Source organism: Macaca fascicularis, chromosome 8 (genome assembly GCF_037993035.2).
Source record: "Macaca fascicularis isolate 582-1 chromosome 8, T2T-MFA8v1.1".
Taxonomy (NCBI): Eukaryota; Metazoa; Chordata; class Mammalia; order Primates; family Cercopithecidae; genus Macaca; species Macaca fascicularis.
Window position 1 is genome coordinate 113,019,800 of NC_088382.1, and position 72,089 is coordinate 113,091,888.

General features: G+C 37.8%; 2 protein-coding genes across 4 annotated transcripts; one reads left to right on the top strand and one right to left on the bottom strand.

The window, feature by feature from the left end:
• Positions 1 to 2,190: 2,190 nt before the first annotated feature.
• Positions 2,191 to 18,120, bottom strand: SLC25A32 (solute carrier family 25 member 32). Of its 3 annotated transcripts, XM_005563894.5 has the most exons (7): positions 17,761 to 18,120; positions 10,607 to 10,757; positions 7,994 to 8,079; positions 6,405 to 6,565; positions 5,175 to 5,288; positions 4,750 to 4,895; positions 2,191 to 3,767 (listed from the first exon to the last, which is right to left on the bottom strand). In XM_005563894.5, the coding sequence occupies exons 1-7, from the start codon at positions 17,912 to 17,914 to the stop codon at positions 3,632 to 3,634; spliced, it is 948 nt and encodes a 315-aa protein (XP_005563951.1). In that variant the 5' UTR covers positions 17,915 to 18,120; the 3' UTR covers positions 2,191 to 3,631. The 3 variants fall into 3 exon arrangements, 2 of the variants coding, with proteins under 2 accessions (XP_005563951.1, XP_073855343.1); XR_012416584.1 differs by lacking the exon at positions 6,405 to 6,565; XM_073999242.1 differs by lacking the exons at positions 2,191 to 3,767; positions 4,750 to 4,895; positions 5,175 to 5,288; positions 6,405 to 6,565; positions 7,994 to 8,079 and adding an exon at positions 9,379 to 9,622.
• Positions 17,838 to 45,322, top strand: DCAF13 (DDB1 and CUL4 associated factor 13). The gene is given in 13 exon segments (XM_005596003.5): positions 17,838 to 18,072; positions 18,074 to 18,225; positions 18,227 to 18,492; positions 22,914 to 23,113; positions 23,632 to 23,739; positions 28,705 to 28,794; positions 29,743 to 29,898; positions 33,577 to 33,654; positions 35,668 to 35,750; positions 37,749 to 37,913; positions 42,247 to 42,382; positions 43,829 to 43,992; positions 45,149 to 45,322. Coding segments are annotated over 13 exon segments (1,791 nt in total). The 5' UTR covers positions 17,838 to 17,967; the 3' UTR covers positions 45,237 to 45,322.
• The last annotated feature ends 26,767 nt before the right edge of the window (positions 45,323 to 72,089 follow it).

Below are 72,089 nucleotides of genomic sequence, written 5' to 3' on the forward strand. Positions count from 1 at the left end.
ACTGCAACCTCTGACTCCCTGGTTGAAGCTATTCTCCTGCCTCAACCTCCAGAGCAGCTGGGATTACAAGCATGCACCACCACGCCCAGCTGATTTTTGTATTTTTAGTAGAGACGGGGTTTCACCATGTTGGCCAGGATGGTCTCGATCTCCTGATCTTGTGATCTGCCCGCCTCAGCCTCCCAAAGTGCTGGGATTATAGGCGTGAGCCACTGCACCCGTCCCCTTATCCTGTATCTTTATCTTCAAGGGTTTTCCCTTTGCCATCCTCTCCTACCTACACTCCTTCATAGAATTGCAGTACATTTACAAGCTAAAGTTCTTTACCTTCATCTGCCAAAATCCAGGAGAGTCCATAGTGAAATGAATACTTACAGTCACCCCACCCCGTAAGTTGCCTGCAATGTGTCATCAGCCTCTATAATTTGAATCTGCTTTATCAGTGGCATCAATCTTCATCCTACTGAAGTATCTATTGGTTGACTAACACTTTGTGTTTTGAATTTGTTCCTCTTATCTGACCAGTCTTCCTCTGTCACCCCTAAGCAGTAGCCATGTCTCTCTGTTCTTTAATTACTCTCACTTCTCTTTTACCCAATAAAGCCTACACAGGTTGTCAGGCTCCGCGTTCTCATGTCCTGGTCCCAATCTTCCAGCTTTCTCCTCCTTTTCCTTTTATTATCACGTTAATTGACAACTCACTGTTCAAGGCAAGTCACCTGTGCTTTCCTTTTTCCATGGTTCCCTCTGGAATTTTCATTCAATGCCCAGCTTAAATGTTTCCCCCTCCATGAACCCTGCTCTAGTTCCCCCAAGCTATAATTCACCACTTCAGACTCCATCAACCAGGTCCAAGCTGCCACCTGCTCATGACTCGACATTTGTAAAAGCTTCCTAACTAGTATTCCTGTTTTGCCTTTCTCCTGTTTCCTCTATACAGTCACCAGAATGATCTCTCAATCGAAACTCTTTACCATGGCCTATAAAGCCTGGTCTCTGCTAACATTTATTGGCCCAGGCACACTAAGAGCTTTTTAAAAATTCATTAATTTAATCCTCTCAATAATCCTACAGCTATGTACTTTTAATATCCTCATTTGCAGCAGATGCTGTTAGTGACTTACGCAGACCCCTTTTACGGGACTGTTGCACCCATACCCTAGCTGCTGTAGGTGTTGGCTGGTAAGAGCTGACACCTCCGCCCTTACTTGGAGGATTGCCCTTGGCTGAGGAGAGGTACCTAGTCACTCCTCCATCCCTTCTCCCCATAGCCAGTGGTCTGTGACAGCCTGATGTGGGAACCTAATGGCTCAGCCCCTTCATCTCTGGGCAGGACATCTGCTGTGGCCCAATTTATTTGGCAGAGTGCCCTATAAGGTCAGGCTGAGGCTACACTACTCCTGAAACTCTTCTTCCCTGGCCTTATCCTGTTTGCTTTACTCCATTACAGATTTCTCCTGAAAGTGCTCCCTCAGTCACTTGCCCAAGAATCCCCATCTCTGGCATTGTTACAGAGAAACTGATCTAAGACACCATATTACAGATCAGGAAACCTAAGACAAAGAGGGCTGAAGTGACCTGCCTAAGGTCAAACAGAAAATGGGAAAGCTGAATTTTGAGGCCAGAGGGCCTGGCTGTCCAACCTGAGCTCTTTCCCACCATACTGCAATGGCCACTTCTCCAACCTCCTCTCTCTCCTCACCCATCCCCTCTAACTAAGTTAATTCCTGCCTCAGGCCCTTTTTACTTCCTATCCTCTCTGCCTAAAATGTGTTTCCTCTCATTGTGGCTTGCTTCCTCACTTCTTTCAAAATGTTCCAAATATTACCTCAGAGACCTTTCCTGACCCCAACTATAATACCTAAGATAGCAACACTATTCCGCAAATTCTGCTGTAGTTTTATTTACAGCTTTAAATACCTGAAATTATATTACGCATATATTTCCTTTTCTGTCCCTTACACCAAGATGAAAATTGCCTGAGGGCAGGAATATTGTCTGGCTTATTTGCTATATCCTCAGTGCTTGGCGACATACCTGGCAAAGAGCAGGAACTGTGCGACTATTTGTTGTTGAATGACTGAAATTGAGTTCTCTTCTCTCAGAACTCTTACCAGGCTTTGTAAGATATTCCTTACATGTTCTTAATCTATAGCTGTAATTATTTAATGCATTTATCACACAAGCTTGTATGCTCTCAGAGGACAAGAATTATGTTTTATTCATTTGGGAGTATATAGGTTTTTAAATAATGGTGCTGTCTTAAACACCAAATACCAACTGCAGTTCATTTTTTTCCATATGGGGACTAATATCAAGATTTCATATGAATTATAGTATAATCCAGAAGTATGAAAAAATACATCACATTTAACTGATAAAGCATTCATCTGCATGTTACAAGATATTACAGTAAATACAACTAAGTACTTATCATTTTCTCTTTACTTTAAAAACAATGCCACTTCCAAAATTTAAAAAAATAGACCTATTTTTAAAGAACTACTTAAAGATGGCTTTGAAAACAATACTGTTTTATTTACAACAAATAGATGGTAGTGCAACAGCACTCGTGGATGTTTATGATAAATAAAAATACTAGTATTCTGGCATCCTTTGGGAACAGGCCCTTTTATATTTATAGACGTCTACAATAACTCATAAAAGTAAAAATCAATAAAGGCTATTAATTTGTGTTTCAACCTGAATTTGAGAAACCAATGAAAATCATTCATTTGGGATCTAGATCCATATATCTGAAAACTAAAGTATAAAGGTTTCTCATTTCCATTCACTTTGTCGACAAACACATGCCAAACATTTCAGCATCTGTAAAAGGTGATTTAGCATTTGTAATAAGTGATTTATAACTATATATGCTAAATAAAGGTTGACACAGCTGGATGCTAGAAGCTCAGACTTTATAAATTTACAATAAAGTATTTATGCCAAAAAACTAGAAATTGATCTAGGATTTTATTTTAAACTATGGAAGTCTCTGGGGAAAAAAAATAGCAATGGAATGACAATAGATGTCAGATATTTCTCTGAGAAGTATATAGTTTCTCCATTTTCGCTAGGTAGTGCATCCCAATTGAATTAAAACTAAAGCATATTTACAATGGATTTTTTCTCACTAAAATTTCCCAATTCTAAAATGGTCTGGATTTGGTCAACACCTTATTCAGTAAATCCTTAATTCACCTTGAGACATACAAAGACATTCTTTTAAGGAGCCATTTTCTTGGTATTGCACGAAGGTTAACTTTAAAGCAATCCAGGCAATTAAGTTCACAAAAAGAAGTACATTCATCTAATCCATTTAGCAAATGTTGCGAATCAGGTTCCACCAATAAAACGCAGAAATCTGTGAAACTCTATACTTCGTGTCAGTTTTAGCACTGTGTTGATGGCAGCCATTTCAGGCAGAGGTACCCAAGTTCCATATATATGGGGAAGGCAAAAAGCAGAAATACATTGCGGAAGACTTAGCAGTTCTCTGGCTTCTGATAACTATAGACCAATTTCGAATATGAGCCACGTTTCTATGCAGAATTCTTCTTTTATGCCTTAAACACAAAAGAGCTTGTTGCTGCCTTGGGCAGATATACTGGAATTGTCCTCTTTTAGCTTACTTTCTCTTTTCTCTAAGGTCAAGTAAAAAATGTGAGACGTTTTCATATACCACAAAGGTAATACAGCAGGCTGGAGTCACTCTAATCAAATTAGGAGCAATTCCCTTGTAAAATCCACCGATGCCTTCTTTCCTTTAGAGGGAAAAACAGATAATGCTTAATTTTCTATAGTGCTAGCTTGAAAACATGAAAGTTTTAACTGGCACAAGGCATGGAGCAAGCAGCAGTCAAACCTCACTCTGATTTAAGTTCATGTTTTCAATGTCCTAAAGTAATGTAGTTTATATGGGATTTATAGGGATTTATATTCCTTTTATGGATGGACTGAGGAAGAGAGGGTCGGAACATCTCAAAACCGAACTAAAAAGTCCTTTCAATTAGCTATCTTTCAAATGTTTTTAAATGTATGAACAGGCAGGAGCTTTAATTGAGCTAATGTAGGCATTAAAAAACCTCATAGCTTGGATAAATGCTAGCCAACAGCACATATAAAGCATATATAAATATAAAATACAGCACATATAAAGATAAAACTTTATTCCCTTAATGCCAATAATATGGCCTAGAAATTTGTCATTTAGGTGTTCATTAAATATTTCTTGAATTGAATTAAATTTAAACATCCTAAATGTTCTGCTCTGTTCTTTTAGAATTAAAGGGAAATATGGTGATGTCTGCCTATAATAATTTAATCTCATACTGAAGAACAAATCATCTCTTTCCTATATGGAAACAAGTATTTGCAAAAGTTATGGTGCCAGTAGCAGGTGTGGAGCCTTCTTGAATGTATTAAGCTAGCTTATGACTTCTTATATTCAACACCATTCAGATATTTTATAACACCTAAATTTTATTTTCCAAAACATTTTCACACATTTAATTTGATTCTTATAACAACCTATTAGCCTAGAAAGTCTTATTTTACAAATGAAGAAATTAAGCCTCAGAGAGATTAAGGCCATTGTCACATATGTAATAATTGGGAAAGCAGGGACCACCATCATGTGTTCACCACAGCAAACTGGCCTTTGCTATAAAACTAGTATCAACAGCATGGTCTAAGATATGCAAGGTACCTTATCAAAACAATTTTTGATATAGCGCATGCTCTCACCTCCATGTCTTTGTGATTACATCTATTACACCACTGTAAAACATGTGTTGATCCTGAAGACGAGCTCTTACGACTTGATATGGGTATGTTGCTGCGACAGCAAATATTTTGGATAGTGCTGCAACAGATATATATTCTACTGTGCTCTAAAATGGCAACACAAAACAGTTTTTTCTTTAGACAGGATTTCTTTTAAAATACAGAAGTAAAAATTATATAGAAAAAACATTTTAATGGATCTTTAAGGGATTCTATTTTTGACATTTGTGTGGCATCAGCCTATAAATATTTAACTATAAATCAGTGGCAGAGCCAAGCCAGTACTTATTATCACAGCACTACCACCAAGGTAAGCATGACAAAAATTTCTACCTATTAAATACCCATAAAAGGAAATTATATCATTTTTACAAGAATCATCTTACCAACTGGGCTTCTGGTAATCTATTGATATGCTGGTTGTACTTCAACTTCAGCAATTCATACGCCATAAACTGAAGGGCACCGTGTGATGTTCCAAACAGCCCAGGAACAAATCCCTATAAGGGAATGATTTTTAAAAAGCAAAACAACGTATGTTTGAAGAACAATATATTTAAGTAAAATACTTTCTCTTCTCTCTCATTACAGCACTTTAAGCAAATTCATTTAATTTTGCACAAGTCACATTTTTAAAATATTGGGTTAAAAACTTGTAGTAATATAAAGAAACGGGTAGTATTCTCTTCTACTTTATTTTTAAAGGTTTGGATGTTCATATATTAGTTTTTCTTTAAACAGTATACATATAAAGAAGACCCACACTGTCAAGATTTGAGGTGTGAGTGGGAAATTAAATTCTGGAAAGTTAAGAAACTAAAGGTAATAATGGTAAATCAATGAACTGTGCATAGGTATTCTGAAAGAATAAAGCAGAAAGTGATGAAAAGACATAAAATTGAGTAATATATTTACAAAATTCTTGCCCACAGGTCAGTAAAATCCTATAAGCCTTAAAATGATTTTAAAAGCTATTACTCAATTCTTAAAAAACAAACTGAAATTCAACATGTCTAATTTTGATTTTAAACTATGTATGCTTAAAAATTTCTTTATGGGGTAAGCAATAGATGGGAATAGAAGGTAGAAAAGGGGAAAATAAAAAGGAGTTACAAAATCAGAAAACAGATTTGACACTAGGAAGGAATTTTTAAAATATTACAACAGGCAAAAGGTTGGGTTTGATTTGTGTCGTTATTTTTTAATTTATGTAAGATTTGAGATGAATTAAAAAACTCAATAAAATAAGATCCTGTTAGGACTGCTACTGTCTTCTCCAGACTACATTATCCCAGGTTCCCAAGAGACCACAGCTTCCAAGGAATGGAGTAAGGAATGAGTGACCTGGTTGTGTAACTTATCAATTAGATATCTGACAAAGTTTTAGACAGATCTCATGCCCACCAATGTCATGATGATACATCCTATGTTAATGGGGACAAACAGCTTAAAGTACAATTTCAGTATTATTAACTATATTTCGGTTTTCATTAAATTGTTTCTTGCTTAAGTTTGGCTTCTTTTTAGGACTTACTATAGGTCATTCAGAACTAAGACAACAGAGCCAATGGAAATTGCCATTTTCAGTTATTTAAAATATATTGATAATTTGTTACCTTATATAATCCACGCACACCTTCATACTTATATATTTTCACAAGTGTATCAAACATTCCTTTATACTGTCGGTGTGGGGAGTTAATAACAGCATCATACTGTAACATAAGGCGAGTTTTTGTTACCCATAATGGGTTTGTAATGCAGAGGGTCATGGCTCCTAAAATGAGATTTCAATAAGATTATTCAGCATACAGATACTTTCGCACTTATGACAACCCAAATTAAAACCAGTACCTTTATGTAAAAAAAAAAAAAAAAAAAAAAGATAATGCACAGGACCATATCGGAAATTGTGAAATGTAGTCTCTGAGGCACAGTCTTAGGGTCAAAGGGTAGACGTCATTTTTGGTAGTCATAAAAAGTTCCTCATGCAGTTAGTGAGAGGTAAATTAAAAGGGAAATGGAAATGTGAAATGCTTTCCCTTTGAAGCGTAAGGATAGCAAAAATGTCTTGACTCCTAAACAACGTGGCCTGGTGCAGAGAACAGATGGTAGGCAGATACAGACCTCAGGTGTAGCACATGGTATAATCCGAGAGGGGTTTAAGATAGGCAAAAAGGACCAGGAATCTGGCACCCCAATAATCTGTGCATGTGACACATATATCTACCCCAGCTTTATCACAATCTTTCTCAAATCCAAAGTAACTATGCCTAAAAAATTAAATAATTATGTAATACAGTAAGTCACATTTTACATCCTTTATAGAGTGACAATTTTTTAAAAAATTCATCTGGTTAAGTTTTTCATTTGCCAGGTTTCCTAAGTAGTCCTTTATTCAACAAATATTTGGTCCTGTTATGACTCAGGTTTTTGCTAGTGGCTATCTATTCAAAAATGACTAAGTTAGTTTCTGACTAATCAAACATTAAGAAATCAAGGTATTAAAGTAGGAGTTATAAAGACTTATGGCTCTTACTGTTTTTTTCTTCTGGATAGTATACATAAGTGAGGCGATTAAACAAGGCTACTAAATTGTATAATTTGAAAACTAAAATTATACTTTAAAGAAACACTATACCAAATCATTTTAAACCATTAGGGATTCATAACTTTTCTAAACTTTACCACTCTGTTATAAGTAAAATTCTTGAAATCTGCACAGAGTAATCATAAGAATTTCTTCTAAGAAATTCCATGTAACAGCTGGGCGTGGTGGCTCACGCCTATAATCCCAACACTTTGGGAGGCCGGAGCGGGCGTATCACAAGGTCAAGAGATCAAGACCATTCTGGCCAACATGGTGAAACCCCATCTCTACTAAAAATACAAAAAATTAGCTGGGCTTGGTGGCGTGTGCCTGTAGTCCCAGCTACTCGGGAGGCTGAGGCAGAAGAATCGCTTGAAACTGGAAGGCAGAGGTTGCGGTGAGCCAAGATAACGCCACTGCACTCTGGCGTGGGCAACAAGAGCAAAACTCCGTCTCAAAAAAAACAAACAAACGAAAAAAGAAATTCCATATAACTGATTTAACACGGTTAGATGGGCATATTTAAACTCAGGTGTTCAAAGAAAAAAAATCAAAAACAGAAACTGAAAATTAAGTTTGGAAGGTGACATTTTTATATTTCACACATTGCCTTACCAGCTTCAGCAGCTGAGACAAGGTATTCTGTTGCCTCTAACCGTTCAGCTCTTCCTTCTGTCTTATATGACTTGATGGCATTGTAACTAAAAGAATTAAATGCAAGCAGTTTAATTTGAACAAGTGTCACAAAGTCCATTTTAAAGTGTTATGTAACTCAACAGCATTACCCCTAAAGCAAAAGTCAATGCATAATGCAACCACAAAATGAGACCTTTTTCAAGAATGAATTTGCTGGAAGTGGTTTGCTGCAAGATTATACCACCCCTCCCTCTCAAATGAATATGGCTAGCAATACAAATGTAAAATATTTTAATCAGACACTCATCAATTAATCTCAAAAGACAGGAAAACTGGGAGGAGGTGAGAGTACAGTAGTGGTACACAGACTGGTCATAAAAGACAAAAGGGACCAAAGAAGGAGTACCTAACAAATATATACTGAGCACCTGTGTTCAGGTACTATCATCAGCTTTCTAACAGACAATAAAAAGATAAACATGTGATGAATTTTTCTTAACAAATTAATAAGGACTATTAAGTGGCACAAAAAATCATAATAAAAGACAACACAGACAATAGAAGAAATTCAGGAATTATGACTGAGATAACAGAAAGCTTTGTGTAGGAGGTAGTATTGAGACAGGCACAGTTTCAACAGGGAAAAAGATGAGCATGGTGAAAAGTAATAAGGGTGGGTGGGAAGACAGGGAAAACTGGCCACACTTGAGTGGTAGACTGAGATTTGCATTTTATTTGGTAGAATATACCCATTAAATGTTTCAGAGTAAGGGAGTCAAATCGGCCTATTTCCTTTAATACCAATTTCTACTCTTCACTTCGATGACGATCTCAAGTGAACACATTCTTTTTTGCTTTTTGTTTCAGAGACAGAGTCTCATTCTATTACCCAGGCTGGAGTGCAGTGACACAATCATAGCTCACTGTAACCTTGAATTCCTAGGCTCAAGCAGTCCTCCTGCCTCAGCCTCCCAATGAGCTAAGACTACAGGCATGCAGCATCATGATGCCAGACTAATTCTTTTTTAAATTTTTTGAAGAGATGGGGGTCTCACTATGTTGCCCAAGCAGGTCTTAAACTCCCAGACTCATGTGATCCTCTCACCTTGGCCTCCTAAAGTGCTAGGATTACAGGTGTGAGCCACTGCACCTGGCCCAAGAAATTCTCATTGTGAAAATTTTATATGGCTTGTCCTTAGAAACTGTCTTGGAGAATCTATACAACTCGAATTCATAAAGTATGTGTGTGTGTGTGTATATATATACATATATATATGTCAAGGAGTGTGTGTGTGTATAGTTTCACACACACACACCACTCTAAAGAGAAGAAAAAGAGAAAAAATATTTAAACAATTTTAAGGCTGAATTTTGTTTTCCTAACAATGAAACCTATTGAAGCAAAGAAAAGCTTCCTTATTCACGGTTTCAGTTTCACGGATCAGAGGCATGCTCAGAGCAGCGCATGTTCCTGCAATACAGTGTGATGATGCTTTGTGACAACGCTCTTGTTCACTAAATAAGCTGAATGTGCCTGCCATAGGAACTTTCCATGGCTTCTTCAGGAGGCAGGTGACAGCAGTTATTTTAAACGGTGATGACATCTGACTGGTGAAGGAGTAAGGAAAGGAATGAGCTGGGAAGATGATAAGGCAGGTCAAACAAGAAGAAACAATTTGCCTCAAACCCTTTCAGCCATGCACTGGCTTTTGCTTTCTGTTCCCAACATGGATTTCCTATGGTACGTATTCATATGAGGACCCCAAGGTCTATCCTCTCCTGCTTTTCCACCTTCATCATAAACAAATGTATTTTTGTAAGCCATCTCAAATATTTTGGGAATCTGGCTGAGGATAAACAAGTAATTAATGTTGCTTCAGTATTTATAAATTTTCTGTTTGGGGCACTCTGCAACTAATCTCTGATAAATGGAGAAAATAACATAGTTATTTAAACAATCTTTCTTTATCAAAACTGAATACCAAAGAGGGCTGAAATCTACAGGATTCATTTTGGACAACAGCTGCAGGCTCTTCCAGTCTCTACAACACTTTCCAAAACCACTAATAAATAATAAACCGACTGATTCAACTTTTCCTAATCTAGTGATACTTTGACTCTATTAGAAATGCTCAAGAGTATATACTGATATGGCCAAAACACCTAATAAAACACCAAAGGGGCCCTACAATTTCATTGCGAATTATCTGGAGTTGGCTGTTTTTCAAATGGCTTTAACTAAAATAAAAAGCTCTCTTAATGTGTATTTAGCTTACAAAAGTAATCAGATAAACATTTCATCTTCCTGAATTCACCCCACAGAAATGGCTTCTGTAAGAGTATTACTCCACCTGTCTTAGCATTTTTCCTATTAAGAACTTTCTTCCAGACCAAATGGCTTATTAGCCATTATCAGAGGCATCTGATAATCAAACTAATCAAACTAATAAGCCACTTTGTTCTTTCTGATCCTTCCAATTCAGAGAAATTGATTAAATGACTCATCTTATTTCATCATGTGACATGTAAAAATCACTAAAAACAAAAATTCCTTTTTTATTTAATATTGTAAAATCTCCCAAATCTACTCACAAGAAAAAGTAGAGTCCCCAGGATAAACCTGCACCCCACACATTTGGGGTTACTCCTTGATAAAGTCCCCGTAGGCCATCAAGTTTCCAAATAGTAGTCAAGCAATGTAAAATTCCATTATATTTCGGTCTCAGTTCCAATCCATCGCTCACTGCATTAAGGGATATACAAAGTCAGGTAAGAACAAAGTTCTAGCTCTGTATCACATATAAACACAGATACTGCACAATCAGTTATATAAGGAGATAAACTTAGAAGAAAAACTTTTTTTAGGTAGGAAAATTATTTTCCAGGCTTATATATTTATTACATATATTTATATAAATACATACATACATATATATTTTTTGCGACAGAGTCCCACTCTATTGCCCAGGCTGGAGTGCAGTGGCACGATCTTGGCTCACTGCAACCTCCACTTCCCAGGTTCAAGCAATCCTCCTGCCTCAGCTCCCCTAGTAGCTGGGATTACAGGTACGCACAACCATGCCCAGCTAATTTTTGTATTTTTTTTTTTTTGGTAGAGACGGGGTTTCACCATGTTGGCCACCCTGGTCTCAAACCCCAGACCTCAGGTGATCCACCCGCCTCGGTCTTCCAAAGTGCTGGGATTACAGGCGTGAGCCACCATGCCCAGCCCAGGCTTTAATATTTTAAAACTACTACATTCATGAATTTATTCAAGTGTTTATTGGGGGCATACCAAGCATTCAAATAATATTTTAGGAAATATTAGATTAGTTCTTAAATAATCCGAAAGTCTCTTAGGTAACTAGGTGTAGACACCTAGGTTTTGTTTTTGCTCCAAGGTTAAGGATTTGAATGTTAAAAAATATTACTCAAAAAATAAACTAGCTAGGAGCCTCAATTATATCGAGTGCTAGCAAGACCTGAGGAGCGGCAGGAAAGAAAATGCAGAGGATGGGGTAAACTTTTTTTCCTGGAAATTCTTTTTATTCTCCCCACCAACATACGTCAAAATCCAAGTAGAAAGTAGAAAAGTATTTCACTTGAACACATCCAAAATTGAACTAGTTTTCCCCATCCCTTCCGAAGCTGCTCTTAACTCAAGTGTTCCATATAGCTCAACAAACGTTATCATCATCTACATAGACGCCCACGCCAGATACCTGGGGACTATCCATGAACCCTCCTCCCTCCCATCCCTTTTTATCAAATAATGAGTCTTTTTAATTCTATATCACAAATTTCTCTTGCACCTGTCTATGTCTCAGTTCACACTGCCATCATCCTACTTTGAGATGCCATCCGTTTTCAACTAGCATCATCAGCATTTAAAGTAGTCTTCTTGCCAATTTTGTAAAAAATATAACCTAGATTATAAATCTGGCACTTTTTCATTTCGCCTCTCTGTAGGAAACAGAAAGCACATTCAAAATAGGGTAACTCTAGGGCATAAGGGATAGTTAAAAGGACTATTTACAAAGGTATGCGCAGGTTGTAGAAAACCACAAGGAATAATACAGTATCAATTATTTCTTTACTGTTTTGAAAAATCACTTAATTATATGAGTATTAAGTATCTCAGTAATCGGCAACGGCACTCTACATCATACAAACCATTCTACATTATACTATAGTATATCCAAACTTGTAATTTTACTATATATAATTTTGTATACAGCTTTGTTTTCCACTCAAGATTATTTGTGAGCATTCCCCCTTGTTATTCAATAGATTCCCCCAATAAGATTTTAACATATGACATTACGGCTTTCCATCTTATAGATATCCCATAATTTACAGTCATTCCTCCATCTGACATATGAATTTTTTTTTTTTTGGCCATTACAAGAAGTCCTTTAAAGAACATTCTGTACAACAATCTGCATGAACACTTATTATTGCCTTAGAATCAGCTATTAGAAACAGAACTGATATGGGTCAATGGGTATAAACTTAAGTTACAAATACATACTGAACCTGCCTTCCAGAAAGTTTATACAAATTACACCCCACTAGCCATATGAGCATCCCCGGTTCAATGTCGCCTTGCCACTACCTCACTGTGTATAATCCAGCCTGGCAAAGAAGAATCACTATTTACCATTGCCAGGCAAAGGGGGAAAAGTCAATTTCTTTCATCATTAACCTGGCAATGTTATAGCATGAAGGGAGATTACAGTGCATCGGGTTTTGTCAGAAGACCTGGGTTTGATAGGTAACTTCCCTAATTCGCTACATGGTCTTACCCTTTCTGAGCTTCAGCATCCTCACTTATAAAATGGGATAAGTCATGTACCTCACAGGGTTGAGGTTTATATAAGACAACAAGTTTAAAGGCAGGCAGCAGAATGACAGGCTCTTGAGAAATGTTTTCCTGTGTAGTTTATATTCTTTCTGATGCTTCCCCTGGATTCTATGTGTCTCATTCTTCTGTACAGATGCCTTTTTCTAAGAACTTTCCATTTTCCTCTCAATAATAAACTCATAATACCATTTCTCTCTTGAGGTAAAAAGCAAAACCAACCATAAAAACACTACCTGTTCTTTTCATAGGTATAAACCAATGCTGAATTATAATCTCCCCAACATAAAATTAAAATTGTTTTATAGATGAAATACAGTAAATTTTTTCGGTCTAAATCAGGGGTTCCCAACTCCCGGTACCAATCCATGGCCTGTTGGGAACTGGTCGCAGGAGGTGAGCTAGGTGGGCAGAGTACAGGTGAAGCTTCACCTGTACTTACAGCTGCTCCCCATCGCTTGCATTACTGCCTGAACTCTGCCTCCTGTCCGATCAGTGGTGGTATTAGGTTCTTACAGAATCTTGAACCCTACTGTGAACTGCGCATGCAAGGGATCTAGGCTGCACACTCCTTATGCGAATTTATTGCCTGATGATCTGAGGTGGAACAGTTTCATCCTGAAATCATCCATACCTCCTTCACCCTCATTCGTGGAAAAATTGTCTTCCATGAATCAGTCCCTGGTGCCAAAATGGTTGGGGACCACTGGCTTAAATGACCTCATGACTGTTTTAAAAACATTTGCCACTAATGAATTAGCATGTAGATCTAAGTACCTATCAAATAGCTTACAATGGCCTATCATAGCACTAAAAAATGCCAATGGACACAAGCTGAAGATAAAAAGTTTGGTGCACAGAGAGGAGCCAAGACAGGACACTAATTTTAAATTCATTTTCAAAGAAAGACAATATAATGACTTTTTAAAAATTACCATCTAGCACTATCACCCTAACACAACCTGTTTAATTTGTGGGATGTTAGTTTTACCCCTCTTTCCTCTGTGACAGCTCTGTGACAATTAAGAGTTTGTCTCTCTTAATAAAATTAATCTCCCCCCCACCTGTGCTCTATATTGGTATCTTTAAAATTGCAGATGAATCAAGAAACCAATTGAACAGACAGCTAGTATCTTTTCTTTAAAATCAGACTGGAATTGAAAACAAATATAAATGACATTACAAGTAGTAAGGATAAGTAATGTTTCATGAAACTTGTGTTTCAGTAATGTTTGTGTGTGTATGTGTATGCACTGGATAGCAAAGTTAAAATTTATTTCCTACTAAGTGTTTTGGTCAAAAAAGCTTGTTCTGGATCCTGCTTCTTCAGACAAACCCCCTTAGTTAGATACCTTACTCCTTATCCTCCTGCCTCCATTTCCCAATATCTTCCTTGATTTCAGTTCTTTCCCATTAGTATTTAAACAGACTTAAGTTTCTCCTAAGTATTTCCTCTTTGATCCCAGTGCCTCCTCATCAGTTAAGTGTCTGCAATGAGAAAACCAGCCCCTCCCCCTCCCAATCTCAGCAGGGACTCTCTCATTCCCACTGCAATCTGGTTTGAGCTTCACCAATTACTGCACGCGCTCTAATTAAGAACCTTCAAAGGCACTCTGGAGTCCTCTCTTTCTTAAGAACCCCTTAATACACCTGATATTGTGCAAAGCCCTCTCTTCTTACACCATCTTGAATGTCCTCTTGCTTCTTTGCCAATAAATTTCCTGGGCCCCCTTTTCTCTGCCCATCCTTAAATGCTGATTTATAGGCACAATTTCCACCAAACAGGGGTGGTGTCTCAACCATTAAGCGGCTTCAACTGCCAGCCCTGTGCTACTAGTCCTGATCTCTCATTCCTAACATCCTGCCCTACTGAGGGTTGCGGTCTTACTGCCAGTTTCCATTTTTACATGGCATAAAAGATAACGTCAATCTGGCAGCTTAACTTTCTGGAATCATTCTTTATTTTCATCTCTAGCATTTTAATTTACCCTTTAGCTATACCAACTACCCACTCATGGTTTCAAACTAACAGCATATGTTATGGAAACAGACTTTCTGAGCTTGACTCCTAGTTCTAGCAATTACTTTGCAACCCTAAGTCACTTGATTACTCTCTGCCTGAGTTTTTCCATAAGATAGGAAAAACAGTAGAACCTAACTCTAAAAATTATAAAGGATCAAATGAGTTAGTACATATAAAGCTCTTAGAATTATGCCTGACATATTGCAAGCACTCAATAAGTACTAGCTTATTTACGCTACTGGGTTTTGTGATACCACATACTTATACAACTTTACTCTGCACTACTGTCACTGAATTTTACATTTGGTTCCTTAATATTTTGGATGTAGTCATACTCTCTATATTCTTCACAAGAGCTCACACATATCTTTAACTTGCAGATTAGGCTTTTGGGTATTTAAGAAAATTATTATTTTTATATCTCATTCACATTCTTTGTTGGGACTCTCTCATCATTCTTGAGGGTTTAAAATTACATAGTAAAGTTAAAAGGAGCCTGAACAATCATCCAATCCAATCTTTCCACCTAATACAAGAATATCTTCTAACATTTGTCATCCAACTACTATCTGAACCACTTCTGGTCATCATCAATTTCATTTCTGAGCACTACCACGCTGCCAAACCAAAATCTGCTTTCCTGTAATTTCCACTCAACCTGTGTCTGACCTTAGGATCAACCCACAATAAGGCAGCCCCCTTTCCCACATGGAAGTTCTCTAAATATCTTGAGTTTTTTTTCTCTCCTGAGCTAAACTAGTTCCTCCAGTCATTTTTCATATGAAATAATTTCTAATCTTTCTACCACTCTGGACACCTCTGAGTTCCAATTTATACTTGAACTCACAGAAAAATTCCAGGTTTGGTTTAACAGCGCATGCATTCAGAATTAACCCCCATATCCTGTCTTCATTAGATTTTAATTTTATTAAATGAGTTTAATTACAAGGAAGCATAAAAAGTACAGTATGTTATTCAGCATTGATGCTGATAATCAATAAATTTTTATTTCTGTTATTTATCTTCTTAAATTTTCCTCCTTTCTATCATCATTTCAGAGCTACACTGTGAGCTTTATTATTACAAAGTCCTGCTTCCACTCCTAGATTTAGGCCTCCAATCCAATCTCAATCCTTTTATCTGTCACCTCAGCCCCACTAGTCTCCCAATACTCTTCCCAATTCATCAAGACTGTTAATCTTCTCAGGTACCAAGAATTCCTTTTCCTCAGGAATGATACGCTTCAAAGCACTATCTAAATTCATCAGGCCAACCACGCTATTCTTCAATGATCACCTCGACTATCACCTCTTCTGCTCCTAGATAAAATGCTACTGAAGAGAGACACTAAGTCATACAGGCCTGCACCTGCAGCCAAGTCTAAAATTCTTGTAATGTTCAAACCATTGTATAACAGGGACTTATAGCGGTAGTATGGTGAGGGGTTAAGTGCCAGAGGGTTCCAGAGTTAGATTACCTGGGTTTAAATCCCAGATCCATCTTTACAAACTTGTGACTTGGGTAAGTTAGTCAATTTCTGTTATCCTCACCTGTACAGCAGGGATCATAAACTCACAGGATTGTTCCTGTGAATAGATTTACAGGATAATAAATGAGATAATGCATCTAAAGCATAGTTCACTGCCTTGCTCCTAGTAAACATTCGATAAAGATTACTTGTCAATAATTATTTGTGCATGCATCATAAAACTTCATGAAATTATATGCCTTTGTGTTTTTTCTAGAGATAATGCTCCATAATTTTCGATGATTTTCCTTCATAGAACGGCTTCTTGCTTCTTCCAGCTGTCAAAATATTAGCCTTTCTATGGGAAACCCCAAGCCCCAATCTTCCATTGAACCTTAAAGATACATATGGCCATCAGCATTGTAGAATTTTCTTGACGATTTATGGGTATTTATATTTTGTATTCGTATTTCTTGATTTTATATTGTCTAGAATTACCTTTTATACGACTAAGTCTAACGACTCCAATTAAATTCTAAGTTCCCTGAAGGCAAAAACTTTATTAGATACTTCTGTAGCCCACACAGCAGTCTACAGACATTATGAGAATATAAATTAAGAGAACTGAATTACCTAATGCTAAGATAAACAACTTCTGTAGATTTAATTCTCAAGGCAGAACTTAACTTGTAACAACTTTATTTGGAAACTATTTTCTGCAATTTCAGTTATCAAAGATCATCTCTGAAACTCTTTTTCCAGACTTCAGTGTCGAGTTTAACTTCTAAAATGCTTTATTTCAACATACTCAATTCATCTAATACACTTAAAATAGTATTTCGATTCTAGCAACCTATTCTTTCACAGGACCTTGTACCATTCTATAACCGCCAAAAAACAAACATTCAAGAGAATTCTATTCCAAATCTCCCAACCATTCGCTGAAGATTACGTCCTATCCCAATACTAGTCGAGCTGCCAAACCACGTGGGTATGCTAAGATTTCAAAGTTCCTCCAAGAGTGAATGATTTGCACGTGTGAGGACTAAACCTTAAAATGTGACCATCTCTTCTTTATTTTACAAATCAGGCTTTGAATCCCATCTTCTCTGCCAAAGAGGATGTTTTTTCTCAGACTTCTCTACATACACGCCCCCTCCCTTAGTCTTGAGGAGCGTGGAAGATCGATTGCAGGCCGACCCCTCTACAGAGCAAGCACCATTTCCTCAAATCTAGTTCAGGTTCGCCAAGGCGGACAGCACCCCCTTCACCGCTCCTCCTCCTCCTCCTAGAACGGAAAAGGCGGAGGAGATTCAGGCCTCCTTTTGAATCTTTACCACCCAGTTCGGGATGACAGTAAGAGGATGCAGCCCGGTGTCTGGGCGGGCTCTTACCGGCGAAGCGGATTTTCACGAGGTCGAGCGGGTGCAGCGCAAGGTTGGATAAGACGCCGCCGCTCACGCCCGCTACCAGATTCTCATACCGGACGTGGCGGAATACCGTGCTCCACGCCGACGACCCGGACGCCGAATGGCCCTGGCCCGTCATAGGCTCGGGGCCCACCGACACCACGGCGCCCAGGGCCGCGGAGGTGGGACGCGATGCAGTGGCCGCCACCGTGGCGACGGTCGCCCCTTTTGAGCGCAAGTCCACCTCCGGGACCGGCGAAAGGATTCTTACGCCCACGGCGCGTGAGCGAAGCCGCAAGACTCTAGCACTGAGGGGGCATGAATGGGGCGCAGCCACTACGTCACGCCGGCGGAAAGCGCGATGGAAGGGAGGTGGCAGCCTCGGCCGACTCTCCGCCCTGCCTCGCCCACAAATGCGCCAGCGCACAGACGCGGAAGACACTGCACAGCAAGAACCGCCCCTTGCTAACGTTTGCCGGCAAAACTACGGAGCGCCGCAGGATCCAGTTGAGCCAGCCGGCCTCCGCTCCGCGGGTCACGTGACTGGAAGTAGTCTGGGGAAAGCGGAAGTCGCATGTGGGAGTAGGCGGCGGTGGGCGGAACTCGTACCGGAGAGCTCGTGGAGTCCGGCCGTAGGAGCAAGCAAGATGAAGGTGAAGATGCTGAGCCGGAATCCGGACAATTATGTCCGCGAAACCAAGTTGGACTTACAGAGAGGTAAGATAAGTTGGTAGGGAGAAAAGGACGCTTTCCGCGAGTCCTTGGGTCTAGCCTCGGCTTTCGCGGAGTAAAGCCGGGGGAGGCTGGCACTCCAGGCTGATTCTTCCCAAGTTCCCTTTCGCTAAGGCACACTTTGTGCTTACAGAGTCGCTGCGGAATTGGATAGCAAGTAAAGTCTGTTAAAGTCCTTTTTCTAAGAATTTCCTCTAGTGGTGAGTGGGAAATAGTTGTCTATAGTGGAGAAAGATTCCAGCTGCTGCTCTAGGATTGTCTTCAGATTCCTATTACTGAAAAGTGGACTTGAATGAGCCAAACTCGTGGGTTGAAGGGCTGAGAGTTAAACAGGCTTTTAAAATCTTCCTACTGCTCTTGCCACTTTACTACTTCACATTAGTTCTGCATGTTGGAAGAGACAAAGATGAATTTAAAAGCATCAGTTTTCAGTTTTCTCTTACCATCCCTTAAGACGTTTGATGAAAGAATGGTTAAAATGAAATTAATTTAATCTTTCTGGTCTGTTCCCCCATTGACTGCTAACTACTTATAAATTGTACCTTGTGATACCTAAATGACAAGGGACCAACCATGCATAAGCAGATTGTTCTAAGTAAAGAGAATAGCAGGAGCAAAGGTCTTCAGGCAGGAATGAACCTAAGGTATAGAAAGAAAAGCTGTGTCATTAGAGTTTGAATGAGGGAGGAGTAAGCGAGATGAGATGAGGCGAGAACAGTATTTCACAATTTTGAGTAGTAGATATTATCAACATGTGTGTCAGCATTGCTAAGAAGTCTTTGCTCAAAAGATGTTTACAGTTTGTCACAAGGCGGTAATGTTTCTAAAATATAAATTAGATTTGTCATCATTCCCAGTCCTTGAATTTCTGGTCCCACCTTCCTTGTCACTTTTGTCAGTCACTACGTTTCCCACAAGTGATTTCGTATTCACTCTTGCCAATCTCAGTGCATTTCAGTCATCTTTTTTAAGGTTTCCTGTGGCACACACCCTTACCCAGTTTAGCCACTTTCTCTGGAAAACTTTCACTGAACAATAATCTGTTCCTACTTACCTCCTGCATGAGCCCCGACCCTTTCAGCACCCGTGTTCTATGATTCTATCACTTCATCACAGTGTTTATCACATTGTCTCATGATTATTATTTTGGTTAATAGTCTTTCCCATCAGACTTAGCGCCCAAAAAGGGGAAGAATCATGTTCGTGTATGCACTGTGTTTAGATAGCACCTAGCACATAATAGTGGCTTTATAAATGTCCGTTTCTCCATCTATAAAGATTCGTTTTTGCCTACGTGAAGAGATTTAGAAACAAAATGAACTATCTTGTTGGGGTTTAAAACTTTGTTGAAGTTATTAAAATGCTAATTTTAGTTGTAGAAACAGCTGCTGACATCAGAGTAGATGGAAATTTTCTAGACTTCAAAAATAATCTTTGCAAAACTGATAGATGAGACTGAAAATTAAATATATTAAATAAATGTAGCCAACTATGGACATTATCATTTTGGGTATGCTTGTCTTTGTGAAGTACAGGCGGCATTCTGCAATTTGCACAGTACCATATTAACTGAACCAATCCCACTCTTTGAGAGGTTTACAGTGATTGAAATCACATCTGTTAACCACGAAACTTTGCAAAGTGGGTAATTGATTCCAGTATGCATGTCATCCAGTTAATACAGTACTGTGCGAAAGTGAGTACTGCCTGAATTTTTTTTTATAATAGTAGCCATTAAAACCAAACATTGAATTAAGCTGAAATTAAAACCTTTAAATCTACTACGGTGTTAAATCAAGATTTTTCTTTAAAAACAAAAAACAAAAAACAAAAACCTTTTTGGCCCGGCGCGGTGGCTCACGCCTGTAATCCCAGCACTTTGGGAGGCTGAGATGGGCGCATCACAAGGTCAGGAGATCCAGACCATCCTGGCTAACACGGTGAAACCCTGTCTCTACTAAAAATACAAAAAAATTAGCCGGACGTGGCGGCGGGCGCCTGTAGTCCCAGAGACTCGGAGGCTGAGGCAGCAGAATGGCGTGAACCGGCCGGGCGGAGCTTGCAGTGAGCCGAGATGGCGCCACTGCACTCCAGCCTGGGCGACAGAGCGAGTCTCCATCTCAAAAAATAAAAATCTTTAATTACATGCCCTCATTAACATACACATATGTTGAGGAGAAGGGATCTGCTCAAAAACTCTGTTATTAATGGGGCACACAAAAAGTTTGAAGACTGCTATATATATGGGAGCCTCTGGAAGTTTTAAGCGTAGGAGTGACGTGTAAAAAGCTGTTTTAAGATGACATCTGATAATAGTGTAAATTGCCACCAAATCAAGTAGGGATGATATTACGGTAGCCCAAGTATAAGGTAATGAAGACCCAAACTGCCTGGGGATGCAGTGGCTCACACTCATAAACCCAACACTTTTTGGGAGGCAAAGGTGGGAGGATCACTTGAGTCCAGGAGTTCGAGAGACCCCCATCTCTACAAAAAATTTAAAGATTAATGGGGCATGGTGGTGCATGCCTCAGGTCCAAGCTACTTGGGAGGCTGAGGTGAGAGGCTAAGGTAGGTGGCTCACTTAAGCTCTGGAGATTGAGGCTGCAGTAGACTATAGTCACACCACTGCACTCCAGCTTGGGTGACAGAGTGATACTGCATCTCAAAAAAAACCAAAACAAAACAAAACTAAGTTACTAGAAATAGTTAAAGGGAAAGATGTATAAATGTTGCAAAGAGATGATGAGTAGAACTTGGAGTTTTGGTAGTAGGGAATATGGAAGATGGAATACATAAGAATGACCTAGGCTAGAGCTTTGTTGAATGTTAGGTATAATACCATTACCAGGGAGTCAGAAACAGCAGGGCGAAGTCATGGGGTAAGAAGATGCATTTACTTTTTACACATTGAGTTTTTTAGACATACGAGCTTAAAATTACTAAGCATAATTATATATATATATAGAGAGAGAGAGAGAGAGAGAGTTTTGTTTTGTTTTGTTTTTTGAGATGAAGTCACACTCTGTCAGCCGGGCTGGAGTGCAGTGGCGCGATTTTGGCTCACTGCAACCTCCACCTCCCAGGTTCAAGCGATTCTTTTGCCTCAGCCTCCCGAGTAGCTGGGACTACAGGCACGTACCACCCTCCCGCCGGCTAACTTTTTGTATTTTTAGTAGAGATGGGATTTCACTGTGTTAGCCAGGATGGTCTCGATCTCCGGACCTCATGATCTGCCCACCCCGGCCTCCGAAAGTACTGGGATTACAGGTATGAGCCACCACGCCCGGCCCTAAGCCTGATTATTAACCAAGACAATGTGTTTAGCAGCATATCAGGACAGTTAAAACATAGATTCTGGGCCAGGCGCGGTGGCTCAAGCCTGTAATCCCAGCACTTTGGGAGGCCGAGACGGGCGGATCACAAGGTCAGGAGATCGAGACCATCCTGGCTAACACGGTGAAACCCCGTCTCTACTAAAAACACAAAAAATTAGCCGGGTGAGGTGGCGGCGCCTGTGGTCCCAGCTACTCGGGAGGCTGAGGCAGGAGAATGGAGTGAACCCGGGAGATGGAGCTTGCAGCGAGCTGAGATCTGGCCACTGCACTCCAGCCTGGGCGACAGAGCAAGACTCCGTCTCAAAAACAAACAAACAAACAAACAAACAAACAAACAAAAAAAACATAGATTCTGGAGCCATACTGCCTTGGTTTGAATCCTGTCTCCATCATGTCATATTCAGGTTAGTTAACCTCTTTGTGCCTCAGTTTTCCCATCAATAAAGTGTGAGATAGTAATAGAACTTAACACATAGGATGCTGTGGAAATTAAATGATTAAGGTTTTTGGAACAGTGCCTGGCACCTGGTGAACTCTTATGTGAGTCTTTTTTAAGTAAACAAACATAGAAAGTACTCAGTAAATAATAGCTGTGTAATATCATCATAATCACAACTTCATGTGTCTATCAGCACAGTATTTAGCACCAGAGATTAATAATGTTCCCTGCCCCACAGAAAGCTTAGAGTTCTGTTGAGCAAACATCATGCACATGTTTTGTCACAGGAACTGTGCTAGGCATAAGGAAATACAAATGAAAAGTGTATTGGAAGCCCTGACAGTGAACACTTACCACCCAGTTGAAGAGTGTACTAGGACACATAAAAGGGAAAGGCTGCATGTATAGATATCTAGGGTCTAATTGTTTTGCAAGATGTATGCATCCCATGATTTTCCAGTAATTTCAGAAAGATTTCTGAACAGCAGGTTTTCTACTTTTGTATTCTTAGTGTTAGGTATAGAACAGTGTCACTAACTAAATGCTTATTGAATAACAGAGTGATTAGCTGAGGAAGACAGCAGGAAATATTAAGTGTGAATTATCAAAAAGAATCATTCTTATTTCAGTTCCGAGAAACTATGATCCTACTTTACATCCTTTTGAGGTCCCACGAGAATATGTAAGAGCTTTAAATGCTACCAAACTGGAACGAGTATTTGCAAAACCATTCCTTGCGTCTCTGGATGGTCACCGTGATGGAGTCAATTGCTTGGCAAAGCATCCAAAGAACCTGGCTACTATCCTTTCTGGGGCATGCGATGGAGAGGCAAGTGTCACTCTAAATGTTGATATTTTCAACTAAAAGTAGTTATATTACAAATGTTTTTTCCTTTAGTTTTTAGTTACTGTAGGTTTTTATTGGATTTCAATTTACTTCTCAAGACTAAATTTTGTTAGGAATACTAAGTTTCGTATTTTCTTCTTTAAACCTAAGAAAGTATAAATGCAGTCATTTAAGGATCAATTTGATAGTAAATTAAATCATTTTTATAATTAAAGTATTTAAGTGTGAGTGTTTTCACAGAAGATGTTGTCAACACCTAATTTCCTACTATGGCAAGTGAAAAGGTTTTGCAACACTTTAAACTAGAATCAACAGAGTATTTGCCAGATTGTATTTTTTCCTCATCGATATACTTATCCATATGCATTGCATTGTTTTAATCCAAAGGATTTTTGTTTTAGCTCCCCAGTAGAGTGATTTGTAGCCTTGTCAATGTTGAATTTATCCTGAACATTTTACATTTATAGTTCACTGAAATTTCCTGGTATGCTTTATCATAGGTTAGAATTTGGAACCTGACTCAGCGGAATTGTATCCGTACAATACAAGCACATGAAGGCTTTGTACGAGGAATATGTACTCGCTTTTGTGGGACTTCTTTTTTCACTGTAAGTATAACACCATTAAGTCATTCAATTTGATCGACATAGGTAAGAATAATTTAATTGAATACATTTTTTTCAAGTTCATTTATTTGTTTCTAGGCCCTTTTGGGAGTTTCACAATGCAAAATAGCTTATGAAACCTTGAAAATTACTAGTTTTCTTTATGTAATTCAGCCTTCCCCATAACGTAACATGATTAAACTAATACTCAATTTACCACAAAAGTGGAATTAATGAGAGGTGAGTCTAGAAAGAGTTTGGCTTACTCTGGAGGATTTTTGGTGCTAAGATGAGTAATTTGTACTTTTGTTAGTCAGATAGTAAGGAATCATTGAAGTTTTATGCCTGTGTGTGGCAAAATATCCGGAACGTAAAATTTACTATCTGTTTTTAAATACACAGTTTGGTGGCATCCGGTACATTCACATCACTGTGCAACCCTCACCACCATCCGTCTTCAGAACTTTTTCATCTTCCCCAGCTGAAACTAGAGTCATTAAACAATAACTCCCTTTTCCCCTCAGTCCCCAACCCCTGGTAACCAGTTTGCCTCTGGTGATTTTGACTGTTCTGGGTACCTCATATAAATAGAAACATATTTTAAAGAATTATACCATTTTGTGTATGTGGAATAAGCCTTTTGTGTCTGGCTTTTTTTACTTAACATAATTGTCTTCAAGGTTTATCCATGGTGTAGTACATGTCAGAATTTCCTTTCTTTTTATGGCTAAATAACATTCCATTGTATATGTCACATTTTCTTTATCCGTTCATTCATCAATGAGCATTTGGTTTGTTTCCACCTTTTGGCTATTGTGAATAGTGTTGCCATGACCATTGGTGTACAAATACCACTTCAAGTTCATTGAAGGTCTTTTTTAACAAGGGGAACGACAAAATCTGAGTTGTGCTTTGAGTTAAATAATTTGACAGCAGTTAGTGATCAGTTTGAAAGCCATTTTAATAGTTTGGTAGGCAATAATAAGAGGCTACCTTATTATGGAGACTGAAAACTAGAAATCAGTGGTTGGATTTAGAAACACTTTGGAGGATTGAAAGGTTTGACAACTGAGAGGTGCCTGGGAAGAGGTTGGTTCCTGTTGCTGAGGAGCATTAGGAAGTTTGGAAGGGTGGCATTGGGAAGGATATGATGTGACAAACTGGGCTGCTCATGGGCTGTTCGAGTGAAGATGTCTATCATCAGGTCTGGAGCTCAGGAGGGAGGTCAGAGCTGAACTTGACATCATCAATATAGAATTATTCATTGAAGCCATAGTACGGCATCATTGGGAGGAAATGAAGAGGAAAATATAGAAATACAAAGATGTCAAGGATGTAGCCTCGGGGAATGCCCACCTCTGGGAAGTGGGAAAACTCTGGGAGTATCCAGAGAGCTCAAAGAATCTGAATGAGCATAGTGTCCTAGGAGGAAGGAATAGTCAGTTGTGTGAACTACTATAAAGAATAATGAGAAATAAAGACTGAGAAAAACATTTTAGGAATGTAGAGATATAAAAAATAGAAAGTTAAAGATCGTGTAATTCTAGTCTTTCACTTCTAACACTGTTAGTTTGGTGTATGTCTTTCTAAGTGTTTTGACCTACCTATACAACAGTTTTTGTATACTCATGCACTAATCAGTCAAATAGATCTTCCTTATTCTTGATTTACTGGTGACTTTTTAAAAAGCAGGTTGAACTGAGTTATAAAGTTTAGGTTACACTCTAGGTTGGCTGGGTGCAGAAGCCAGATTACAAGAGAATAATAAAGGGAAAAGATGACTTCTGGGAAACCTGATAACTACAATTTCAAAGATTGTCATGTGAAAAAGAAAATAGACTAATTTGTTGCTCCATAGAGGGCACTGGAAATAGGTGTTAATGTTAAAAGATTTGGTTTTGGTGTAAAAACTTATTTGCTGTCAAAAAGCAGAATAGGCTACCTTGCAAAGCATTCAGTTACTTTTCACTAGAGGGGTGCAGATAAGCTGCCTGACTCTGCAAGCCCAATGTTGTGCAAGGAATTGGTTGGCAAGTGGGAATGGATGGCAACTAAGGCTTCTTACACTTGGTTATTCTTTTGGATATATTGATTAATAGCTCAGCCAGAAGACTTAGTGTATTTTTTATTTATTTATTTATTTATTTTAATGCTTAAAATGAATAAAGGCTCATTTGCAGCATTATTCACAATACCCAGGATATGGAATCAACCTAAAGTGTCCAGCAGTGGATGAATGAATTTTTTAAAAAAGTACACACATGCGCACACAGGAATACTATTCAGCCTTCAGAAAGAAGGAAATCCTGTCACTTGCAGCATACATGAATGAACCTGGAGGACATGATGCTGAGTTAAATAAGACAAATACCACGTGATCTCACTTGTGTGGAATCTAAAAAAGCCAAACTCATAGAAATGGAGTAAAATGGTCATTACTAGGGGCTTTGAGGGAGGGAGATTGGGGAGATGTTGGTCAAAAGAGACAAAATTTCAAATGGATAGAAAGTGTACAACATGGTGATTATAGTTAATAACAATATGCTGTCTTGACAACTGCTATGAAAGTGAATTAAATGTTCTCACCACAAAACAGTAAGTATGTGAGGTAATAGATATGTTAATTAGCTTGGTTTAGCCATTCCACAGTGCCTACATATATCAAAACACAATGTTGTACATCATAAATATATATAACTTTTATTGGTAAATTAAATAAAAACATTTTAAGAAATGAATAAAGACTGAAAATGTTTCATATTCACCACTTATTTCCCCCACTTTATTTTTTTAAAGTGACAGGGTCTTGTTATATTGCCCAGGCTGGTGTTGAACTCCTGGGCTCAAGCCTGTCTCAGCCTCCCAAAAAGTGTTGGGATTACAGGCATGAGTCACCATGCTCAGTTCATTGTTTCTCCCTTTTTCAAAAAGATTTTTTTGTTGTTTTTTTGAGATGAAGTCTCTCTCCCTCCGTTGCCTAGGTTGGAGTGCAATGGCACGATCTCTGCTCACTGCAAGCTCTGCCTCCCGGGTTCATGTCATTCTCTTGCTTCAGTCTCCCCAGTAGCTGGGACTACAGGCTCCCACCACCACTCTTGGCTAATTTTTCCTTTTTTTTTTTTTTTTTTTGTATTTTTAGTACAGACGGCATTTCACTGTTAGCCATGATGGTCTCGATCTCGTGACCTAGTGATCTGCCTGCCTTGGCCTCTGAAAGTGCTGGGATTACAGGCGTGAGCCACCGCGCCCGGCCATGAAGATATTTTTGAGTAATGTGTGCTTTGTCAAAGATAAGACACGTGAAGACTACTTGCTGGTACAACTTTAAGAATGTTTTTAAAAAATTTAGTACACAGTGTTGCAAAACATAAACTTTTATTACATGAACTTCACTAAGATATCCCAATTTATAATACCAACAGTTCCTTCTTCAGCATAACCAGCCTGGAGATGAGATGTTGTTGTAGCCAGGCACATGTTCTTGTTTGGCTACTCATTTCTATAAAATGAGAAAACCTTTCCCAGAATTGGTGGTCTGCTGAGGTTTGTACTCAGTAGACTGCAGAACATCTTGGTCATTTACAAGGAAATTCAGTCTTGAGCTTGCAGACACTATCAGAAACTTGATGGAGGGATGCTGTCTTTAGGAATGGGATGCTCGGGGACACAGTTTACCCTGTGTTCTGTAGGTGCTAAAATGTCTCTTTGGGTCAAGCCAGGTCAGTCAAGACCTGGTACCTAGATTACATCTTACATTCTCCCGGTAGAATCAGGTTTCTAGAATTGAGTTGATAGTGCCAGTGGCTCAGATTCAGAGTTGTTAATGAGATGTAGCCCTATTAAATACTTTTTGTCTATTACAAGGATATTCTGTTCATTGGCATCCTCAACAAAAGACATCCCTGTGTAATCTTCGTACCAAAACCTTTCCTGATCACTTATCTGTTCTCATCTCATGGGCACTGTAAAGTGTTTTGCAAGAAGTGTTTTCCTTTTTGAATTTGCTGCAAGGAAAGAGCTACATTCATATTCTTCCCATAGATAAATATATCTTTGTTAATGTTTTTATCAAAAAGTGGATATAGATTGTATCTAATATATAAATGTAAGATTTCAAGTTAAAACTAGCAGTTTGGTATATATGTAGTTATATAGTACCACATTTATGATTTTGTTTTCAACCTCAAACTATATTATATGTTCTGTTTTGTGGTCTGTTTCACCTGATAGCTTGAACATGTCTGCCAAATACCCATGTCTAAATTACCATAGTTTGTTGCTTTGCCTTGATTTGGGCTAACGTGCCAACAGTTCAGCTCACTGTTGCTTTTTTACTATTTATGCAGCTGTCAGCACAGTGAAAAGACAAACTATGTCTTTACTAACATTATGAAAATAGTTTTGACCGTGTGGACCCTGAAAAGTTCTCAGGGTCCTCCAGAGGCCCAAAGTTCAGTTTGAAAACCACTGACTTAGTAGCTTCTGCAGTTCATGCAGAAAAGGACTTTATCTACTTCAGTATTATAACAATGCCTTCTCTCCAGTATTTTCATGTTTTTCATTTTATTTTTTACATTTAAAACTACCTGGAATTTTATTTTCATGTAGGCATCAAATTGGCTCAATTTTTTAAAATGACTAACCTGATATTATAATACCATTTTTTATAATCCATTTTTTCTCTAAGTTGAAATGCCATGTTTATCATAATATGCATGACCTAACTTTGCCCCGTTCTTGTTTTTCTTTTGCTCTACTCATTATATTTTTAGTTTTATGTACTTTATATATTTGTCACAAATCTCTACTAAAACAAGGTGGGATATAAATGCATCAATAAGTATACTGGAATGATATGGTATGTTATCTTTTTTAAACAAGATAGTTATAATTTGATATATGTGTTGGCAAGTTTTAATTTATAACTCTTGTTCATTATCATCATCATAATAAAACATATATTTCTAGGTTGGTGATGACAAAACTGTGAAGCAGTGGAAAATGGATGGGCCAGGCTATGGAGAGGAGGAAGAGCCATTACATACGATATTAGGAAAGGTACAAAAGTAAATTGACTAATAGCTTGCTTATTAAAATTATTTTATTTAAAATTATTTTATAGTTATAATTTCCAAAGATGGGGAAGAAGATGCAAATAAGAAACGAAAGACTTTAGGCTGTAATTGTTGACCCATTTACGCAATATTTAATGCAGCTAAGGTCCTTTGATGCTAAAGAATTTTAACAAGTTTTTTTTTTTGGTATTCGTTGTAGTAGAGTTTGATTTCTGTTTTTAGCTAGAGAATACAATGAAACATTTCCTATAGCAAGACCATGGAGAAAAAGATAGACGTTCAGAAAATGCTTCAGCTTGTCCGGTTTATATCATCATAGATCTTACACAAAACTCAGAATTTCTTAGTTGAAAGACTCCTTTAGGAAATGAAGAAATTTAATAGTATTATGCATCATGTATAAATCTTATTAATGTTTCTACCAAATTATTCTGCAAATCAGATGATGGATGGTTTAGTTTTATCTTAAGAATAATTTAGAACATTTGGCCTATCCATGTTTTATAATGTTTACATTTTTATATTCACCTAACAATTCCAAAATTAGATTTAATCTTTAAATTAAATATACATTTTAAAAATCACTTTGTCATTTCAATATTATAGTTAGTATATAATATATAGGTTCTGCTTTAGGTTTCAAGAAGTTCTAAATGTTCTTAAAGGGATAGGGGAATGCGGTATGAGTATGAGGTATAGATAATTTGTAGTTGGAAACACGTTAGTAATTTCTAAAACAAAATTGATTTCATTCTTAAAATGTCTTGTCTATGGTATTGTTTCCTCCGTAAGGACTTCAAAGAAGTTTCTTTGTGAACAGGACTTTTCTCAAAAAAAGATAGTGTAGATAAATATGTTTAAAATATTATTCTGCAGATTTGAATTGGTAATGAAAACAATCCTCTTCATAACAATCTTTTTGCTTTTAAAGACAGTCTATACTGGGATTGATCATCACTGGAAAGAAGCTGTTTTTGCCACATGTGGACAGCAAGTAGACATTTGGGATGAACAAAGAACTAATCCTATATGTTCAATGACCTGGGGATTTGACAGTATAAGTAGTGTTAAATTTAACCCAGTTGAGGTAATGTGTTTTTTTAAAGTATGTTTTGCTTTTTGTTTCCTTATTATTGCTTAATAATTTCAGTTCTGTTTAGGAAACTTTTGAATGTATGATAGAAACGTCTGAATTTTAATGGTGTTTTGGCATTTTGTCAATTTTCCTGATTGTATATGAGTTCTGATACCTTTGCTCAAATCCCAACATGTTTCCCAGCAGTTTAGTCCCAGATACTAGAGTTAAGCATTGTTAGAGGAGTGGTGTGTGCATTTCCCCATTGGGGTAAAATCCAAGTAAATATAGTCCTGTTTTAACTTTCGTTTTACTCATGCCTTCAACCTCATGTGCCATAGATTATGTCATTTTACATTTAGGAAAATGTTAATTTTTCTACCCCGCTTGGCGGTCAGAAGAAGGAGCATTGGACATCATTTTGTCTATTTGTAGTTGGTAAGGTACCAATGCTTCATAAAAACATTTGTGATTATTGTTGAACTGCATGGTAATTAGTTATAGTTATATTTTTCTTTGCTGAGAAGTCTGAATTGTGATTCCCAGTTCCTCCAGGCCTAAGGGAAGAGTTGGAGATTGGCCACTACATATTGTCTGTTTAGGTCTGAATTTAGGAATAGAGGCTGTCCTGAAGGCTAAGCTAGCCCTTGGACCCCAGATCTTTCTCTGAACTTTTTCTTAATACATAACAGTAAATGAACTGATTGTCCAAAATACTCAGTAGGGATACTTTTTTCCTGCTGAAAGAAAAGGCAATCACAGCGTATATAAGCCAATTTTAGCAGTTATTGTGAGGCTACCATTTTAGGTAGTATGAGAGAAAAATCCTAATATGCAAGTGTATGCTCTTAAAGACTCAACCTGATAAAGGGTAGGAAGTAAGGTTGAGTCAAAATAGGTATAAAAATTGTTTGTATGATGTACTGGAAAATGAGATGCTGCAGTGTGATGTGAGCTTGGCCTTGAGGAATTGCTGAGAAGTCAGAGGACACTCTTCCTGCAACTACCACATGCTCACACACACACACTTTCTAGAGAGGCTACAGGTCTAGAATAGGTTGGCAAACTAGTCTGTGAGCCACATATGGCCCCACTGCCTGTTTTTGTAAATAGAGCTCTACTAGAAGACGGCCATGTTCTCTTGCGTACATATTGTCGGTAGCTGCTTTTGTGCTATGATGGCAGAGTTGAGTAATTGCCACAGAGACCATATGGCCCACAAAACCTAAAATACTTACTCTCTGTCCATTTACAGAAAAAGTTTTCTGATGCCTGGTCTGGAGTATCTGTCTCTGTTACATCTTTCTCATTCTATCCTCCATCTTCCTTCCTTATGTTCCCCTTGGTTGTAGAAGAGAGAAATGGCATGCATGGAAAGGCAGCTACCCTTGCAGAGCAGGACCAACTCTAAAAGTTGATAACATATGTGAGCATTTTTTAAGTGCTCTCCAAATTGAAGATGGTGATGGTATTACTTACTAAAAAAAAAAAAAAAAGAAAACACACACAAACAAAACCCAAACAGACACTGGTTCTTACTATTTAGAGGAACAAAAAAGTCTTTTGCTTCTCTGTTTTGGTGAACATCTGTATCAGAAGAGCTGATCACCAATTCTAAAATCATAATTATTAGGGATGACCTAGTGACCGTGTTTTTCAAACTTGCCTGTATAACAGCTGTATTTGTTCAGCTGTTTTTTTGTTTTTTTTAATTACTATTAACCTTATGAACTTAGTGGTAAAAGTAAATGGTGTGCATGTCTCTTACCCTATTTTAAATTTAATGGAAAGGGCATGTTGCTGTGAACAAATGGAGTGTATTTGTCTCCTCTAATCATTAATAATTAATTTTCTCTAAAAATATTGAAGCGTAGAATTCTGGTAAAGCCAAAAGTTTATGCTGATCATTGGCACGTTTTACAGTGTGAAAGTTGGCATTTGGTCTAGGTAGATTGTTTTGCTTTGTTCAAAGTCTTTCTTTTTAGAAATGGAACCTGGTCAGACCCTGAGGTGACATTGACATAACAAGCCAAGAAAGGTTGAGGTACCTCACTAGGGAAGTCTCCGAAAAGCAGCCATTAAGATAGCAGGCTTTCAGAAAGAACTGAGAGGAAATCATGATCATAACATTAGCTTTATGATGTGTTATTTGAACTGTGTACAGACAGTAGGAGGAGTTAGCTGGCCATGCAACTATTTAGTAAATAGCTCTTCTTGCAGCCCCCATACTTGCAATAGGAAGTAATTGTGGGCAGAAGCCAATAGTTGTGAGTGTCAGGAACCATGAGTGAGGAGGAATGATGCTACAGAAAGAGGGTTTCAGGGATCCACTGGATGATAAAGGGCTTATTTTTACTTAATGCCAATGGGTTATGTAAGTACCATGCACATTTTTAATTGACTTACAAATAAAATAATTAGGCCGGGCGCGGTGGCTCAAGCCTGTAATCCCAGCACTTTGGGAGGCCAAGACGGGTGGATCACAAGGTCAGCAGATCGAGACCATCCTGGCTAACACGGTGAAACCCCGTCTCTACTAAAAAATACCAAAAAAACTAGCCGGGTGAGGTGGTGGGCGCCTGTAGGCAGGAGAATGGCGTGAACCCGGGAGGCGGAGCTTGCAGTGAGCTGAGATCCGGCCACTGCACTCCAGCCTGGGCGACAGAGCGAGACTCCGTCTCAAAAAAAAATAATAATAATTAGAAAAATCTTCAAACAGTTGGACAAAAGACAGGCCTAATTTATAGAGAGTTAAACATAAAGGAACATTTAACTACTAATAAAACAATAAATTTATACAGCTAGGAAATACTGTCATACAGATATTAACTTTTAAATGACACTACCCAGTGCTGCCCAGTTGCATTAAAATGGACGTATCCCACATTGTAGTGTATACTGGTACAGCTCTTTGGAAAATAATTAGCCCTAAATATCAAAAGCTATAAAGTTGTTCATACCTTTTGATTCAGTAATGTCATTCGTGAAATTTTATCCTAAGGAAATAATTCAAAAGAAGAGATAAATATGGGGGGGGGAATGTTTATTGAAGTATTACTTATAACAGTAAAAAACAGGAAACAAGTCTTAAGTTGAAGAGTGGATAAGTAAAATACATTTTATTACAAATTAGAACATAGTAATATCTGTACGTTATCATCCCTGACATCTAAAATACATGCATGGGGGCCGGGCACGGTGGCTCATGCCTGTAATCCCAGCACTTGGGGAGGCTGAGGCAGGTGGATCACGTTAGGTCAGGAGTTCGATACCAGCCTGGGCAACATGGTGAAACCCTGTCTCTACTAAAAATACAAAATATTAGCCCATTGTGGTGGCACACCCCTGTAATCCCAGCTACTCCAGAGGCTGAGGCATGAGAATTGCTTGAACCTGGGAGGTAGAGGTTGCAGTGAGCCAAGATTGTGCCACTGCACTCCAGCCTAGTGATAGAGCAAGACTCTATTTCTAAATAAATAAATAAATAAAATAAAATACAAGCATGGGGATTTTACAATGAAAATACTTGGTTTAAGTTGCTGAGATTATGGATAATTTATTGTACCCTCTTAAAATGGACTTTGTTTTTTAACATAAATATTAAGGGCAATTAAATAATTTGTTTACTGAATGGATGTGGTTTGCTGCCAGGTCTGGCTTTTAACCGGTGATTGTTTTACTTGTTTTTAGACTTTTCTCTTGGGAAGTTGTGCATCTGACAGGAATATAGTACTGTACGATATGAGGCAAGCTACTCCTTTGAAAAAGGTGAGTTTCAGTTTTGACTTTTGCTTCATACAGTTGGTATTATATATTCCTCTGTAAATAGAGTGACTAAAAATATGGAGCAAATATTTTCTCAGAATTAAAAAAATTTTTTATACAGATGTTCTTAGAACTCTCCATGATGATAACCATGTTCTTTCAGCTCCTCATTGCTTTTTAGAGACTCTTAAATTTCTACTGGGTATTGTATCCTAGTCATCATCCTTGTGTCTTCCATGATGCCAGTACATTTTAGGCCTCTAATTAATACTTACTGAATTGAAAGTTCTTAAGGGTATTGCATCCCGTTACTTAACCATGTAATAATATTCAAATAATATTCAATAAAATTCAAGCCCCATGATTATCATATGACATATACAGTATTTTATTCCAGAAAGTTTTAGAACTCATTCACATAACCAGCTTTTTTTTTGTTCAGTTACATGCTGATCAATACTAGTTTGATATTTAGGCAAGCACTATCCTGTTCAAAGTAACAGATTTCCTAACAATTCTAAAGTAGTAATTTCAGGACTTAGATATGAAAGCTAATAATACAACCTTATGCTAACTCTCAAGCGGGAGACAGGTACTGTCTATAAGTAAGGAAAGGAGTGCCATTGTAAGTAAAAGGGTGTAAAGTTTATTTCAGGTACTAGAATTTTGAGTGACAGAAAGGGCTGGACATCATTCAAATGCCACAAGTCTGTTTTCATAGTCCACATACAAAAGAAATGCTTTTAATACTTGCTTTTGTTATTCCTAAATCATTTTTACAACAGGTAATAAACTGGAGATACTAGGAGAGTACATTCATTGAAGTTTGAAATAGATAAATATGATAGATCTTCCCAAAGTACCACTTATATCATTTCACTCATTCATGTGATTTAATGGGAAGATCCTGTACGAACTTTGGTCTTAGACTTTAAGCAAGTTAACCTAATCTGTGTTTCTCCTGTAAAGTGGTGGTATTAATAACTATCTCACAGCACTTTGCCAAGAATAAAACATGATACTTGAAGCATTTAGCAGAATGCTGACATGAGGTACTAGTTTAATAAACGGTCATTTCTGCCCCCTCCCACCTACCTAACACTCATTCTGTTTTTTTTTTTAATTTAGTTTATTTTTCGTCGTTATTGCCTCCTGCTTTGCACATTCTCAGTTTTTAATGGAGCTCCATTAATTTTAGGTTGAAGAAAATGTAGCCTGGCTTTCAAGGTGCTCTGAAATCTGGTTCTAATTTGCAACTCATTTATTTCTTTTAGTCAGTAAGGTAACATGGAATTGGAGTTTGTTACATGTAGGTCACTTTGACAGATGTAGGGATTGTTAAACACTGCTACTTTCTATTGCTTCTTTGCTCTACTAGTCTATCAGTGTTTCTTTTATCCTTTCTCTCATAAATGTAGTAGTTCTTAATCAGGGGTTGTAGTCCCCTACCAGGTACAGTTCTGGGAATGCAAGAGGGACATTTAGTGGGAGGTCCCTGAGTGACAAAACATCCTACAGTGGATAGTCAATACACAACAAAAGATAATCCTGCTCAAAATGCCAATAGTGTTCCCATTGAGAAGCACTGAATTACTGATCCTTCACAGGTCAGTTCAAATCATACTTGTCTTTAGAAACAGTTCTCTCTGTTAACCCTAAGCTCACCATTAATTTTGCCCCTAATTTGATACTTAGTCATTTGTTACTTTATTGTTTATATTTTAACTTTTATTATGTGTCACATTTTTCTGACTAAACTATAAGTTGTTTGAGATAGGGGACTGGGAGTTAATCATTTCTGTTTTTATATTTACTACTATGCCTGTGTATTTAAGAAGCAATTACTGATTGCTTTCTCTTCCCATTGCACTGAGCTGAGTACTTTACACATAATAGGTGTGTAGGAAATATTTGCTTAAATCAGTGGGGGAAAAAAGCGAAAGGAAGTGGGAAATTCATCCATTTTAGAGGTAATTAATTTCATGGTAATGGGATAGTATATGCTTCCTTTCTCAGGTTATCTTAGATATGAGAACAAATACAATCTGTTGGAACCCTATGGAAGCTTTCATTTTTACAGCAGCAAATGAAGATTATAAGTAAGTTTCCCTCTTTTAAAAACTTGTGTATTTCTATCAGGAATGGCTTAATTGTATAAGTCGTACTAATAAAATATATACCACTAGGTAGGTATACCTATAAAGTTTGAAAACTCATTTGTTTAGCTTTAAAAAGTTTTCCAAATTGGAGAAGAACTTCTTAGAAAAGTATTTATTTTGTCAGTATTTAGAATGATGTAGACCAAGGACAGTAAACAACTAGTGGACCAAATCCTTTCTGTTGCCGGTTTTTATAAAGGTTTGTTGGAATATGGCCACACCCACGTATTTATATATTTGATATGGCTGCTTTTGTGCTATAATGCCTGAGTTGAATAGTTGCAGCAGAGACCTTATGGCCCACTTGCCTGAAAATGTTTGCCATTTGGCCCTTTACAGAAGAAGTTGGCTGATGTTTGATGTAGATCTTATAAATAATGACTGAAGCATACATGTTTTAATGGAAATGAAAATATCTGCCTGCAATGTTTGTATTGCAATGAGTATCAGGTAGCTGATACTCATGTAGTCATCAGCTATCACTATTCAGTCAGACGGAAGAAAAATTATGGTTATCTTTTCAGTATCCATATAAGGTAGGTGGGACATGCACGTTATCCCCTTTTTAAGATATTAAAGCAGGGAGATTAATCTCCCAGGGAGGAAAGGGTGTCTTCTCTTTTTTTTCCACAAAGCATTTATTATAGTGTTATGCCTTTGATAGATTCTTAATACATGTTTTTTTAACAAGGCAGAAGGTTGTTGGTGGATTGAACTTTAGATCTTCTGTATTATGTTCCATTATATAGATTTGAAAGCAAAAAAGTAGTATTAGCTCATAAAAGGATTTATTATATGATGTTTTAGTGGTGCCAACTAAAAGCATCTTTTATGACTTTCTGCTAAAAATAGGTTTAGTCCAGGAGTTTGAGGTTGCAGTGAGTTGTGATTGGGCCACTGCACTCCAGCCTGGCCAACAGAACAAGACCCTGGTGTCTTAAAATAATAAAAGAAGCTCAATTAGACTCTCATTAACTAGCAATACCAAACCACAGTAATTGAAGCTTTTTTTTTTTAACCTTTATTGATGTTTTGAAATTAAGTGACATCTTCCAGTTAAAGGCAATAAAAGATGAGTAATACAGCAAAAAATCCAAACGTTGGGATTTTATTAAGCATTATTTATAATAAAACATTGGAAACTATTAAAATATAGGGAAATATCATAAGGACAGAAAACCAAACACCACATGTTCTCACTTATAGGTGGGAATTGAACAATGAGAACACTTGGACACAGGAAGGGGAACATCACACACTGGGGCCTGTCGTGGGGTGGGGGGAGGGGGGAGGGATAGCATTAGGAGATACACCTAATGTAAATGACAAGTTAATGGGTGCAGCACACCAGCATGGCACATGTATACATATGTAACAAATCTGCATGTTGTGCACGTGGACCCTATAACTTAAAGTATAATAAAAATATATAGGGAAATAAATTATTTGAACTTATATATACAGCCATTAAAATATTTTCAAAGATTGTTTAATAACATGGGTAATGCTCATTAATATGCTACATGAAATATCAGAATATAGAGCTTTACATAGTATTTCAATTTCATTAAAAGTATGCATTTAAATAGTATGGTGAAAAGGTTTTTTAAAAAATTATGCTGCACTAAATAACTGGCCTCTGGGTAGCAGAATTAAAGGTAATTTTTGTTCTGTGTACTTTTTTGAAATTTCCACATTTTCTACAATGAGATTTATAAGGAGGAAAATGTGTCGGTGTATATGTAAGTGGAGTCTTAAGGCATCATAAAAACTGCTGAAATTTTTCCTTATCCCTCACCTGCTTGTGTACAGCATTGAGCTTTTTGTTTAGATGTGCATTGTTTTGCATATGGGTCTTGTTTTCACTGGTATCTTTTAGTCCTGCATATGGCATCTTTCTAGAAATAATGTGTCAAATATTTAAAAATTCTTTTACAGCTTATATACTTTTGATATGCGTGCACTGGACACTCCTGTAATGGTCCATATGGATCATGTATCTGCAGTGCTTGATGTGGATTACTCTCCCACTGGGAAGGAGTTTGTGTCTGCTAGTTTCGATAAATCTATTCGAATCTTTCCTGTAGACAAAAGTCGAAGCAGGTATGTGCCTACCAGTAAACCATTTATATTCTTAGGTCACAACAATGGGGATACATTCTGAGAAATGAGTTGTTGGGCGATTTCATCATTGTGTGAACATCATAGAGTGCACTTAAACAAAACTAGACGGTATAACCTGTTGCACGCCTAAGGCTGTGTGGTCATATGGTGTAGCCTGTTGCTGCTAGACTACAAATCTGTTCAGTATGTTACTGTGCTGAATACTGTGGGCAGTTGTAACACAGTGGTATTTGTTTATGTAAACATATATAAACATAGACAAAGTACAGTAAAAATCCAGTATTATAATCTTAATGGACCACTGTCATGTATGCACTCTGTCATTGACCAAAATGTCATATGACTATTTTTGTTTCATTTTTCTTTGTCCTGATTATTATTTATCTTTTCTGAGAGGGTACCTGAAGTTTAATAAAGTTTTTTGCCCCAATACAGTTTAAGAAAAATTAGTAATAATACATTTGTTACTTTTTACTTAGTCAAATCCAACTCTGTACACCAAACCAAAAATTAAAAAAGAAATAAAAGTAAGTTTAAATTGTCAAGACCATCCTCCTCGATTTTACTTTAGTAGGTGTATGGCTTGGTTGATGAGAGGTAGGAGATTTGAATACTCAGCTGTCCCATAGTCTCGTGTGTGTGTCTCATTCTGTAAGCACATTGAGTGTGATTCTAATATTTAATATTTGTATTGTGTTTTGTATAGTTTGGCCCTTTACTACATACTATATGTTATTAAATACAGTATCTATTTATACATCTATTGTATCATACTTTTGTGTAGAGGTAGTTTACCAGAAAATGATGGCATTTTAAGGAGTTTGCAAGGGGAATTTTGTTCTCTAGTTTTCGCTTCATAGACTGACTTTAAGTCCTGTACAGATACAGCCCCCTGTGTAGTGAATTATGGTTTACAAAGAGCTATTACACACATTCCCATTGTTCCTTAGTAATGCTTTAGATGTGTTCCTAGAAGCATGCATAAAATAAATCCAAATAAATTGAAATAATTTTTCTCAAAAAATTATGATAATTGGATGATTATGGTCATAGCCAATCTACTTATCTAACTCTTTGCTGTTTTACTTGTGATATTTGTGTCTTTTTCCACTGTAATTTGAGGAAGCCATATGAATTTCTAAACCATGTATCGTCATTGTCAGCAGATAATTGTCATTATCACTGTTTATCTGATTTTGAAGGTGCTTCAGTTAGAAGCGTACTGACAGGAGTGTTTTGATGACTTTGATCTTCATTTCATCATTTCTGTTGTAGAGCTTCTGCTATGTGTTCCTATGTGACTATTGCTTCCTTTGTCGCTGCCTTGATAGTCTCCTAATTGTCATGAGGGGTTTTTTGGGATTATTCATTTAGGCCCAAGGCAAGACTAATAGCTTTCATTTTTCTCACACCTCTGGAAAATGTTGAGAATCAAGAGAATATAGTCCTCCATCATTTCTTGGCACCACAACTTCCAAAGGTAGTAGGATAATATTTTTCCAACATGATACATAAGTACACGCAAAGAATGAGAAGAGAACAAAGAAAAAAACAGGACCTGTGATTCCAAAGGTCCAGCAGCTGAGTTCAGGCTGAATTATTCCAAAGCTAGCATGGACAGCTGAATGTAGGTCTAGCTAGAAAGCTCACATTATTCCAAAATTGTATAAAAGGGTTCTTCTATTTCATTTCCAAGGAATTGTCTCCTGATGTCGTTTGGAGGTTTTGTAATCACAGTCTTAATATGTGTTAACGTCCTGTTGTGTTTAGATATAAATGGTGTTCCCTCTGACCTTTGCCTTTATCTGCTGGAAAGCCAGTTCTAATTTGTTTCTGTGGTTTGTTTCCTATCATTATAAACATCAAATAGCTCGTGCTTGGATGAATAATCTGTATTTAAAAAATATTTTCCTTTAAAAGACCTTAAAATGGCTAAAGCATAATATTTTTAAAATAAATTTTGAGTAAATTTTTTAAAACTACAGTTAAGTCAGTATTTGAAAGTAGGCTTTTGTTGGAAGTTCATTCAGTATTTACTGAACAAACAAGTAAATTAATAGTGTTCACATGGAAAAATTAGTGTGACTGTGTATATAAAAAATTTAAGCCTTTGAAAATGTATTTGTCTCCTAATAGTAGAACTTTTTTTTTTTTTTTTTTTTGAGATGGAGTCTGGCTCTGTTGCCCAGGCCGGAGTGCAGTGGCCGGATCTCAGCTCACTGCAAGCTCTGCCTCCCAGGTTTACGCCATTCTCCTGCCTCAGCCTCCTGAGTAGCTGGGACTACAGGCGCCCGCCACCTCTCCCGGCTAGTTTTTTGTGTTTTTTTAGTAGAGACGGGGTTTCACCGTGTTAGCCAGGATGGTCTCGATCTGCTGACCTCGTGATCCGCCCATCTCGGCCTCCCAAAGTGCTGGGATTACAGGTTTGAGCCACCGTGCCCGGCCCCTAATAGTAGAACTTTTGGTGAGCTTAATAAACTTAGAATATATGCAGACATAAACATATCTAGAAGTTAAGAACTCAGCATAGTTTACCATTGAGGAGGATTCTCAGTTACTTAAGTGACTAATAACCATTGGATTTAACCGGTCTACTGCATGAACAGATTATGTTTAATGGTTATGGAAGCCTGATTGAATTTCCCTACTTCAAACGCATTATACTGCTTTGGAAAAAAGGGCTTCTTAGGTATATGGAGATTATAAGAAATGAGTCTTCAAAAGCAGAGCATTGAGGGGGAGAAGAAAAAGCAGTCTATCATCTAGTTTTCATTTTAATAGGACATTCTTTTTAATCATCTTTTAAAAATAAATTTCTTATGGTTTATCAAAGTGCTTAAAACATACCTATCAGAAACAGTGTAAAAGACTAGTTTTGTGAGTATGGTTGAGAGATTTCTTTTTTTTTTTGAGATGGAATCTGGCTCTGTCACCCAGGCTAGAGTGCAGTGATGCCACACGGCTCTCTACAGCCCCGGTCTTCTGGGCTCAAGTGATCCTCCTACCTCAGACTCCTGAGCAGCACCACACCTAGCTAATTTTTAAAATTTATCTTTAGTAGGTATGGGGTCTCTCTATGTTACGCAGGCTGGTCTTAAACTCCTGGGCTCAAGTAATCCTCTTACCAAAGCACTGAGATTACAGGTGTGAGCCACCACACCTTGCCTACTTTAGAGATATTTTTTATAGGTATGAATATTTGATTTAGTCATTCTGTTTTGAGTTTTCTTTTACTGTGCATAGTTTATTGAGCCTATTTCCTTTCTGTTTATATACTCTGCATTTTGAATAATTTAATCCAGACACAGAAATTTTATTTATCCAGAAGTTTCATCTTACTTTTTCTGACCTTGTATTTTACTTGCTTTTGAATGCCCTTCTTAACACTTACTAATATAGTATCACCTGTGAATTTAGCTAGCATATTTCACAGCCTTTCCTAATAGGTATTTGACATCTCCATTTATTAAATGATTCCTACCTCAACTTATCAGACACTTCTGTAGCCCTCCCTTTCTTTTCACACATGTAAATCATCAACTTACTTTAATTAAGGTTTTTTTTTTTTTTTTTTTTTTTTTTTTTGAGACAATTTCACTCTGTCATCCAGGCTGGAGTACAGTGTCATGAACTTGGCTCACTATAACCTCTACCTCCCAGGTTCAGGAGATTCTCCTGCCTCAGCCTCCTGACTAGCTGGGATTACAGGTGTGTGCCACCACACCCAGCTAATTTTTGTAATTTTAGTAGAGACAGGATTTCACCATGTTGGCCAGGCTGGTCTAATTAATTAAGCTTTTTAAACAATTTAACCAAAACAAAATTCTGGCATTAGATTCAGCATATCAGGAGGTACTCTTTGAAGACCATTGCATTTCTTTCTTTTTCAGTAAAATGAAGGGAGAAAAAAGTGTGTTGACCTGAATTGATTTGATACTGGGAAGAGGCCTTTTAAGATCAAATCCTTTCTTATTGTTACAAAGTTACCTCAGTTGAACATCATATTTTGTTTGCATTTTATGCTTTTATTCTGTGAACTTTTCTGTACATCTGATTTTGCTTAGTTTGTTCATATTTATTTCTCTTACTAGATAGTAAGGTCTCTGAGAGCGGAGATTTGTTTAATACCCCAGCACTTAACACAGAACGTTATTAGCTGGGTTCAATAAAAATGCATTGACAATAATTTGAATTTTTATTTTATACTCCTATAGGACTCAGAAATGATATCCTGATACTTAATAGGCAGTGGTTACTCAAAGAAAATCTGTACCAAAATCCAAAGGGTTTTAACTTAATTCCTTTTCTATAGGGAGGTATATCACACAAAGAGAATGCAGCATGTTATCTGTGTAAAATGGACTTCCGACAGCAAGTATATTATGTGTGGATCTGATGAAATGAACATTCGCCTGTGGAAAGCTAATGCTTCTGAAAAATTGGGTGTGGTAAGAGAATTCATTTTCTTTCATTGTCATAAAGCTGATTTCTAATTTTATTAGATATTACATTGTGAAAATTTACTTTTTGGTATTTTTGGGTATTTTGATCAAATTGACATAGCTGTGATAAAAAAATAAGTTAGCAATAAATGGACAAGGTTGTATTGATAATTATTTGTTTCATTCTGATCTATTGGAGACACTGTACATTCAAATTGACATTTAAGACCTTCAGAATACCTTTATTAATTCAGATGTTTGATAATATGGAGTCTTATTGGTATTTTGTGTTTTGCTTGAGGTAGGGACAGAAGATGCAGGAACTAGAAGCTCAGAACTTAAGAGCTTGTATCTCTTTTGTTAGAGAAATAGTCATCCAGCAACTCAAAGGCTGCAAGTCCCTGGGAGATCTTTTAATATCAAAGACACAATGGAATGTTTAATAAATACAGAAAGCTTCGGACTTTAAAAAAGATTCCATGAAAAAATAGCAGGTGTTATCACTGGCTAGTTACCTCCAGGATAGGGGATTATGGTTGATTTTGTTTTGTTCTTGATGTTTTTCTAAATGTCCCATATTTTCTATAAGAAACACACAAAGTGTTTATATTAGAAATAAATACTAAGTTTAAGAAGTAAAGAGTAAGTGTGAATTATTTCCTACTTAGCCCTGATAGGAAAATCAGAGGCAATTCTGTTTTAAGTTTAATGATTGATAAGTATTGCATTGTGCCTAGGTCCATCATTAAATGTTCCTCTAAATTATATCATCCTTAACATTTGTTTTTTTTGTTTGTTTGTTTGTTTTTTTGTTTTGTTTTTTGAGACGGAGTCTCGCTCTGCCACCCAGGCTGGAGTGCAGTGGCCGGATCTCAGCTCACTGCAAGCTCCGCCTCCCGGGTTCACGCCATTCTCCTGCCTCAGCCTCCCGAGTAGCTGGGACTACAGGCACCCGCCACCTTGCCCGGCTAGTTTTTTGTATTTTTTAGTAGAGACGGGGTTTCACCGTGTCAGCCAGGATGGAACATTTGTTAAACAAAGGCTAGTTCTTATGGAATTGGATACTTATTTTTACTTTCCTGTTTCACTATGTTTAACTCACCTCCCTACCCACCCCCAAAATTTTCAGTGAGTGATTTAGGTGCTTTTCTATGTTATTGATGCCTAGGGAAGGTTCAACTCAGTGATCCACACGGCCCTACTCCTTCAGCACTGCTGCTTTCTACTGGGTGGCATCTATTCTACATGGCGAGTGTGTTGTCTAAAAGGAAATTCAGTGCTTGCAGAACTAGTGTTACTAATATAACCTTGTAAAGTGTAGAGAATTACATTGGCAATTTTGGTTGCATATCATAAAAGTTTAGGTTTGGGGGAAAAGGGTGCTTTCTAGTTTCTTTATACTGAAGCAAAACAACACACTGTTCATTAAGATACTAAAATGTGTATTTTCAGCTTACATCACGAGAAAAAGCAGCCAAAGATTATAACCAGAAATTGAAGGAAAAATTTCAGCATTATCCTCATATAAAACGTATAGCTCGTCATCGACATCTACCAAAATCTATCTACAGCCAGATTCAGGAACAGCGCATCATGAAAGAAGCTCGTCGACGAAAGTATGTTTTGAGGCATTTGACTCTATCTATTACCCTTTTCTGACTTCTGCTCTAATCTCACCGAAAACAAACAACTGCCATTCAAGGGAGTAGTTTATGTGCTGTTATTTAATGGTACATTAGTGATGTGTTTGAAGACTTCTACAGAAGGCCTTTTTTTTTTTTGAGACGGAGTCTCACTCTGGAGTGCAGTGGCACAATCTAAGTTCACTGCAAGCTCCGCCTCCCGGGTTCATGCCATTCTCCTGTCTCAGCCTCCTGAGTAGCTGGGACTACAGGCACCCGCCACGATGCCCTGTTAATTTTTTGTATTTTTAGTAGAGACGAGGTTTCACCATGTTAGCCAAAATGGTCTCGATCTCCTGACCTCGTGATCGCCCACCTCAGCCTCCCAAAGTGCTGGGATTACAGGTGTGAGCCACCACGCCCGGCCCAGAAGGCCATTTCTTTTTCCTTTTCCCGATAAAGGGAAGCAATGACTATCTGAGAATGGGAGAATTTCCATTACCTGTTTTTGAGAATATGTTTAAAGGACAAACAAGGAAAATGAAATACCAAAATAAGAAAACACTTGCTCATATTAAAAAATTATTGTAAATAATGTTTTAAAAATAATTTCTGATGTAGCTGGAATTCAGAGATTTTGTGTACTTCCAAGTTAAAGAATTAATCTATAGTAGAGCTCTTAAGTAAAAGTTTTCTAATATACTTTATTATAACATGACATCTATCATTTTGGATATAGAGCAGAGCTACTGCCACTACCACCATTTCCCCTGTGAAATATTCTTTTCTTTGAAATATTTAAAGTCAGGCATGAAATTCTAAGAGGTCTTTATTTTTCATTTAGAATATACAAATGGCTATTATTTCTCTGTCTTTGGGTAGATGTTGCGGTAGAATCACTTTTAGAAATTGTATTAACTGTGGCAGGTTTTTAGACTTAGTAAAGGACCCTGTTAGGTAAATAGGATAAGAAGCAATTAAATAAGTAAAGTTGATTTCTTAGTACTAAATTCCTTTCACCTATTGTCGTTGTGAAATTATTTTTTTAAATAGATGTTTTTCTAGTGAAAGAAAATGCTTTGATTTTTCTGAGAAAGTTTTAAGATGAATTCTCATAAACTTGCTTATATTTTATATATTTTATTTCTAGGGAAGTGAATCGTATTAAACACAGCAAGCCTGGATCTGTGCCAATTGTGTCAGAGAAGAAGAAACATATAGTGGCAGTTGTAAAATAATTGGTATTCCTAACAATCCTGATGTATAATTATTTGTTACTTTTGATTTGAGAACTCTACAAATAAAAGTGCTGGTACTAGATTAATTGCAGACATTTTAGTTATATGTGTAGAGCTTTATTGTTACTCCTTTTAGCTACCCTGAAAAATGATCCCTAAAGGTGGCCTAGTTGATAAGACTATCTGTTTTATCCTTAATCTGCATTCTTCTTTCATTGTAGAATACAGTATTTGCAACTCATTTTTTCTTGTTTTTATTACAGATACACTTTTTCTTTCTGATCCATTATTGTAGACACTGTACCTTCAAATTGACATTTAAGACCAAACCATCTCTTACGTTATCTTTAATATTACTTTGAATAATGATTGCAATGTTTCTTCCTATGATTCCACATAACATTTAGAATAATGATGTCAATTTTTTACAACTAAATTTATTTCTAGTGCTTATATTTGGCTTTTTGACTCTTTCAAAACAATCAGCCTGCATTTATATAACTTTTATAAATAATAATCTAATTTGGGTCAAGTTAAGATATTAAAAGTTCCTTTCAGCATTGAAACTTTGGCCTAATTTTGGTAAATAATTTTCAATTTCACTAAATCCTAAATAGCTGTGTGACATAGGTTTTTTTTTAATCATCAACTTAGTAAACTTTATTATAAATATGTATAAATCCAAATTTTAGGAAATTGTAAGTAAAGAAGAGATTTTAAAATCCAAAGAAAAGAATGTGTTAAGAATACAGTCATCACTCTGTATCTGTGGGAGATTGATTTCAAGACCTACAATGGATGCCAAAATCCAAGGATGCCCAAGTCCTTGGTATTAAATGGCATAGTATATGCATATAACCTCTGCATATTCTCCCAAATACTTAAAATCATCTCTAGATTACTTATAATACCTAATACAATGTAAATGCTAAATAAATAGTTGTTATACTGTATTGTTTAGGGAATAATGATGAGAAAAAAAGAGTCTGTACATGTTCAGTACAGATGCAATTTCTTTTGTCCAAATGCTTTTGAGCCACAGTTGGTTGAGTTTATGGGTTAGGAACCCACAGATATGGAGGGCCGACTGTACATTATCATTTATAGGAAAAATGTGAAGTATGCACGGGAATGATAAAGATCAAAATCAAGAGTGGGAGGAGGATGCAGTCGGTGCAGTACACAGGAGATTTCAACTCTTTTGGTAACATTTTCTTTCTTAAGCTGCATTTTTTTTCTTTTTTTTATGCTTTCTTGGATATCTGATATATATTTTTCTTAAGGCTGGTAAGGGATCAACCATAGTTTTTAATTCTGATGATTTTTTTTTTTTGAAACTGAGTTTTGCTCTTGTCACCCAGGCTGGAGTGCAGTGGCACAATCTCGACTCACTACAGCGTCTGCCTCCTGGGTTCAAGCAGTTCTGTTTCAGCCTCCCGAGTAGCTGGGGTTACAGGCACCCGCCACCATGCCCAGCTAATTTTTGTGTTTTTAGTGGAAACGGGGTTTCACCATGTTGGCCAGGCTGGTCTCAAACTCCTGGCCTCAGGTGATCCACCCACTTCGGCCTCCCAAAGTGCTGGGGTTAGAGGTGTGAGCCACCATGTCCAGCCTGATGATCTATTGTAGGACTCAAATTACTTGATTCTTAGGGTGAACGAAGTTCACCTGTGCACCTGTATTGCTGTTAGTTTGTGTGTGGTTTCAAAGAATATGCAAATACTGATCCATAAATGTGAGCTCCTCTGTCAGTTTGAGCCCTTCAAGAAACAGATGACTAGATGGTATTAGACATGCAAGAGATTTATTGGAGGAACTCACTTGTATAGGACAAAGGGGAGGGAGTAGGAGTAGGCAGGGAGAGCCTTCAGACTACCGTAAACCTAACACCTGTGATAAGAGAGGGAAGGAGGATTGGTAGGAGGAATCTCAGACTGTTGATGCAGTCCTACAGAAGGTTGGGCCAGGCTGATGGGGAGTCCTCAAGCCAAAGTTGCCAGCCAGAGGAGTTTGTGTTGCTTGCACTCATACCATCACTGTGCCATCCAAGGCAGGGAGCAGCCCTGGGCCTTGCAGCTAATGTAGTGGTGAATCCAGAGGGATGGCATCTAGGACTGCCAGTCAACTGGGCTTCCTGTTCCACATTTCTAGATCTGCCAACATCCACCTTTTTGCACCACATAGATCTGTCTCTTGCAGGTTTTGGGAGCAACTCCTCCGTGGTTCCATGTACATCTCTCAGAAGGTGGAGGTTGGTCGTGTGATCAGTAGCCCTTTTCCCTGAAGGACCAAAACATACTCATCCTCTTTGTCTTCCACTGCAAATTTTGAGTAGCTTATAATTAATTAAGGGGAAATAATTCCAGGTAGGAAAGCTGTTTCATCATGTAGCAATATGTTAACCTTTACAGGCACTGAGAAGAAGCCTAACAGAAAAGAGCATCCTTCTCTTAAAGCCTTCCCTTGAGTAATCAATTCCAGTTACTTGGGCCAGTTTTCAAGTGATTTACAAAGTTGGTAGAATAGAAGTTTACCTTATTTTATTTTATTTTTTTTACCTTTCCCTTTCACCACTTAACTCTGATCTTTCTCTTTTTCTGCTTTTCTTGCTCATGTTTTGGCTCATCTAAAATCTAATGTACCTTAGCCCAGTTTATATACCACCTAAAAAATGAATGAACCGTAGTATGATGTTTGCCTGGCATCTTGTCAGGGCATTTGGTAATACTGCCTTGAAGTTGTTCCACCTGCTGAGTCACTGGCACTACCTCCTGCTACAACCTGTGGTTTCCATAGTGATGTCTCAGTGACTTTCACACAACAGAACCTGACTGGTTAAAGACCTGAGCTGCTTTCTGTAATTAAAGTCTTACTCATCTAGAAATGGGAGCATGGTTTTGATCATTTTGAAATGCAACTTTACGAGTAAAATCTTATGAAATAAAATGCACAGATATGTTTTAAGGACTGAGGTTGTTAGGGTAGAATCCTGAGAAAGAAAGTAAGGATGGTGGCAACATGAAAGGGTACTAATGGAAATGAAGAAACATAAGTAAATACAAAGGATTTACAGTAGCCCTTCAGGTAAGAAAAGTTACATCAAATGCTTTGTTATTAAGTCTTGCCACTTGGTCACTGTTTTGACCCTTCTCTTTGATGGACCCAGAGAAAACAGGTTGCTATGCAATCTGTTCTTTTATATTCCCCATTCATCATCGTATTTTTAGAGAAAAGGAAAAGACTTAAGGATTATCATGGGCAAGAAGAGTTAATCAGCAAATCAAGACATCTTGTTCTTAGGCAACATTCGTGGTCAGCTTGAATGTTTGAGCAATAAATTCAAAATTGATTGCTACCCAGTGAACATCAGTAATTCATACAGGGCCTTAAAGTCCCATATTAGAAAATACCAAATCAGTAATTAATTCCAGTGACAGGGATTTTGAAACATGGATCAGTGTTTTCTAGTTTTAGGGTATTGTGACACTCCTAATAGTGCTAATGGTGCATACATTTTAAACATTGTTTGCTTTGATTCCCTTAAAGTTATTTAAATAGATTAAGTCAGGGCCAAGAACCTGGATGAATTAATGATTTATTGAATGAGTATTTTTTCATTTAGTCAACATGTATTGAGTCCCAGCTAGGTGCCTTTTTAAGTCAAAGGCAATACCAGCTTGGTGGCCAGATGTTTTCACAAGCATTGAAGCCAGTATCCAGAAATGAGCTCATTATTTTGCTCCAACCCCTAAATTTCATCTCCTGTGTTCCCTGTCTCTGCATGACACACCATCCACAGAGATAACCAAGACACAAACCTGGGTGTAAGGGCACAAGTTTTATTAAATTAATACTAGTAACAATTGCAGCTAATGTTCATCGGACATCTACAACACTGCAAATGCTTTACATGCACTTAATTTAATTTTCCTAAGAACCACAAAAGGAAGGTCCTATTATAATTCATATTTAGTCTCAGTACTGTGCACTGAATCTATAAAAGATTCGAAAAGAGCTCAGTCTCAAAGGAAATAAACATGAAAACAAGTAATTGCAGTACATTATGATGTCTTAGCAGGATACTATAGTAGTGCCCAAGAGGAAAGCCTGACTTCCTGCTGGGGAAAGAAGCCCTTCAGAGGTGAATGGCATTTATCAAACACCATTTGGTTTTGGGATATTGCATGAGTGAGTAGAAATACAGTAGGGCTGTTTTCAAAATCTATGATCTGTCATTCAGATATGGCACTATTAATGAAAGAAACTTCCAGCAATCTGTATCAGAAATTCATTATCTTAGGTCATATAATACACATTTGTCCCTTGTATACATGGGGGATGGATTCCAGGCCCTACAACCCTGTCCTGCATATACCAAAATCCATACATTCTCAAGTCCCCAAAGTCGGTTCTGTGGAACCCCTGGGTGTGAGAAAGTTGGGCCTTTGTATATGCATGTTTCACATCCCATGAATGCTGTATTTTTTATCTGTTTGAAAAAAAAATTCTGCATAAGTAGAGCTGTGCAGTTCAAATCCACGTCATTTAAGGGTCAACTATAAGATTTGGGCTAATATTCTCCAGAGAGATAAGCAACTTACGGGATAGAACTTTCATTAGGGTGCTTAAGATTAATGGATCAGAAAGCACAAAATACAGATCTAGGGGGTCTTAGGGCAGAGGATAAGAAAGGGCAAGTATTAGGTAAAAATGAAGGTGTGTGTGAGAAATGCAGGCACGGAGCCAGAGCTGAGTGTGCTGTGCTGCAAATCCTGTGGCTGGATGGGACCATGACAAGATCAGCCAGCAGCGACAGGAAGTAGGCTCACAGCAGGTGTACACACATGCCCGTGCATACCGAAAGGAACAGAGGGCAAGCCAGCAGCAAAATACATACATTGTAATACACATAAACACACACACACACATTTTTATCCTCTGCTCTTTACCCACCGTAATTCATCCACTCAAGGAGAAAATCAGTTTTATCTGTAGGACCAGCTTTAAAAATAGGCCTAGCTTTAAAAATAGGCCTGGATGATTTTATGATTCCCTCTTCTGCCTTCAGTGAATAAAACATCTTTACTGCAATTGAACACAAAGATTTAAAATACAATGGTTAGTTGAGTAAATAGTTTTCTTGTAGACTGGGGATCATTTTGTTACAGGGAATGATATTTTCCTTAAGGCATTTCAAGCTGTTTGTGAGCAGGAATCTCACACAGAAACCCAAGTACAGGAACCCCAATACAGCTGGGCCAGACATCCAGGACTCTGGAGCTGGACACTAGATAGTCACAAAAATGAGATTTTTTGTGCCTCTATTCTGTGCATTCTCTACTAATTATCTTGTCCTTGCTCACAATTTCTACTCTTCCATAGCTTCAGCTCTTCATGTCCCAAAATGGCTGCCCCAGACTGACTTGACATCACTTTGCAGTTCCAGTGCCCCATCAGTTATCCACTTACCTCTCTGTCTTTCAATTTCAGTTCCTAAGAGAAGAAAACTTAGCTAGAAATGTGTATTTAGGGGAAGGGTCTTTTGTAGCAGTGTTCCATCAGAGGCCCTGGTTAGCAGCTTTCAGATGTCTACCTTTGACAGCTGTCTTAGCTTGGGCTAGAAGTAGGGGGTCTTCAAAATGAGCCATGGGTAGGCAAGCCTATAAAATGCTTAGTACATATCAGTTAATCATCAAAATAAATAGCAATACCAAATCAGTATTTTCACATGGGGAGGGAGGTGAAGAAACTAAGGAGTAAGTAGTACAGGTGGCCTTGAGTCAATAAAGGGCACTGGAAGAGGGGCAAATGTTAACTTTATTTCCACTGCCTGTTTTCCTAGATCCATAATTCTAGGCCTCCTGATATACACCCCAAAAAACAGCTCATAGGCTCAGTCTTGCCTCTGGTGCTACTGAATGAAATAAGTATAGTGAGGGCTTGGAATCCAGTTAAGCTCCCTAGACCCTCCGTGTCTCCCAGGTCTGGGTGTAGACCCCAATTGCCATTTTTTCTCCAAGTGGCTCCACCCTGAGCCCCTATGTTGAGTAGTGTCATGGAACCCTGACTAGCTCCTACCAAATCTGCTTCCTCATGGCTGCCAGCAATGCCTGGCTTATTACTGGCATAATGGACACTTTGGTATATGTCTTTCCTGGTTCCTAAATTGAACTACCACACAGAAACCCTCCCTCTGTGCTCTGGCCAACCACAGATGAACCCCTGAATTCTGCCCAAACTTGCAAAACCACACTGCTGAGAGTACTGCAGGCATTCCTGGTAAATGCAACCCTTAATTGGCCAAGCAAGAGCTGAGGTCTTAGCATGCATTGCATCCGAGAAGAACACAAATTTTGCAGACTTCATAATTATCTCAAAGGGAATTTTATCTTCACTTTGGCAGGGATGAAATAGAAGCTTTACATAGAAGTGTTGCTCTCCAGCTAACACATTCAGGAAGCCTCGCTTTGCATCATTTATGAAGGTGTTTGTTGGGTTTAACACCTTGAACTTCCTTATGAAGAAACTTGTTTCCCTCAAGGACTTACTAATGAAAACATCACACAAAAGTTCCCTTAAACAACTAGAATTGGGAGGAAGATAAGCCCAAATATTGCGTTTGGCATGACAATACATGTTCCTCAAAGCTATTCTCAAAATTTCTAATTTTAATTTTAAAATTCACTTGGATTTACGTGTGTTATTACAGCATATAGAATCCCAAATATAAGAGTTTCAAGCTCGAATATAAGTACTCAGTAATTAGAACAAATATATTTGAGTTTAGTTTCAACTCTATAGGAAAATAGGTCAGGAAATTAATTTGTAAAAAGCAATCTTGTTAATTAGATTTCTTTCCAGGTGAAATATGAAGCTTTGAATAGCATTATCCAATCTGATTTATAATGAATGAATTCACTTTCAGCTGTAACAAAGAAATTTCCTATTTATCCATCTGGGACTTTCAAATCACTATTCATTTTATGAGAAAAAAATGTGAAATATTTTCTAGAGGAAATACATATCTTAAAATACTTTTACTAGCCACGTTTTGCTTAAGTTAGAGTAAATAAGGTAGAAGAAATTAATTGCTCCAAATCTGTTGGTACTCTATAATAATCAATTATGCCTCTAGTAAGTGATTGTAGGGCAAAACACCTCTGAAATTCAGTCATGTCTTATGTCAAATGGGTATATGAAGGTGGGCACACCCACACCTTTAGAGCTGAGGATTTCTAATGAGACAATGCTGTGCCCTAGGCAAGTAGCAATCTTGACAAAGATATCTGCTTCAAGATCTAAGCATCAAAGTCAAGCGTAGGCCTGAGTGGTGTTTGTTATTTGAGTTACCTCCATCAGTGGAGGTAACTCATGGGCAGAGCTCCTTTGCTGCCCTTAAAAACATTTCTGAAATCTTTGGCTGAAATTCTACCCCTTTATTACCATACTACTTTTATAAATTATCATAAGCAGTGTGCATGAACATTTGTCCTTTCCCTGGCTGCACAGCATCTATTTTGATGGAATCTGTACTATGTAATTCTTGGAAATGATGCAGCCAGAGACTGCCTTTCCCCACTCCCTTAGGGACAAAGCCAATTGGGTGTTCCTGCCCAGGATGTTGCATCTGGGGTTAGTGAAGGCAGTGGACAGAGACAGCTTTGAAGTGACAAGGAGATGCATCTAGTTACAGCAGTGGCAGTCATGTCCATTGAGACATCCCAAACAGACCATTCCTGCAGTAGGACCTTGGCCTGATTCCTTCTCCCTAACCTTCCCTGGCCCCTATCAAATTTCTAGCCTTCAAATCCAGCCTTTCTGTCCAATCTTTGAGCCATTCTATACCTTTGCAACAAATTCCTTTTCTACTGAAGTTAGCAAAAGTCAGTTTCTGATGCTGTAACCTAGATGTGTATAGTCCTTGGCCAATTAATTAACTAGAAACCTACCTTTTAGAAGTTACATTAGAGAGGGTTCTAATTAATTAGCTTTTCTTAAGTAAATCTTGCCTTCCTGATAATTATTTTTCTTAAAAAAATGATTGGTGGGGAATGCTGCAAAGAAGGTAAAGCCCTGTACTATCTTGATCTGAGTATCTTGCATATGAACTGCTTCTTCTGGTTTGGATAGGAATTTTTTTCCTCCTATTGGGGCTGTACATTTCCTTCTCTCTCTTTTTTTTTCTTGGTAACTATGTCTTGTTCTTCCCAAGACCATTTTTTTTTTCCTCATCTCCTGCCCCTTCCCACATTCCTACCACTGATGCACTAGCTAGCCCCAGTTGGCGAAGGAGGGGGGATTCTGCAGAAAGAAGGAGCACAAAGGAAGGGAAAACTTTAGTCAGCATCTGGGAAGGGGGGAAGGGGCAGGAAGGAAAGCCTGTCACATTTTTATTTTAGTAAATTTCACTATTCTACATTCCATGCCCAATTTCTGCTTTCCACTTCTTAGGATAAAGAAATGAGGAAAAATAGAAGAGGAATGGAAACCTTCTTGTCACAACTTCCTACCCTCAGTCCCTTATTTTCAACTAGACTACAGGGGACTGCATTGTTTATTGTTAACTTCTCAGCACATAAACAGCATCTACCACATGATGTGCTCAATTGAGTTTATTCAATAATTGTGATGGATCTCTTCAGCATGAAGAGGTCCACCAACATTCTTCCCACTGTTATCTCAAGCCGTCAATCCCTGCCTTCTCCAGCTGTCATACAGCCTACCTGCCCCGCAACACAATAGCATTCAGCCTCTGCCACCTGCCCTTGCAACATGTAGAAATTCCTATTCTATTGTCTTTGTCAGTTTTAAAAGAAAAAAGAAAGGAAAAAAAAAAAAAAGAAATTCCTATTCTAATTACATTAAGGCTTAAAATAAGTTCTTGTGAACTGGTTTGGAAATTTATCCACAATTTATATCTTGTTTGTTCATTGGAAAATATAGGGGCCTGGTGTAGTGGCTCATGTCTAATCCCAGAGCTTTGGGAGACCAAGGCCAGAGGATCACTTGAGGCCAGCAGTTTGAGAACACCCTGGGTAGCATAATAAGACCTTGTCTGTACAAAAGAAAATAAAATCCTAGGCGTAGTGGCATGCCTGTAGTCCTAGCTGCTACTCAGGAGGCTCAGGTGGGAGGATTGCTTGAGCCCAGGAGTTTGGGGCTGCAGTGAGTTCTGATCACACCACTGGACTTTAGCCTGGGCGATAGAGTGAGATCCTTTCTCTGAAAAAAAAAATATATGTATATACATAAAATATATATGATATATTAAGATATATAATATATAAAACATTTTATGTATTATATATATATAATATATATATTTATGTATGCCACGAGTCAAACAGTGGTCTTACAAATAATCTCTCATAAGGTGATTTCAGGTAGGTTGTGAACTGCCTTTCCAGAGGAAGTCAAGTAGAAGAGTACTAATGTCAGCAGTGATGACTTATTAAGTAAAGGAGACTTCAGTTTAAAGTTGATTTGAGTTTTGATGAAGAAAATATTTTTATTTTCTTTATATTTGTATTATATTTATAATTGATTAATATATCAATGTACTAATAACTATTTCCATTCTTCAAATTCTCTATTCTTTAAATTCTGTCTTGAGCAGTAAATCTGCACCAGATAGCCGAAATGAATTTTAGTAAAATGTTTAAGAAGTATATTTGACAGTGCCAAAGAAGCTGTAGGGGACCCCCCAACTTGCAGACTCTGCCAACAACCATCAACATTCTTCCCCTCTGTCATCTCAGGCCATCTATCCCTGACTCTCATCCAGCAGCCATACATTTTACCTGCTCTGCAACACAATAGCATTCTTCTACTGGTTCACTTAGTTATTACCCAGACAGTAGACTTATACCTTTGGATGTCCTTGGCTGTCGCTTCATCAAGTCACAAGGTCCTAAACATCTTCTAAACATCTTTCAATATTTCCTCTTCTCTTCATCACCACTGCCAACACCCCAATCTAGCTCACCATCATCTCTCATTCAGATTATAGCAATGGCCCTCTAATCTGTCTTTTTATGCACATTTTGCCCCCTTTTAATTTGTTCTCCACTCTTTAACCAAAGTGATCTTTTTAAAAAGCAAATTTCTCTCACAACTCTCTTCTTAAAAAAATATTTCACTGGCTTGCTATTGCCATTATAATAAAGTCCAAGTTTTTAACCTGCATTATCAAGGCTCTACCCTCTCCATCAACATCTTGGGTTCCATCTCATGCTACACTCCTCCTCTATGTCTGCGGTGGATTTCTCTTAGTTCTTTGATGACGTTTTATTTTCTCCTGCCTTGAGACCTTCCACAAATGTCTCCTCTGCCCTCACGGCTTGTCTCACATTCTTCAGGTCTGCTCAAACATCATTTTCTCAGAGGAAACTCTCCTGACCCCACAGGGCGGGTATGTCTTTGTCACATAATCCCATGGCACTTCTCTGCTAACTGCGAGCCCTAAGAGGACATGGACTATGCCTGTCTTATCCTCATTTGTCTTCTCCAATTCCTGACCTCTCTACTTTGTCACATCCACGAAAACTCCCTCTTTTGCCTATGCCCTGAGGAGATATTATGTTATTATTTTCTCATTTCAAATTCCTTTAGAGAAAAATATCCCACATTTAACATCCTACAGCCCTGAGAGTCGTGAGAGAAGTATCTAATCAACCTATTTCAACAATCCATTTCGGAGAGGTGCAATGGTATAGTAATTAACATAGTGGTCCCTCAAGTTAGACCTTGAGTTCAAATCCTGACTTTGCCAATGACAACAAGTGTGACTCAAGTAGATTGCTCAACCTCTAGTCATGACAGAGTTTCCTCATTTGTAAGACAGTAGAAATACTTACCTTAAAGGGTTGTTAGGATAATTAAATGAATTAATATATGTCAAACGGAACAGCACCTGTATATAATGCATGCTATGCAAGTATTTGCTATTATCATTTTGAACACAGACTCTGGGCCATACAGACTAGCAAAGTTAATTCTATGAGGGTAGGGCTTATGGTGGCCTTGTTTATTTTGGTTTACTCAATGACTAGCACAGTGCCTTGTATTAAATAGTTGTACATTAAATATTTGTAGCAAGAATACAAGAATGAGTGAATGAATGGTCATCATTCATCAAATATCATAAAGGATAATAGCAGAAAAGATACCTAACCCTTATTAAGAAATTTCCGTAAACCTCCTGTCCTTATCTGAAAAATGAGGGAAATAATAGCTTCTTTACAGGACTGTTATGAGATTTCAGTGACAATTAAGTATGTAAACTGCAATACCAGTGCCCAGCACACTAAGCTCAACAATCACGGGCTTTTCTCTCTGCACTCAAAAGTTAGTAGGTCTAACTCTTTTCCTGGGTTCCAACATTTGGTTCTCAGTTTGGCGTCCTTGGATGTCCCCTTTATTATGGCATTTGTGACAAGACGATCTGTCTTCTCAACGTCCTATTGTTGTTATAAAATCTCTGCGAAAGGTCAGCAGCCTCCTCTGCCTTCCATATTAACCAGCACTTTCCCTGTCCAGAAGTTATTCCATCTTACGGATATTGAGAAGATAAATGGAAGTGATTAGAATGTACTTTCCAAACATAAAGCATTGTACTGTAGGAGTTTGTCAAAGGGGATTAATATTACCACATATCTGTAGAAGAACTTTATGAAGACCCTGTGTATCTCTCAACTTTAATGACTAAGATTGTAGATATGATAGAAATCTGTAAATAGCATGGAAAAGCAAATTTATTGAAGTCTAGGACAACTGCATTACCCTGCTGTATACAGTGTGTTCTTTCTTCAGAGGCTGCAATAAATGAAAAAGATGGTTGCCATAGAGATAAACTGTGCCCTTTGGCTAGCTGATTAGAAGACCATTTCAACCTAGTATAAGAGAATATATTTTGCCTGTAAGTGGTATTTACAGATAATTTCTATCACAGTTGTAACCCAAGTTTTTAAAGCTGAAATGTTAAACCTATAAATGTTGAATTCTATAAAGGCTTTTGTTCCTTTGGTAAAATTTATTTTAACATTTATGTGCTTTTTTCCCTTGGAAAATGTGTTTTTAAAGTTCTTCCCCCTAGTATACTCTAAAAATCTTCCTTGAAATCTACTCTGCCACATAGGTGGCTTCATTTACTTTAAAGCTAATATTTTATTTTTTGAATCATTTGTCAGAGGCAATATGGTGTATCACAAAAGCTGCACCAGCACAGGAAATGCTTATGAAACATGGAAAACCCATTTAATAACAACTCATAGTAATCAGTTAGCACAAAGATTTGTGGATGGTAATATTCAGATCCTTATGTAGTCATTTAATCTGTTCTTCAAAATTCAGAAAGTAATTACAAGTACACAGCCGGGAAAATCTGCCAGTTGATGCAAGCATTTGCTGCAGGGAGAAAATTTGTCAAGGTTAAGCTTATTTTGTCTGGTCGGGTAAGATAGGTTCTGTGGATAACAAAGAAGAAGCTGGATTATTTTGTAAATTGAATGAATTTTATGTCATAAATCTGACCACTGTTCCCTGAAATATTGCTGCATAAATCCAGTTTTTAGGTGTGATAACTTAAAAGATTTGTATTCCCCAGGGAAATAATAATTTTCCTGACGTTGGGGATTCAGTCACAACTTTAATTTGCCCGGGCCAACGTTTAGAAAATTGCTTTCTTCTATGCTGGTGGTGACTATGTTTATATCACTTTGCATGTGTGTGTGTGCGTGTATTTAACTGGACATTTAAAAGTAGGGAGAATAGTAGAGAAAGAGTGTCTTACCAAATATCCTGGATTCCAAATTGTGACCCCTTAAAGTTCTAAATTTAGGTGAGTAAATGATCATGTAGCTTGTTTCTCATCTCCCCCAATCCCAACCCGCAGTGTCTTTCTCTTAAATGTAGTAAAACCAAATAGATCAATATACATCAAGATCTTTAGGACCTGAAAAGTAAGGCCACAAATCATTAAGGGGAGAATGTCAGTTTTCTTTTTTCCTGTGATGTAGTGAAACTTAAGCCACTATGTACTTCCTAGGTTGACAGCTGAAATAAAAATCAAAACATTGTTCATGTGCTTGTTTATTAGGCCTAAAATTAGTTATTTTATTTCTTCATCTAAGAATCTCTTTTACATTTGTACAAGGAAAAGTGTGGTAAATAGTGAAAGCTGGCCAGCCTAAAGCCTATTCCCAGCCCTCTTCTCTATCTGCAGTCCTTCACTAGAGAGGCTGAAAATGCTGAATATATTTTTTTCTACTTCCCTTGCACCTAGGGGTGGCTATGTGAACCTGTTCTGGCCAATGTGGCATAAGCAGAAGTCTACTGTGAGGTTTCTTTTTCTAGGAAAGCATTTCTTTCTTAATAAAGGAACAGATGTTGTTGGTACTACCTCTTCTCCCGCCTCTTCTTTATGCCTTAAATGTGAACCTGATACCTTTTACTGTGGTGACCATATTGTGACCATGAGTCCAAAAGAATAAGGTGAAGGATAGTGGAATGAAAAAACAGAAAAGGCCAGCGTCTTTTAGGACATCACTCACCAGGAGATCCAACCTGCTGTCTCCTGTCTTCTAATTATGAGAGACAAATAAATTACTTTCAGCTTAAGCCAGTGTTAGTTTGATTTTCTGAATACTTAACAACCAAGAAAACAGTCTAATGACAAGACTTGTTTTTAAGTTTCAGTCTAAAAACCACCCCCCACTCCAAAGGGTAAGTGAATACTTTCCATTTCATTTCTTATCTATTTTAGGTAAGATTGTTCTATCTGTAATAATCATTATAACTTTTCTTTGATTCAGTAAGTAAGCTGGACATTTTCGAAAGGATGAAAAAGAAGTGATAGTTTGGTATCATGCAAACAGTTCATTATCAAGATGTGCATGTAACACAGCTCAAAAATCATCCTCCAGGTGATAATAACTTTTAACCAGTTTGGAAATGAGGCCGATTACAGACCATGAAGGGGCAGGGTTCAGGTGGCTTATCATATCAATGCATTTTCTTTGGAAGGTAATGAAACTGACTTCTATAAAGCGGAAAGCATGTCCTCTCTGTAAGGATTCTTAGTTCTTCTACCTCAATTTTGTACTGAATAGATACAAAACAGAACTCGCTCTCTTGACAGGCTCCTCTGTTTTTAGTAGAATGAGGAACAACTCTTCCAAAGCACCTTTTCTGTGGACTCTGTCTGGTCCTAATAAGTACTCCACAGAATAGTAGATGTACTTCTATAGTTTCTAAGCTATCAGCTGCCATGCCATGTGTCTATCAGCCTTGTCATCTGACACTATCAAGTTCCCCATGATCTCGCAGTCACTTCAGATAGCCAGTCTAGTTCATTAATGCCACCTGTTCTGAACCAATTCTCCATCAATTGTTCGCTGATTCTGGCTTCAAATTTGTACATCAGATCATTCAATAACAACCATCAACTGCTTTTTGTTTTAAATTGAGGTTAAATTCACATAACATAAAATTGTCCAGTTTAAAGTATACAATGCAGTGACATTTTATATATTCACAATGTTCTACAACCACTAACTTATCAAGTTCCAAAACATTTTCATCATCCCAAAAGAAAACCCTGTACATATTGGCCAGGCGTGGTGGCTCACGCCTGTAATCTTAGCACTTTGGGCAGCCTGAGCTCAGGAGTTTGAGACCAGCCTGGGCAACAGTTTCTACTAAAATACAAAAGAAATTAGTGGGGCCTGGCAGCGTGCGCCTGTAGTCCCAGCTACTTGGGATGTTGAGGTAGGAGAATTGCTTGAACTCAGGAGGCGGAGGTTGCAGTGAGCCGGGATTGTGCCACTGCACTCCAGCACTCCAGCACTCCGGCCTGGGCGACAGAGTGAGATTCTGTCTCTACCAAAAAAAAAAAAGAAAGAAAAAGAAAAGAAAACCCAGTCACTCAAAATTATTCTCTCCTTCCAGCCTGACACAACCACTAATCTGCTTTCTGTCTCTATGGATTTACATATTCTGGATATCTAAACTAAATGGAATCATATATGTGAACTTTTGTGTTTGGCTTCTACTTAGCATACCATTTTCGAGGTTCATCCATGTCACAGCATGTATCAGTACTTTGTTTCTTTTTATGGCTGAATAATATTCCATTGTGTTCATATACCACATTTTGTTTAGCCATTCTTTCATTCACAGACATCTATGTGGTTTTCACCTTTGGGCTATTGTGACTAAGTGCTGCTGTAGACATTCATGTACAAGAATTTGTTTGAGTACTTATTTTAATTTTTTTTTGTCTATATACCTAGGAATAGAATTGCTGGGTCATAAGGTGATTTTATGTTTAGCCTTTTGAGGAACAACCACACTGTTTTCCACAGCAGCTGCACCCTTTTACATATCCACCAGCAACATACAAGTGTTCCAATTTGTTCACATCCTTACCAATGCTTATTTTGCTTTTTAAAGAAAATGATAGCCATTCAATTAAATATAAAGTTGCATCTCATTGTTGTTTTGACTTGCATTTCCTTAATGACTAACACTGTTGAACATCTTTTCATGTGCTTGTTGGCCATTTGCATATCTTCTTTAGGGAAATGTCTATACCAGTTCTTTGCCCTTTTTTTTTTTTTTTTTTTTGAGATGGAGTCTAGCTCTGTCATGCAGGCTGGAGTGCAGTGGCATGATCTCGGCTCACTGCAACCTTTGCCTCCCGGGTTCCAGAGATTCTCCTGCCTCAGCCTCCCGAGTAGCTGGGATTACAGGCGCCTGCCACCACACCCAGCTAATTTTTGTATTTTTAGGAGAGATGGGGTTTCACTGTGTTGGCCAGGCTGGTCTTGAACTCCTGACCTTGTGATCCACCCACCTTGGCCTCCCAAAGTGCAATAAGTACAAGTGTGAGCCACTGCACCTGGCCTCTTTGCCCATTTTTAAATTGGGTTGTTTGTCTTTCTATTGTTGAGTTCTGTATATATTCTGGAAATAATTCCTTTGTCAGATGCACGGTTTGCAAATATTCTCTCCTATTATATGAGCTGTCTTTTCAAATTCTTGATAATGTCCCTTGATGCTCAAAAGTTTTAGATTTTGAAAAAGTCCAATTTAGTTTTTCCTTTGCTGTTCATGCTTTCGGTGTCATATCTAAGAATTCATTGCCAAATCCAAGGCCCTGAAGATTTATCATTATGTTTTCTTCTAAGAGTTTTATGACATCAAATACTTATGTGAAGTTTTCAACATGACTAACTGAAATAAAATGTTGAAAAGGAATATAGTTTATGCACTAATCTGCTCCAGAGAATACTTACCTAGTGCCAAAGGCTTTTTGTTTTGAATACTATATAATTAGATGTTGGTCCTGAGTTCTGCTACCTAGACCTCACATTGTCCTCTTAGCATCTAATTAACAGAGAATGTTAACTGATGAGCTAAGTGAGAAAAATACAATTTAACAAGAAGGTCAGCATATCCCTTGGACTTGGAAGATAGACAGACACCTTCAAGGACAAGGTGCCAAGCTTCTTACCAAATGAAGACTAGTAGCACAAACAACTCTTTGCTATGTTGAAAATACTTTAGCTACCACCTAAACTCATTTTATTTCTTAAACAGCTCCATTAGTGAATAGCTTTCATTGAATATCATGACAGAGCCTCCACCAGTAAGATATAAGTCATAGCCTTGAAATGTAGTAGGACTGCCCTCATAATGATATCCAATAGACAAGGCCAGCCTTTGGAAAATTAGACTAGAGATTAAGTTTGTCTTTAGTATCTATTGTACTTACTGAAGTTTCAAAGAAAGCACATCCCTCTGACTAGACTGGGCCCCAAATACAAGTGATATAAGTTTTCTTGGTGGAGGAACCATTGACTTTTAGCTTTGTGGGCTGAAAAACTAGATTTTTTTTTTTTTTTTTACTTCCTACAAAGTGTGCAAGTTTAGGGGGAACACATTCATTCTAACTTAACTCACAAAAGGATGCTTTATAAGTCAGGAGGCCAGTATCAGAACTTATGGGGGGCAGAATTTATATCTCCCCAGATGCCAGTATTGGCTATTTGCTACAACTTCTTTCTCTTAGTGGTAAATCCACTTGAGAGAACAAATTGTTGGTGCTGCGCTATGGTGAAAACAGTAGAAGGGTGTGTGATGGGTCCAGGTAGGAGGGATCTTCACCTGCCTCTCTTAACTCACAGTATGAGTGTACTTGCATAAATATTAGTTGGTTTTCCTCAAAGAGGTCTGTCTTTCAATAGGTACCTGTTCATTCCCATATAGCTTTTCTCTTTTGTAGCCCTGATAGAAGTATATTCAGAGTATCTATCTAGGAGAATCTATCAGGACCTACAGTTGTACCCATATCAGAGAAGATCATGCTTTTCTCTTAATCTAAAGCCCAGTTATCAAATTGCTGCTCCTCTAGAGGGCTTATACTTCTAGTAATTCAGCAGTTTCAATAACTTAAAATAAGCCCTGGAGTCATCCATGTAGGAGGAAGTTAGTGATACTTTATTTTCTCCTGCTTTTTTTTCTCTCAAAAAAGCAAGATTGAGAGGCTGGGTGCTGTGGCTCACACCTGTAATCCCAGCACTTTGGGAGGCTGATAGGGGCGGATCACCCGAGGTCAGGAGTTTAAGACCAGCCTGGCCATCTTAGTGAAACTCCATCTCTACTGAAAATACAAAAATTAGCGGGGCATGTTGGCACGTGCCTATAATCCCAGCTGCTTGGGAGGCTGAGGCAGGAGAATCGCTTGAACTCGGTAGGTGGAGGTTGCAGTGAGCCAAGATTGTGCCATTGCACTTCAGCCTGGGCGACAAAGGAACTCTGTCTCAAACAAACAAACAAACAAACAAAAGCAAGATCAAGTCTGAAGCAAAAGTGAAGTGGGTCCTAAGTGCATTTAATACCTTCCCTTCCTGCATTCCGAACTACAATATTACTGTGGACAAACTAATATATATTTCAGGGTTTCTCAGAATGGGATCTTGGTATCACCAGTAGTATATTGGTTGATTTTAGCTTTTACCCAGGTGAAGAGCTTTTATTTTTTAAGGTTATGCATTTATGTTAATGTGTGTTAGCAAAAGACCTAACTAGCTTATCAAACTCCTGGTGTCCTAGATATTGTGGCTTAGAATGAAGCTAAAGTATAAAGATTTTTAAAAAATCGTTTTAAAGAACTATATTAAGCAGATAAGAATAGTATGAGAATATGGCAAAGATGATGAAGGTAGAACTCAAAGACTAAAATTTGGGAATTTATTTCTCACCTTATATTAGTAACAAAGTTTTAGCAGCATTTACACAATGTGTCTTTATAGCTGATTTGACCCATCCAACGAATCCCATTCTAGTCCCTATCTCCTACTTTATTTGACGGGTTATACTCATAAATGCTTACCCCTCCATCACTTGACATAACAAAATATCAACTTCATTTGGAAAAATGCTTACTATGGCAACCTCTCCGTGGGACATCTTCTTTCAATTTTCCTCTTCGCTCAAGCATTCAGATTCAGCATTTATCTACAGATGCACTCCCTGTGATTATGTCTCATCGTAACGTTCTCTTATCAGTAGGTCACCCTTGCCTTTCTCCAGCCTTTCTTTCTGTTCACCCACTCCTGAGATGCATCTCTCTTGAAAACTTCCATTTGGGAATATATTTCTCCATCTTGAACTAAATAAATGTGCATTATTTTCCTCTCCATGACATTCCTATGCACTCTTCTTGCTAGTTCTTTCTGCCTACTACAACACTTGATGAAAATAATTACAACAAAAATAGTTAGATATAATTACTGGCTATTTTTATAAAATTAGATGTAGCTTGCCCTGGTCTATTTTAGGTGTATTCTTACGTAGACATTGACATTGGTCTTCTGAAGTGAAAGTGCCCTTCCCTCTGGAAAGGCTTGGTAAAACTAGTATTAATTTGTTTTCTTGCATTTCTTTTCTCCTCCTTTATGGCAGCACAACAGTAATTTGAGGCATTTGACAATATCACTGAGTACACTACAGCTTTCTGAAAAATCCAGTGACTTCCTTAATTGGACTAAGAGACAGTGGCTCTATTTGAGCTTGTTTATAAACCACTTAATGGGAGTTATTTCTGCAGGTGCATCTAATTTTTATTAGTTTTAATATCAAGTTAACTTTTCCTCGACTTTACCCCCAAATTATATATAGGATATATAATTATATATAGGATAGCTATATCCTATTTGGAGCCTTAATGAATTACTGCACTCTTCTGTGCAGTTCCTCAGCATCTCTACTCCCTGGCTCTAGTCCATGCCCTATAGTAAGACCTTTCTATCTCAATCAGGTGCTCAATTGTAAAGTAATTGTTGTTGCTAACCAGGTTTTGGTTGATTAAAACTTGTGATTCAAAAAGATAATTCTTCCCTCAATGAGTGTGTGGATTTAAGGATATAGTACTCCTCTCTATATGGAGGCAGTAGTAATTGAGATGTAAATGGGTTTTATGTTGTACTAAGTGGTATAGGATTAAGGTTCTGAAAATACTGACAGGAGAAGGCTAGAGATATAACTATGAGAGAAAAGGATAGATAGAATTAAATCTGGATGTGAGTTAGAGAAACACTTGGGAAAAGCTCAGGAAGCATGGGAAACTGGAGCAGACACAGGAAGTTGTAAGGATGCTTGGAGAGTCCAATGAGAGAAGGGCATAAGCTTTATACAGATCAGTTATCTAGAAAAGCCTTGAAAAGAAGCTGCAGCTTCAATCACTTCATCTAAACAGACTGAAGGAACCTTGAGATGAGAAATTTGATAAAGAGCTTTAGGATGGAATCCAAATATTAAATACAACTGCCCAAGCAGTATCTGAAGGTTGCAGAGAACATTTTATCTTCAATTGGGAGTGAAAGCAGTAACTGGTGGCTAGGACTAAGCTGAATTACCAGCCGGCCTGGCAGTGAATTTTGAGGAACAATCTATTAAAATTGGGTTTAGTGAGTTAAGAAGCATCAAAGCTGGTTTAAGTTGCCACACTGTATTCCTGTGACTCTGAATATTCTGAAATTTCCTCACTGCAGAACAATGTCATGTTAAAACCCAAGTGACTGACTGGACGGAAATAACAGGAGCCAGAAAGCAGAGAAAGCTAGAGACATTCAAGGATAATAAAAAGAAAAAGCCTTGGTCCATAAGGTGGCGACAGGGAAATTTACCAGTCATGGAATTCTAGGAAGATTCTCTCTAGGGGTTGCTCTGATATGTTTTTGTACCAAAGTACAAAGATAATTATTTTGGGGTGTGGGATATTTCTAGTACCCTTCAAATCATGCCCATGTCTAGTACTGAGGATGAACTGAGGTAGGTCAAGGTGCACTTAGGAAAAATGCACATAGAAATCCCATGCATAACTGGAGTATAAATGAAATACTTTTATATATGTTTTCTTTCAAATCAAATTTACCCCATATTAAAAGTTAAATTAAAAAAACCACAAAGCTAAATTCTCTAGCCTTCATTTTTCTGCCACAATTCCTCTATTCTTCCCTGCAGTCAAAGATTCATGTTATAATTTGGATTTGAGGAGCAATAATATGTTTTTGATTGCTTATGATGTAAGTTTCTTTTAACTTGTTTTATTTTGGATTTGATAAAACCTCACAAATTTTTCTCAGAGCCTTTTCCCTCAAAATACCAATTATATTATAAAATAGGGTTTGTTTGTTTTTCTAGTTTTTAAAACAAAGCTGCTAATTGACCCCAGTGGTTAACATAGGCAGCACAAAATATTGATTTTGGAATGTGGAAAATTTATTAAAATGAAGTGGCTTGCGTGGTAGAATCAGAACTGTACCAACAAAGAAAAACATGGCATATGACACTGTGCTTCCTCAGAAATGGGAGGCTCATGTCAAGTGTTAGGCATAGTTTGCATCTGGCACAGGGACAGCCATCAATCAAACCTGGGGATACTCTCCTGGGCTATTTTGTGCTTCGATCCCACGCACTGCAATGGGGTAAAAACTTAGTGTGGGCCAATCAGTGAAGGGGAGAAAGAGATCATCTATCAGGGATTTGACATTTGCACATGCAAGACCGTGGAAGCAGCTAGGGTAGATGGGGATGATAGATAAAACATTTTTTGAGAAGGGAACAACCACATTAAAAAGCTGCCACACCTTGTCTTCCTGCTCTACCATATCTCAGTATCAATTTCACTCTGCTTCCTCTGTGTCCTTCCATTATGATATTAACAACTGCTGGCCGGGTGCGGTGGCTCACGCCTGTAATCCCAGCACTTTGGGAGGCCGAGGCGGGCGGATCACAAGGTCAGGAGATCGAGACCATCCTGGCTAACACGGTGAAACCCTGTCTCTACTAAACATACAAAAAAAAAAAAAAAAAAAAAAAATTTAGCTGGGTGTGGTAGCAGGTGCTTGTAATCCCAGCTACTCGGGAGGCTGAGGCAGGAGAATGGCGTGAACCCGGGAGGAGGAGCTTGCAGTGAGCCGAGGTTGTGCCACTGCACTCCAGCCTGGGCGACAGAGCAAGACTCCGTCTCAAAACAAACAAACAAATGAAAAAACTGCTATGCTCATGTTAGATATTGTTGAGGAGTCACACTATGGTTGACCCCTAAAACCTGTCATTTCCAAGGTACATTAAATGAGAATTCATGTTCCCCACTAACTCCTTCATGTTCCTTCTCAAACACAAATGCATATGTGCCTGATGTTCAGGCTATATATAGTCTTCTGTGACATTTTTTTTTTCTCCACTAAGGTGTCCTTTGTTTTCACCTGTAAATGTTTCCTGTCCCTGTGAAATGGCTCTGTTTAGACACCATGTGCTCTCCACTACACATATTTTGAGCACCTATTTACTATATACCCCAAATGGATATACATAGAGAAGAGCCTGCAAGTAGGTATGATTTCCCCTTGTGTCTGCAGCTTCCAGGAATTCTAAATTCTCTCACTAGCTCACACTCAGCTTTTAGCAATATCCTTTAAAAATGCTTGTATTCGTCTTATCTGCTTGCATGACACCTGGGGTTTCTTCCTCCTAGGCTGTGCCACAAGTGAGTCAATATTCCCACTTATCACTCCATGGAAGTTTCTGTCTCTCCTTGGATTTCAGTATACTTTGTTGCCCTGTGATAGCAGATCCTTGATGGGTTTAAGAAAAGTTATGATTATGTTGATTATCTGCTTTTCCTATTTGTTAGGATGGAAGCAACCTTCTTTCCAGCTTTCTACATTCTAGATGGGAGTGGATTATGTTCACTATTTTTTTTTTTTTTTTTTTTTAGACAGAGTCTTGTTCTGTTGCCCAGGGTGGAGTGCAGTGGTGTGATCTCGGCTCATTGCAACTTGCGCCTCCCTGTTTCAAGCGATTCTCCTGCCTCAGCCTCCTGAGTAACTGGGATTACAGGCGTGTGCCACCAAGCCAGGCTAATTTTTGTATTTTTAGTAGAGATGGGGTTTCACCATGTTGGTCAGGCTGGTCTCAAACTTCTGACCTCGTGATCCACCCGCCTTGGCCTCCCAAAGTGCTGGGATTACAGGCAGGAGCCACCACGCCCGACTGGAATTATGTTCACTTTTAAATATAATTGATTTGGGCTGATGGCAGGATAAGGAAGCAGATATTTCCAAGAAGTAGTTGCAAATATAAGACACAAGATAAACAAATTCAGATGTCTTCTTGTTGACGAAGAGGGTCAAACTCTGTAAAATATTTGAAGAGATTTATTCCGAACCAAATATGAGTAACCATGGCCTGTGACACAGCCCTCAGGAGGTCCTCAGAACATGTGCCCAAGGTGGTCAGGATACAGCTTGCTTTTGTATATTTTTAGGGAGGCATGAGACATCAATCAAATACTTTTTTTTTTCGAGACAGAGTCTAGCTCTGTCGCCAGGCCGGAGTGCAGTGGCATGATCTCGGCTCACTGCAACCTCTGCCTCCTGGATTCAAGCAACACTCCTGCCTCAGCCTCCCAACTAGCTGGGATTACAGGCACACGCCACCACGCCCGGCTAATTTATTTTTGTATTTTTAGTAGAGACGGGGTTTCACCATGTTGGCCGGGACAGTCTCAATCTCTTGACCTCATGATCCGCCCTCCTCCTCGGCCTCCCAAAGTGTTGGGATTACAGGCGTGAGCCACTGCGCCCGGCCTATTAAATACATTTAAGAAATACATTGGTTTGGTTCAGAAAGGCGGGACAACTCAAAGTGGGGTGGTGGTTTGGGGGTTTCCAGGCTATAGGTAAATTTAAACATTTTCTGGTTGGCAGTTGGTTGAGTTTATTTGAAGACCTGGGATTAATGGAAAGGGATATTCAGGTTAAGATAAATGATTGTGGAGACCAGGTTTTATTGTGCAGAGGAATCCCTCAGATAGCAGACTTCAGAGAGACAGCAGGTTGTAAAATATTTCTTATCAGACTTAAAGGAGTGCCTGGCTCTTAGCTGATTACCTCCTGGATCTGGAAAGAAAGAAAGGAAAACCATAAGAGACTTTGCAGGGCAATTTCAAGTATGGCAAGGAAATATATTTTTGGGTAAAACATTTTTTCCTTGTCTTGCAATGTTGCACCAGAGTCAGATTGAAAATTAGTCACAATATATAGGGTCAAATAAAACCCATCTGATGAGAATTTATGGTTTGTAGGGCATGAATCCCCAGACCCCTTAGATAGGAATTTAGGCAAAATAAAAAATCAGAGCTTAGTCCTCAATATGTAGAAGTGATAATAAGCAAAGCCGATAGAATAGATAATATTTTAGGGAAAAAAAAAAAGAAAAAAAAAAAACCCTGATAATTGGAGACTCAGAATTAAATCACTAAACTTACTGCAAAAAGGATAATATTTGTATGTATTGTGTGTTTGATGGGAAGCAGATGGTTTGACAAAATAATAATTATACTTTCCTTGTAGTCTGCTGTCATTCCAGTTTTATATCTGATTTCCAGCTATCTATCCCTTTTAGTTAAGCAGAACTGTTCCTAGTGATTCATCTGAAGGTTTTTCCTCTCTTCTTTCTCAGCAAGTTAATATTGATGTATTTGGGCTTTATCAACAAAGAAAGAAATTACTGTTTCTTTAATTTTTTTCCTTTGAATTCCTTTCATTATTTAAAGTGGTGATGCTTCAAATAGCTAAAGACTAATTTTTTTTTAAAAAAGGTGATTCATTCATTTCCTCTGCCAGAGCCACATCTCAGCCTCAGGGCTCAAGGATGGCAGCAGCATGAGGTTAATTCTGGACTCAAAGGCTGCTTGCTTGAAAACTGTTAGCTTCACTTCTCATCTCCTTGTGGGTAGGGAGCTGCCACTGATTGCATTTACAGAATAACAAATGAGGATTAAGCTTTCTATTTGGGAGATATTTTGAGCAAAATTAAACATGGTGTAGGCAGGGTAGATTAGATTGAAATGATCCCCATTCTGACAAAGCCCTCAAAACACATACACACACACACACACACACACACACACACACACACACACACACACACACACACAGAGCCAGTATTCACCCTCAAGAACAAGGTAAATCACAAAACATCTGCAGTGTCCTACCAGTTTTCCAGTAATTGCAATAGAGTATAATTAAGGTAACTAAGTCTATGGACTCTGTGTTTAAATGCTGGCTGTACCACCTGCTAGCTGTTTAACCTTGAAAACATATTTGACCTCCCTAAGTTTCAGTTTCCTCCAATGTTATATTGGGGTTAATAATGACAGCTAATATTCATTGAGTATATATCATGCCCAGAGTGTCCATTCACTTATTTATTTCTGACTTAACAAATTGGAAGATGGGTCAGAAGAAAATACTCAGACTTAAGCCCAAAGTTATGGAAATTACAGAAAATATAGTAAAAGATACATTGACCCAGCAAATAGGCTTAACACATATGCATCTGGAGTCCGAGAAGGAGATGTGAAAGAATATGAAGAAGTTTATTATTTGCCACCCACTGCTTTAAGTACTTTACAGATCTATCTTATTTAATCCTCATAAAAACTCTCTGAGGTAGGTACTATTCTTGCCACACCCATTTTACAGATGAAGAAACCAAGGCACTAAGTTAGGTAACTTGCCCAGGGCTACACAGCTGTGTAAAGTAAAGTTTATATCCCAGCTCTAGCTCTGAGCTGTGTCCATATTTTAAACCAGCCTTATTCTGAGGAGGAACATATGTCAACTCATTAAATGCTCACCAATAAGTCCTATGAGTACTATCATTATCCCCATTCTATAGGTGAAAAAGGTTAGACAATTTGGCCAAGACTACATAATTAGGTAACGATAGAGCTAAGATACAATGCCAGACAAATCTGTCTCTAAAGCCCACAATCATATTTTTTATGCTATATCCTCTGTCAGTAACAGTACCTTCATCATAGAGTTCTTTGAGAATTAAATGGGAAAGGTATTTAAAGCACTTAGTCCAGTCCTGGCATACACTCAGATATTATTATCATTTACTATTACTATTACTGATTGTCCTCTGATAGCTGTAGCTCCCTAAGAGCTCAAGTTGCAATCGCAGTGAGGTGGGAGTAGCAGGAATGTATAGCACGCTGCCTGAATATGACACCCTGCTCTCAGCAGGTTCCTAAGATGAGGAAACTATTAGAGTTCCTAAAATGAGGGTCCTTGCTAGAGATTCCATGTATTTCCTTCTTTTTAAAGGCTGAATAGTAATTAATTGTGTATGTGTACCACATTTTCTTTATCCATTCATCTATTCATGAATATTTAGGTTCGTTCCATATGTTGGCTATTGTGAATAATGCTGCAATGAACACAAGAGTGCAAATATCCCTTTGATGTATTACTTTCATTTGGATGGACACTGAGAAATGGGATTATTGGATCAATGGTTATTTCCTTTTTTAGATATTTGAGAAACTTCCATACTGTTTTCCATAATGGCTGTACTAATTTACCTTCCCACCACCAATGCACAGAGTTCCCTTTTTTCCACATTTTTGCCAACCTTTGTCTTTCATCTTTTTGATAAAAGCTGCTTTAAACGGTGTGAGGTGATATCATGGTTTTCAATTTGCATTTCCCTAATTATTAGTGATGCTGAGTATTTTTTCATGTACTTGTTGGCCATTTGTGTGTCTTCTTTTCAGAAATATCTGGTGTTTGTCCATATTTTAATTGGGTGTTTTTATCTTGCTATTGAGTTATTTGAGTTCCTTGTATAATTTGAATATTAATCTCTTATATGTATGGTTTGCAAATATTTTTTCCCATTCTGTGCACTGTTTCTTCACTTTGTTAACTGTTTCTTTTGCTGTGCAGAAGCTTTTTAGTTTGATGCCATCCCATTTGCCTATTTTCGCTTTTGTTGTCTGTGATTTTGGGGTTACAGCCAAAATGTCATTGCCCAGATCAATGTCATAGAGCTTTTCCTCTATGTTTTCTTTTAGTAGTTTTACAGTTTCAGGTTTTATATTTAAGTATTTAATCCATTTTGAGTTTACTTTTGTATATGGTGTGAGGTAAGGATCCAATTTCATTCTTCTGCATGTGGATTTCCCAACATAATTTATTGAGGAAACTTTCTTTTTAACATGTGCGTTCTTGGCACTTTTGTTGAAAATCAATTGACTGCAAGCCTTTGGGTTTATTTCTGGGCTTTCTGTCCCATTCAATTGGTTGATGTTAATGTTTTTATAACATCATTGTGGTGTTTTGATCATTATCGCTTTATAACATGTTTCAAAATCAAGGAGTGTGTTACCTCCAGCTTTGTTTTTTTTCACTTAAGGGTACAAAGTTTGAGACAGATGGGAGGAATAAAGTAGGGACTTGAGATCTATTAATGTATTGTATATTCCAAAATAAC

What these genes read in the sequence shown, in the direction of transcription:
- SLC25A32 (XM_005563894.5), bottom strand. Translation starts at nt 17,914, where the DNA reads ATGACGGGCCAGGGCCATTCGGCGTCCGGGTCGTCGGCGTGGAGCACG. An exon ending in GATTACCAGAAGCCCAGTTG is followed by an intron (nt 4,896 to 5,174) that starts GTAAGATGATTC and finishes TTGCCATTTTAG; the next exon opens with AGCACAGTAGAATATATATC. An exon ending in GTAATCACAAAGACATGGAG is followed by an intron (nt 3,768 to 4,749) that starts GTGAGAGCATGC and finishes TTCCCTCTAAAG; the next exon opens with GAAAGAAGGCATCGGTGGAT.